Source organism: Chelonia mydas, chromosome 14 (assembly GCF_015237465.2).
Source record: "Chelonia mydas isolate rCheMyd1 chromosome 14, rCheMyd1.pri.v2, whole genome shotgun sequence".
Lineage (NCBI taxonomy): Eukaryota > Metazoa > Chordata > Testudines > Cheloniidae > Chelonia > Chelonia mydas.
The window spans coordinates 30,653,948-30,714,642 of record NC_051254.2 but is presented as its reverse complement, the minus strand read 5'-3'; the positions used below and the strand labels follow the sequence as shown (position 1 = coordinate 30,714,642).

At 47.6% G+C, this 60,695-nt stretch overlaps 2 protein-coding genes and 1 long non-coding RNA gene across 9 annotated transcripts in view; 2 read left to right on the top strand and 1 right to left on the bottom strand.

Annotated features, from left to right (window-relative positions):
- Positions 1-2,373: 2,373 nt before the first annotated feature.
- On the top strand, positions 2,374-8,974 carry LOC119567509. The gene is made up of 3 exons (XR_005227551.2): positions 2,374-3,982; positions 6,964-7,018; positions 7,886-8,974. It is a non-coding gene; the product is annotated as an uncharacterized LOC119567509 (long non-coding RNA).
- A 32,014-nt stretch (positions 8,975-40,988) lies between these two features.
- LOC114021532 (zinc finger BED domain-containing protein 6) lies at positions 40,989-49,430 on the top strand. Of its 5 annotated transcripts, none has more exons than XM_043528684.1 (2): positions 40,989-41,047; positions 42,388-49,430. In XM_043528684.1, the coding sequence occupies exon 2, from the start codon at positions 43,969-43,971 to the stop codon at positions 46,684-46,686; it is 2,718 nt and encodes a 905-aa protein (XP_043384619.1). In that variant the 5' UTR covers positions 40,989-41,047; positions 42,388-43,968; the 3' UTR covers positions 46,687-49,430. The 5 variants fall into 5 exon arrangements, with proteins under 5 accessions (XP_043384619.1, XP_043384618.1, XP_027686740.2 ...); XM_043528683.1 differs by lacking the exon at positions 40,989-41,047 and adding an exon at positions 41,054-41,320; XM_027830939.3 differs by lacking the exon at positions 40,989-41,047 and adding an exon at positions 41,146-41,671.
- An 8,879-nt stretch (positions 49,431-58,309) lies between these two features.
- The window catches only part of LOC119567496 (zinc finger protein 629), a 4,596-nt gene continuing 2,210 nt past the window's right edge, over positions 58,310-60,695 (bottom strand). For 2 of the 3 annotated variants that reach the window (XM_037913629.2, XM_037913630.2), the window contains exon 2: positions 58,310-60,695. This exon is cut by the window's right edge. The gene's annotated coding sequence lies outside the window, so the exon portion shown is untranslated. The other variant, XR_006285885.1, reaches the window with a different exon arrangement.

Below are 60,695 nucleotides of genomic sequence, written 5' to 3'. Positions count from 1 at the left end.
AGAACGAGGGTCGTGATCGTTCCCCTCTATTCGGCACTGGTGAGGCAACATCTGGAGTATTGTGTCCAGTTTTGGGCTCCCCACTACAAAAAGGATGTGGACAAATTGGTGAGTCCAGCTGAAGGTAACTAAAATGATTAGGGGGCTGGGGCACATGACTTATGAAGAGAGGCTGAGGGAACTGGGCTTATTTAGTCTGAGGGGCGATTTGGTAGCAGCATTCAACTACCTAAAGGGGGGGTTCCAAAGAGGATGGAACTGGGCTGGTCTCAGTGGTGGCAAATGACAGAACAAGGAGCAATGGTCTCAAGTTGCAGCAGGAGAGGTCTAGGTTGGATAGTAAGAAAAACATTTCACTAGGAGGGTAGTGAAGCACTGGAATGCGTTACCTAGGGAGGTGGTGGAATCGCCATCCTTAGAGGTTTTTACGATCTGGCTTCACAAAGCCCTGGCTGGGATGATTTAGTTGGGCTTGGTCCTGCTTCGATCAGGGGTTGGACTAGATAACCTCCTGAAGTCTCTTCCAACCTTAATCTTCTATGATTCTGTGATTCCTCTATGCAGCACTGAGAGGTTGTTTGCTACCATCTCCAGTTGGCTAGGAGGCTCTGTCCCATCTTAGCAGATGACTATCTGGTCTCAGTTATTTGTGCCTTTCTCACCTATATATAGCGGTCAGTACGTTTGGGATTTCAACAATTTCCACCCCACCATCAACCTCAGCCTGGACCAGTCCACACAAGAGGTCCACTTCCTAGACACTAAAGTGCTAATAAGTGATGGTCATATACTGGAAACGTACCTATACTGGAAACATACTGACCGCTATACTTACCTACATGCAATGATGAGCTGGAGCCCGTTCGCACCGGTTCGCGAGTACCGGTTGTAAAATTTAGAAGCTGGTTTAGAACAGGTTGTTAAAGGCTTGGGCAAACTCCTGCCCGCGCGCCACATCTGGTCTGCAGGACCGTCCTGTCCGACCTGCCTGAGTTGCCTCCTGGGGAGGCTCTCATTCAGAATCCCTTTTTACACACCCGGCGGCACTCCGGGTCTTCGGCGGCACTTCGGCAGCAGGTCCTTCACTCGCTCCCTCAGTGCCACCGAAGACCCGGAGCGAGTGAAGGACGTGCCGCTGAAGTGCCACCGAAGACCTGGGGCAACTGAAGGAACCGGTTCTTCAGATTTTGGCAGCTCATCACTGGCTACATGCCTCCAGCTTTCATACAAACCACATCACACGATGCATTGTCTGCAGCCAAGCTCTAAGATACAACCGCATTTGCTCCGATCCCTCAGACAGAGACAAACACCTACAGGAGCTCTAACAAGCATTCTTAAAACTACAATCCCCATCTGTTGAAGTGAAGAAACAGATTGGCAGAGCCAGAAGGCTACCCAGAAGCCACCTACTACAGGATAGGCCCAACAAAGAAAATAACAGAACCCCACTAGCCATCACCTTCAGCCCCCAACTAAAACCTCTTCAGCGCATCATCAAGGATCTATAACAGGGGTGGTCATACTATGGCCTGTGGGCCAGATCCAGCCCCTCAGGGCTTTGGATCCGGCCCACAGGATTGCCCCCTGGTGCCACAGGCCCCGCACTGCTCTCAGAAGGAGCCAGCACCATGTCCCTGAATAAAGACTGGGCGTGGTTGGATCATTACAAAACCTAAACCTAATTTTCCCCTCCTGTTACTCATAGTCATCCGATGAAGTGAGCTGTAGCTCACGAAACCTTATACTCTGATAAATTTGTTAGTCTCTAAGGTGCCACAAATACTCCTTTTCTTCATACGTTCTTGTCAACTGTTTGAAATGGAACACTCTCATTACAACTACAAAAGTTATTTTTCCTCCCTTGGTATCCTACTGTTAATTGAATTGTCTCGTTCGACTGACCTCACACTTGGTAATGCAAGAGATTGGGAGTTTAAAAACAAGAATGTTTGTTTAGCTTCAGGGTCCATACCTCAGATCTTAGAGCACTGGTCTTGTAAACCAGGGGTTGAGAGTTCAAATCTCACTGGAGCCTGACATTGTCATTCGGGAGGGAGGAGGGGGGGGGGGCGGGGGGAGGAATAGCTCAGTGGCTTCAGCACTGGCCTGCTAAACCCAGGCTTGTGAATTCAATCCCTGAGGGGGCCATTTAGGGTTATGGGGCAAAAATTGGGGATTGGTCCTGCTTTGAACAGGGGTTTGGACTAGATGACCTCCTGAGGTCCCTTCCAACCCTGATATTCTATGAACTCCCATATTTTCATGTATTTATACCTGATCCTGTATTTTCCACTCCATGCATCTGATGAAGTGGGTTCTAGCCCACGAAAGCTTATGTCCAAATAAATTTGTTAATCTCTAAAGTGACACAAGGACTCCTCGTTGTTTTATCAAAAGTTAAAGTGAAATTTGTCTGTGTGGGAGACAGAACCTTCCTTAGGGATGGCCTCACACTGTGGAATGAACTCCCCCAAGAACTATATAAACGTCACCACTTTCCACTCAAAGTGGAATATTTAACAAGAAGAAGAAAAAGAAAAACCAACAAAAACAAACACACAAACCCTACCAAAACAAGCTACTCCATGTGCCTCTTTCTCTGGGCAGAGGATGAGAGAACAAATAACATGAAACAGAGGTGGAGTAGTGCTTAATGCACTACTAGAAGGCAATCTGATACTACCGTGATGAACACAGTATAAAAATCTGAGTAGAGTAGAATACAATAGACCAGTGGAATTAATTGTATCTGTGAGGCATTTATGTGAGTAGGACCTCCTAGCCCAGTCCCCAGAAGGAGTATTGGCTACATCTAAGGTCGGCAGATGGCAAGGATGAAAAATCAGGATGGAGGAGATAACAGGGTCGTATAAAAGACAAAGCCCCTCATATCAGGACAGTCCTTATAAAATTGGGACATCTGGTCATCCTATATACATCACAAAAGCCCAACCAGAACTAGCTCTTATTGCTCTGCTTGTATGCTGTCTCAGCAGACTGAGGACAGAATGGGCCTCCAGAACAGGATTCAGGCTTACTAGAAGAAGACTGTGCGGTGGTTAGCAATAATTGCTACTAATGTGATACCTTTCACTATAGCACCAACGCCACATACATAGTTCAATCTTGCTATTAAGGTTAAATTTAAAAATGGCCACTCCTCAGTGGTGATTTTTATGGAGAAGGGGTTGTCTCTAATGTATCTTATCCTTACATTACGCTATGAACTTTCAATCCGTTGGGTATATAAAATACACTCAGTTGCTAACATGCCCTTATTTTTTTCTTGGCTGTAAAACCAGGCCATGGCTTTGGTAGAAAAGGTTCCTATGAAATGCTGAGTGAATGAACTAATACTAAGCCTTGTAAAAGAGCCAGAGACTCCAGCTAGCAGAGGCAGCTGCCGAAGCAGCTAAAAAGCAAGGACTTCTCCACTGTAGTCAGGGGTAAAATAAGATCCAGATTGGGCCACTCCAGCCAAAACCAAGACATTCACCAGTCCCACCCTGGCTCCAAAGCTGTTCTGGGGTCCCCACTTCTCTATTGTTTATCTGTATGGTTTATGTCTGGTTCCTTGATTGTTTCTGTCTGTTGCATAGGTAATTTTGCAAGATTTAAATAAAGTAAGGTGGTGGGGTATAACTGAGTAAAGAATTATTTCGCAATATGTCAGGATTGGTCAAAAAAATATTTTGTAGTATTTTACTAACATGATTGGTTAAGGTATGGCTAAGCAGGACTCAAGTTTCACTATATAAGCTGAGTTCCAAGAAGGAGACCAGTTGGGAAAAGAAAGGAAAAGGAAAAAAAGAATATGAAGGAAAGACCTGGAAGAAGAAGAAGAATTCACCTCCAAGACACAGCCCAAGAGCAGAGTTGCTAGAATCGTATGTAGGACCATGACGTGCAGCAACCAGAATCCAGACCAGACCGACCTTGCCTGGTCAACAGGGAAAGTCCACCTGTGTGATGAGGATTGGTGAGTATAGCATTGGATGCTTAGTATATGTATTCCACTTGGTGATTTTTAATAAATAGAGTTTAAGGATATTACTATGTAAGGCTCTTTCACTGGTAAAAGGTCCCGCAAAAGTGCAGAAGAGTACATCCTGAGTCTTGGGAACTAGGAAAGGGTGGGTACTTACTTAAATAAACTGGGTTACACCTTGAGCCCTGGGAACTGGGTAAAGGTAGGTGTTCTCAGTGTGTGGGTAACAAATTTGATGTAGAGACTGCGGGCAGCCTAAGGTCGTTTGGACTGAACCGATAAAGCTTCACATAGTGAATAATAGTAACAAGGTAATAGCAGCAGAATACCTGTGCCATTTTGTCAAAAGGGGTCGCTACCTGCTTTACAGAATGACCACTCTGAAGCTTCAGGAGGGAGCAAAGCAAAGGGACCAGGCGGGATTGTGGTTAGCTGGGTGGTGGTCCATGCCCATGGGGACGAGAGTCTTTCCCTAGGAGGGATGCCCTTTAGTCTGCTTGTAAAGGGTTTGAAGCATTCTGTAAGTGCATGAAGTCCAAGCCAAAATAAAAGACTATCACAGCAGCAGCTGGGTGGGAATTATGGAAAGCTGTCACTAATCTTTCCAGCCTGGTAGTACTCCAGGAAAGACAACTGGAGGATTACAAATTGGAGTTGTGTATAATTAAGGATAATTTGTGTCAGTATAAGGCATCTCAGTGTGCCAGTGAAGCTTCAGCATTACAGAATACAACAGCCCTAAAGACAAAAACAGGAGAGTGTGAATAACTGAAAATAGAAAACCTGAATGGGGAGGTAACTACATTGTAAATGAAGCTTGGGGATGCTCAGGCAGCTGTCAGAACAGTGTTACAAGAAAATAAGGATCAGGCCCAGACAAACAGCGAGCATACAGTCTGCAGGCAGCAAATAGAGAAACTGGAAAACATGTTGGGAGCTGAGAAGGACATAGTAGCAGCAGTAACGGGAGGGGTAAGTATGGGCACTGAGGATACCGACAGCTGGGACAATATTTGGAATGGGGATAGTTGGATTGATCCCTAACGGAGAGCTCTTGGATGGTCATACCCCTCCTCTAATGCTTTTCCTGAAGGACTTTATGCTTCTGTACAAAGGGAATTGCAGGATTTGAAATTAAAGGTGCAACAATTCAATCCTGTGGCTCCAGTTACCACTAGGGTGGTAACAAAAACAGAACCTGACCCAAATAATGCATAACAACAAAGGAAAACAAGGCAAAGTATTACAGAGGTTTCTGATTTTACCCCAGAGCAGATATGGGCTGCTGCTCAGTTATTGGGATCTCTAGATAGGGATACGTATCTGAACTGGATGGTGAAGGAATTGGCACGATCCAGGTGGAGGCCTGCAGACTGTAAGGTTTTAGCCCAGGCATGTACTGGTAGTGGACAGCAATATGGAGTACTGAGGAGCAGTTAGGTGTGAACGGTTTTCCTGCTACCGGATGGAACCGGGTGAAGATGGTGATGTCGGCCCGACAACTGGGGAGCTTGTTTTATGTAACAGAACAGGGCGCCTGTGAGTCCCCGGAATTGTATCTTATTAAAAAGGAGATTTTGGCCATAGTTGCTGGGATTGTACCAATGGTACATGGACACTCCCTCTGTCCCTCACCCCCAGACTTCAATTAATTAGCTTTTGAGACTGGATTGTTAGACAGTCTGAATTTAAAACTTTTTACGATTTTAGGATCCATAGATCCAGCTAGGGGGTACCGAGAGTTAAAACAGGATATTTTTTGAGTGGCTGTAATTCTTCAAGACACTCAGGGACAAGCAGGGAAAGGAAATAAGAATAGGAGAATGGAACCCATCCAGGCGGTAACTTTTGCCAGCAATGGGCCCCCAGATCTCCGAGGGGAGCAGAGCCAGAGGAAACGGGGCCCCAAGGCACTATGGAATGTGAGAGGAAAAGGACAGGGAGGTGCAATGTGCATTAGAGGAGCAAGAGGAAAAAATGGATATGGATATGGATATCAGATGCAGAATAGAGGATATATGGCTGAAAATGGAAAAGATACATTGAGAATGGAGGCATGGAGGAAAATCATGATGGCAGAAGAACCAAAAGAGAAATGGGATGGGAAGCCCATAAATGAGAGGGTTGTCCAGTTAGAGAGACAAGAGGAATTGATTGACAGGGCTCCTGTAACTCCCATAATTGACTCCAAACCATTGGCGCTACCCCGATAGGTGTGCCTGCCTCCCTGGATTTCCCCTGAAGTAGTAGCCCAACTACAATATGAAAATGGGGGCATCCCATTGCGGGGGCAGTAATGGGGAGATAATGGCAACAAACATGCCCCACTATGTTTATTGACACTGGTGCAACAGTATGTGTGCTTTGAGAACACTGTCTTCCAAGGAGGCTGTGGGAACAAATAATTCAACACAACTAGTATCGTATACAGGGGAGACAGTGGAAACATTTATCTCAAGACTTTAAGCATGAAAGAAACATGTTTTTAAAAAAACAAGACATTCATTGATATCAGTAACATTAAGGATTGCTGTGTATGGTGATTTACTGTTTAATACTGCAAGAAAGCCCTATAGAGCTGTTTTTTCATTGAAGCAGAAACATGTATTTTAACTTAAAAAAAAAAAGCAGCCAATTGTGCAGACAACTTAATTCCCCACACCCCTCAGATCACAAAAAAGAACTTTGGGGAGGGTGACTAATTTCCTTAAGTATCTATTAATTCAGAGTTGTGTCATCGAATCAATCTGCTAACGAAAGACTTTGAAGTTTGTTTGAAACAAAGAGTTAGGATGGTATAAAAACCTCAGAATTTTTGGAGACTGTCCTCTGTCAGCAGAAACTATCTTAAACAGATACTTGCTGCTGCATTGCAAGACTAGGTATGCTGGTTGTTTTTAACTCTGAAAATATATAACGTCACTCTTTGTCCATGCTGTCCTTACTAATAATGATGCATGTCTTTATTGCAGTGTGATCTGTTTAGCATGGAAACATCAACTTCAAGCTATATTTCACCACGGCAAGGTAAGTGTGTGCGTCTATGTTTTAAAATATATTTTTTGAAAGAGTTGGTTTTAATGTTTAAATTGTGAGTGAGGGGCCTATGCAAGAAATAAGCGTGGGATTTTACAGTTTTTTTTCAAAACAGTTTGGTTTTTAATCTGCAAAATGTGATGTAAAAAGAAAAGGAGTACTTGTGGCATCTTAGAGACTAACCAATTTATTTGAGCATAAGCTTTCGTGAGCCACAGCTCACTTCATCGGCTGTTACTCTGAAAATGTGATGTGTTTTTAAAACGGGTTGTTTTAAAATTAGTTAGTGTTTAAATTGTTGTTGGTGATTTAGGCAACCTATGCAAGACATAGTTATGGTGGGCGATTTTAAAAGTATTTTATTGCACACTGGGTGCATGGTGGAAACGTGCTTGTATTAAAAAAAAATTCTAGGTTTTAGAGAAACACTAGTGGTGGAAATAAACCAAAACCTGTATTTGTTGTACAGCCTGAAATGGATTATTTTGTTTTAAAGCTATGACTTTTTAAATAGAAAAACACCTTAATAAGTATTTTATTTTTTAAGTTTACAAGACAGTTTCATGTGTTTTATGATAATAATGTTCTCTGCTCTAAAACATGAGAGAGTCTTAGACAAGAGGGTAAACAAGCTCAAAAGAGAAAGAAAAGAGACATCTGAAAAGGAAAATTCACCAGCATCAGTGGCTGATGGATGGCTGAAGCCCAGTATATATGTTTTGTTTATTGGTTTGGTTATTCTATGAGTTTTTCTATTTTAAGCAAATACATAGCTGTGGGTGAGAAAGATGGTAAAGTTGAGTTTTATAAAATGTTTATTTGATGCTAAGTTGGAACATCTATGTTTTTCTTAATCAGGCATGGGCAGTTCTCCTGACAATGCTGTAGTCAGAGCTATAGGGAAACCTCCACCAGAACCACCAAAGAACCAGGAATCTGCTCTGAGACCTTTAACAACAACGCCAACGCACAACAGCAGAAGAGTGCAGTCGAAGCGTCAGGACAGTCCAAAGCTCATATACGTCAAGCCAAAGGACAAAACGAAAGACTCTGGTAAAAAGCAACCACAGAAACACAACTCTGGTTTCTCAGCTGTCAGCACCACACCAAACCCTGAGAAAACTGTGAGCGAAAACACACATATTCATAAACCTGGAGCAAACTTTTTAGTGGTTGTAAATAACAAAACCAAGGACTGAAAGGTCCAGCGATGCAGGGGTAGCTCCTTATGAAGCTATATGGCTTCATATGGCAATATGGCAACACACATATTCATAAACCTGGAGCAAACTTTTTAGTGGTTGTAAATAAAAAAACCAAGGACTGAAAGGTCCAGCGATCCAGGGGTAGCTCCTTATGAAGTATCCAACAATTGTTGGAGGTCGGCACAGCTCTTCAGTATTCTAGAAAATTTGGGAAAATTATGACAATTGTTCATAAGGTCGGCACAGCTCTTCAGTATTCTAGAAAATCTGGGAAAAATATGGCGCTTCGTTCAGAAAGCTGATGGACGCTGTATCCTCAGAGGTTCTCAAAGAAAGGAGGACTTGAAACTACATCAAAAATGCAAAAGCTCTTGCCGCTGACTTTGAAAAATACTTCAGTTTTTCTGAGGGTTGCTCTGAGCAGGCATGATTAGTCAGGAAAGGGGCTTTGGTAAAAGGGGCATCCTCAAGGGTACACATCAGCTAAGGCATAAACAAAAGGGGGGACAGTGTTGCTGGATAAACGTACGTCTTCCGAAAAGTTACAGGCCAGGGTCGCTGAAATTTAAAAAAAAAAGGCTAAAGAGGTGATGAGGAGCAAAAAACAAAAAGAGATGCCCTCTATTGGAGGCTCTCAAATTGGTGTGTCTGACATTGGGGAGGCAGAATCCGACCTGGAGGCAGTGGTGACTCTCACAGAGTCTGATTTAGAAAATTCCCCAGAAGGCTTTCTTGAAGGGTCCCCGTATACTCCTGATCATCCTCATGCTAGCCCTTGGAGTCTGACTCTGAAATAGCATCTGATGTAGAAAACGCAGCTGACGGTTCCGTAGCGCAACCGCCAAGTAACCCTGAAAATGCAGATGCAGACCCCCCCCCAAACAGACGTGTATATAGAAAGAGTGAGACATTGGCAACGGGAATTAGCTAGATTTGGGGGTTCGGTGTATTGTAAAGAATTTTGTTTTGTCAATCTTGAGAGAATTAATTCACTTCAGCAGGTCGTTGAAACCATACACGGGGGATACGGTGGCCATAGAGTTTTAAATTCTTTCCTCTGTAGTCAAATCCTCCATAAAAAGAGACCATGTTTAGTAGACCTGATTTACACTGGTACCAATCTGTGTTTTGCGGGTGGGTTCTTGGCTGTCATGTCTGACTGTAAAGCAACAGATGTGGAATTGTTAGACTCGGTGAGAAAGTTGCATGAGAAACTGGGGTAGTCAGATCAAAAAAAGATTATGCTCAGCAACATAGCGGCGTTTGAACAGCATTTAGGAGTCAACATACAGGTGGTGCTTTATGCGGCAAAAGGTGGGTAGGGGGTTTTTTTAAATGGGAGTTCCAGTGTACGCCAAGACTTTTTTCATCGTGTTGCACGATGAGCATTATTATGGGGTTCTGGATGCGAAAAAGTTGTTGGGTGTGAAAAATTATTGTGAGTTTTGCCACACAGTGTACAGTGACGGCCATTCTTGCAGGTATGGTTGGTGCCTCTGCTTGAGTGCAACGTGCTCAGAGAGTGTAGGTCTGCAGCTGAGGTGTCCTAGCTGTAGACTGTATTGTCGCTCCAAAGAATGTTTAGACAGACACGTAGACTGCGCATCGAAAAAACAATTCAAATGCTTGTCTAAAACTTTATGTGATCAGTGTCAGTCTTACGTGGACAAGGGACACAGGTGTAAAAGAAGGCGTTGTGAGCAGTGTCGGGGTTTGATAACCAGTGATGTAAATAGCCACCTTTGTTTTAAGTATAGCATTAGGAATTATATTTTTTACAGTTTTGAATGCAGGCAGGAGATGGGACTGCATGTGCCCAATTAGATTTTTGCTATGTCCCTAAAGCTAGAAAAATCCTGGGAATTTAAGGGTGGTGAGTATCTTTCTACATTTGTTAAGACCTTTATTGGCAAAAAGTTCCGGGATTACAAGACAGAACAAGGAGTAATGGTCTCAAGTTGCACTGGGGGACACTTAGGTTGGATATTAGGAAAAACTTTTTCACTAGGAGGGTGGTGAAACACTGGAATGCGTTACCTAGGGAGGTGATGGAATCGCCTTTCTTAGAAGTTTTTAAGGTCAGGCTTGACAAAGCCCTGGCTGGGATGATTTAATTGGGGATCAGTCCTGCTTTGAGCAGGGGGTTGGACTAGATGACCTCCTGAAGTCCCTTCCAACCCTGATATTCTATGATTCTAAGTTCCTAGCGCACAATTCTAAAGATTATGATGCATACTTCATTGTTAGACAGTTATTGAAGGAAAAGATGTGCATAGAACTGATAACTCATGGTAGTAAACTAATGTGAGTGGAAGTTAAGGCCCTGGGCATTTGTTTTATGGGCTCATTAAACTTCTTGCCCATGAAGCTTAGCAAGCTCCCACAGGTGATGGGGTTTGAAGACTGCAAAGGGCATTTTCCACATTTTTTTTTAACAAGTTAGAAAACCAAAATTATGTCAGGCCTATGCCCAAGGTGGAGTACTATGGCGTAGACAGCATGATGCATATGGAGAAAGCAGGATTTCTTGACTGCTATCGGGACAACAGATATGAGATGTTTGACTTGCAGAAAGAGCTCGCTTATTATTGTCAGAAGGGTGTCAACATTTTGAGAAGGGCCTGTATCCTGTACAAAGAAGAGATCATGAAAATGTCAGAGACGGGAGATATTGTAGGGAGAGGCCCTCGTAAATTCACAGAGGTAAAATTGTGTATAGATCCTTCTGGATAACATTGGCATCTGTCTGCATGGCTATGTACAGATTTATGTTTTTGCAGCCTAACACTGTAGCTCTTCTCCCTCCAGACAACTATCACAAGCAGAAAAAGAGATATTCAACCCCCTCTATTCAGTGGCTTTTGTATACTGCTCACAAAGAAAATATACACACACGGCATGCTTTACAGGGTAGGGAATTACAAGTAGGCCCCCTACTTTCTAGACGGTTATGCCGTCGTTGATCGGGTAAGCACAGCCTTTGAGTTTAATGGGTGTTTTTTCCAGGGCTGTGATGGGGACGACTTTTGAGTTTCTTTATTACAAGACCTATTATCTAAAAAGACTTGGTTAAGTAGTGAGGAGCCTCTGGGAGCACAAGTGGGAGGTGACGATAGACAGATAAACAGCTTGCAGATTTCTTAAACAAAGCCCAGCTGCCTTAGCCTCTCTTGGCTAGGGATGCTCTTTTTGGGGGGGAGGACTAACACTATCCACCTATATTACAAACCTAACCTCGGTGAAGAAATCCACTATTATGATTTTACCAGCCTGTATCTTTTCTTAAACAAAACCAAAGATTACCCTATCAAACACCCCAATATAGTTCATGACAAATTTGGACCCCTAGTAAATTATTTTGGAATTGTGAAAGTTAAAGTATACTCCCCACAAGGCGTCTTTTTCCCGTTGTTACCTGTCAGAGTAGGGGGCAAACTTATGTTCCCACCATGCCGAACCTGAGTGGAAACTGAGCAGCGGGAGACGTGCATTCATACTGATGAGGAGAGGACCATCCTGGGGACTTGGTGCATAGTGGAAGTGAACGCAGCCAAAGCAAAGGGGTACGTGGTGGCTAAAAGCTATGAAATCTGGCATTTTTCAGAGTACATACACCTCTACCAAAAACAAGAGGCTTCAGGGTTTCCCAGCTGGTACACAGATGAAGGAAAACAAAATATATATGCTAATGATTTCCAACCCTAACTCTAACCCTAGCCCTAACCTAACCCTAACCTTCACTCCTGGCACTAAACATTACTGGTAGCTTTCAGCCTCAAATTGCTCCCTCAATCCTTGCAGCTCCGTGCTGGGCCCCTATAGTAGCCCTGCTCTCTGGCTGTTCAAATTCAGCCTTGAAGTGTTGAACCTCCGATGTCCATGCCTGAGTGAATCGTTCACCCTTCCCTTCACAAATGTTATGGAGAGTATAGCATGAGGATATAACCATGGAGATGTTGTCATTGGCCACCTTCCCATACAGACAGCGGCAGCGGCCCTTTAAATGGCCAAAAGCACACTCCACAGTATTTCTGCGCCGACTCAGCCTGTTGTTGAAACGTTCCCTGCTGCTGCCAAAGCGCCCTGTGTAGGGTTTCATGAGCCATGGAATTAATGGGTAAGTGGGGTCTCCAAGGATCACAATGGGCATTTCGACTTCCCCTACAGTGATCTTCTGGTCTGGGAAGAAAGTCTCGGCTTGCAGCTTCCTGAACAGGCCTGTGTTCAGAAAGACGCGTGCATCATGCACCTTTCCGGACCAGCCTGCGTTAATGTCAATGAAATGGCCACAGTGATTCACAAGTGCCTGGAGAATCTTAGAGAAATACCCCTTCCGATTTATATACTCAGAGGTTGGTGGGCTGGTGCTAGAATTGGAATATGCATCCGATCTATTACCCCTCCACAGTTAGGGAAACCCATTTGTGCAAAGCCAGCCACAGTGTCATGCACGTTACCCAGAGTCACAATTCTTCTGAGCAGGATGCAATTAATGGCCCTTCAAACTTGCATCAACATGATTCCAGCGGTCGACTTTCCCACTCCAAACTGGTTAGCGACCAATCAGTAGCTGTCTGGAGTTGCCAGCTTACAGATTGCAATAGCCACCCGCTTTCTCCACCGGCAGGGCAGCTCTCAATCTCGTGTCCTTGCACCACAGGGTGGGAGCAAGCTCACCATACACTGCCATGAAAGTGACTTTTCTCATCCAAAAGTTCTGCAACCACTGCTCGTCATCCCAGACTTGCATGACGATGTGATCCCACCAGTCAGTGCTTATTTCCTGAGCCCAAAAGCGGCGTTCCACTGTGGTGAGCATGTCTGTGAATGCTACAAGCATTCTCCTGTTGTATGCATTATGCAAGTCAACATCATTGTCAGACTCCTCACTGTCAGTTTGTAGCTTAAGGAGTAACTTGACTGTAATTCATGACATGCTGGCGAGACCCATCAGCATATTCCTGAGTAGTTCGGGATCCATTCCTGCAGACCAAAAGAGAAGACGGAGCGCGCAGTACAAAAAACGTTGAAAGATGGTGCCAAATGTGGACAGAAGCACAGGGATTGCTGGGATGCGATTTGATGAGTCACGGGGCATTGGGACAGACCCCAGAATGCCCTGCACCCCCACACCCCCTTCCACAAGCCACAGCACTAGAATGGGAAGAGGTGCTCTGTGGGATAGCTGCCCATAATGCCCATAATGCACCGCTCCCAATGCCGCTGCAAGTGCCACAAATGTGGCCACGCCAGTGCGCTTGCAGCTGACAGTGTTAACACACTGCAGCACTTTCCCTGCTGTAGTCTCTGAGGGCTGGTTTAACTCACACGTTCTACATCTGTAAATGTAGCCATGCCCTAATTTTCACATCCATTCTGTTCAACAAAAGTTTTTCTTGAAAAAACATGTCACTGTGTAGATAACCCAACAGCTCTATCGTCCTGCTCTGGGCCATCAGCTTTGCCCGCCTCACAAACACTAGATTCCCACCATCCAACTCCATTTCTTCGTGTTGTCCAGTAGTGTCTTTGTAAAACAGGCCGGCGGCAAATTGCGTGGCAAGGGTGTCGTCTCTGTAATTGAGCACTCATTCTATAGAGGCCCTATAAGGGTAACAGTTGTTGCTTTAGCTTAAGAGGCAGTCTCCCAGCATGACATCCAGCTGACTAAAAATAGAGGCCACGGGGTAATTCACCAGGCCCACCTCGGCATCCGCGACGAGTTCAGTTCCATCTCCTTTTACAATCTTGCAACACAGGTACAACAGTGTGTTGTTTAAATCCATATAATCTATGACATTCCCTGCTATAAAAAAGTAGATGGGGGCAGCCTCCGTAACAGCCGATAGAGTCAGCACCTCCATGTAGATGCTTTTCTCTATATTGGTCTGCATAGGGGCTATTTGGAAAAAGTCTAGTTGGGATTTGGTGCACTCTTCAGACCCGCAGTGAACAAAAGTCATGTTTATTAAAATATATCTCTTTTACTAGGCAGAGGGCATTTCCTCTTTCACCCAGGCTTCCTCTTGGACTTTCGCTTATGGCCAGCCCTGCACATCAAAGCCCTTCTTTTAAAGGTGTCATAACTATACAGCTAAGGGTAGCCTAGAATTCCTCCTTATCTGTAAGGGGTTAAGAAGCTCAGATAACCTGGATGGCACCTGACCAAAAGGACCAATGGGGAAAGAAGATACTTTCCAATCTTGGCGGGGGGGGGGGGGGGGGGGGGCTTAGTAGGTGTGTTCTCTGGGGCAAGCAGAGCAGCACCAGGTCAAAAAAAACTCCTATAAACCATCATGTATAACTGTCTGATATTACAAAAAGAGTAAATAAATAAGACAAGGCGCGTTAGATTACATTTTGTTTTCAACTTGTGAATTTTCCCTTTGCTAGAAGGAGGTTTATCCCTGTTTTGTTGTAACTTGGAAAGTAAGGCTAGAGGGGGTTCCTCTGTGCTCTTTGAATTTTCTGCTACTCTGTAAGGTTAACTACCAGCCTAAGTTTAAAGAGGTGATTCTTTTACATTTTTCTCTTTAAATAAAATCCTTCTTTTTAAGAATCTGACTGATTTTTCCATTGTTCTAAGACCGAGTGCTTTGGGTCTGTAGTCCCTTTGTAACCAATTTTTGAGGATATAAGCTCAAGCCTTTCCCAGGAAAGGGGGTGTAGGCTTGGGGGAATATTTTGGGGGGAATAAAACTCCAAGGGGTCCTTTTCCTGATTGTTTGTTAAATCACTTGGTGGTGGAAGTGATCCCAAGGCAAGAAAGGAATCTGTGCCTTGGGGAAGTTTTAACTTAAGCTGGTAAGAATAAGCTTAGGGGGACTTTCATGGGGTTTCCCACATCTGTACCCCAGAGTTCAGAGTAGGGAAGGAACCCTGACAAAAGGGTTTCGGGGGATCTGTGCATGGGGGTATGATGCATTTCTCTTTCTCTTCCTCCTTTTAATGTACATCAACCCTGATCCCTCCTGTGAAGCTGGATTCCCCACCTTCTCCAGAACAGCGCAGGAGACATGGCCTACCACGTCTTTAGCTATGTTTTGAGCAGCGTTTTTTTACATAGGGTTTAATAATCTCTTGCCCCCCCCTCCTCAAAAGCGGTATGGCTTTTTGAAAGAGGCTAAGGAATATTCCGCCCACGCCAGCCCCGTACATCATGGGGACCCCATGATATCCAGGAAGGTTGTATCTAGCCTGGGCTTTGTAATAGTTTCGGTAGATGGTGGGGTTGCCTTAATTTTTAGGGTCACTATAGCGCTTTGCTTTTTAGAAACGTTGCTCTCTTCAGGGACGCAGGTACAGCTTGATGATCACCTTGCTAAAACAAAATGAGATGTGCCTGTTCTGATCTGTCTTTATTTCAATGGTGATGGTGTCGATGTGGTGTTTACTGACAGGGACATAATGAGGTTTATCATAAGTGACAGTGACAAACTCATTGTTCCTTCCTCGGATGCGGATGCAGGGTAACAGGGGAATGGAAAAGTCCCCCACAAACTGGTGTTCTATGATATCTATGTATAAATACAAGGACTTCAAACCCATTCTAATGTCTGCCAAGAAGGGGATTTTTTTTGGACGCTGTGCTTGGGGCCCAAACCCAGAATGTTAGCTAGCTCCCTGCCAGTAGAAAACATAAGTAAAATCAGCAGATTTAAGTCTAACTTTCCTATCCACGGGGTCGTAGTTCATGACCACTTCACGTGGTCCAGAGTGACGAGCCAAGATACTGTTCATATGATCCAGTAATTCGGGTATGGACGAGTAATAACCTCATCGTAGAATGAAACTCCATGCCATAGCTCCAAAGGCGATTTCGAAAGGAGTGTCTTCGTTGATAGTGTTCCAGCTGTGCGGGTATTGTATTTTCACTAACCCCACCTCCCTGGCAACCAGGAGATCCTAGGCTTAATTATCCATATTTTTGTAACCCTTTTGCCAATCAGAGTTGCAGCAACAAGGGCCGGGTTCAGTATCTAGGGGTTCTGTTCCAATGACACAATGCAAAACCGGCTCAAATCCCCACCCAGTGACCTGGGACAAATATATACCACCTCCCCGGGTGCCTAAAAGAGGCAATATTTCCCCTCTCACAAGCACAGAGTCTGAGTGTAGCATAAGCCTTTTAATAACAGAGAGAAACAATGTGGCATTATGTTGGGGAAACACCACCAACAGAATTCATAACACAAACCATGAGCAAAAACCCACCCCAAGCAAATTGGGCCATGTCCTTTTCCTTTGGTTCTTGAGTCCAGCAACCCAAAAGTCACCCAAATTCCCAAAAGTCCAACACCCCAAAGTCCAGCAACCCAAAAGTCTCTGTCTCTGTCCTTGGTGAGTCCAGAGTTCAAAAGTTCATCTGCAGAGTTTTAACCCCCCCCACCCCCAGCCTGTGTGGAAAGGAGTGGGGAGAGAAGTAAAGGGGCACCTTACGTGCTCCGACAGCTGACTGCCCTGCCTCTTCGTGGGTTTCTGCTGCAGCCTTCACTGCCAGCCGCTCCTCTCCAGTAGCCCTCCTGCGAGCTGCTCCAGCAGCTGCTCCTCCCCGGTAGCCGTCCTGCAAGCCGCTCACCAATATATCTTCAGGCTCCCTACTACTTAACACAGTACTCAGTGATTTCAGCTCATTGTAGGGGAGCCCCAGTGCTGGTGCACTGTTGGCCCAAAGTGAATTCATCTCTGCAATCTGTAACCAGAATTGTAATGGAATCAAATTTAGCTCTGCTATTACACAATGGAGAGAGAAAAAGATTCAATTGGTATTTAGGGCCCTCAGAAGTAGCCCATACCATAAGGAACAAATGCCTGTTCCCAGTCTCTCTCCCTTCACTGAGTTTTGAAACCAATGTCCCTTGCCTAGCGAGTGCTACTTAGTTGAAGGCAAGTCCCTCCATCATAACAAAAAGCCAAGTACATTTCCACTGTCCTTGATTCACATAATCAGAAAAATAACTCTTTATTCTTCCTGCCCCAATAACAGAGAAACTGGGGATCCCACAGCAGCCAAAGTGACCATCTAGGTGGGGTGGGTGTGCCTTAGCAAATGAGATCAGCCCCTGAAGTTCTTTGCTACTACCCCTCCACAACTCACCGCCAGATGTCAGGGTAGAGCTCATCCTGACTCTGCTTGCATCGCAAAGTTCGAGCTGGTGTTTTGGGGAAAAACTGCAGAGCTGGCATTGCTGCTCAAGTAATGTAAAACCGGCCGTCGCTCATTTTTTTCTCTCTCTCTCTCTCAATCTGTCTTTGCAGGCGGAATTGTTTTCGTTCATGTCTACATGTCTCAGAGTTGAGAAGCTTCCACCCAGGTGTTAAACTTATCGGGCCACCCCAACCATTTCACCAGTAGCTGCTTTTTTCTCCCTTTTCCTTTCTCAGCTAGAACTTTTTCAATCCTGTAAATCCTGTATCATTTGGGGTTTACTTTTTGTAATTCTTCAGGGTAAAAAGATCCAGTAACTGTCTCACCCTTGTAATCTTTTAATTGGTATACAGGTCTCTGGCCCCGGGGTTAAAGCTTTGTCCATCATGAATATCTCATTGGTAAACGTCTCTTCATAACCTTTTTCAAAAGCTCCCTTGGTTTTAGATAGTATCATGTGGTCACCTTTTCTAAAACGGGCAACAACCGGTTTTATTTTAAAATCAACTGTTTTCTATACCTTCAGAGAATTTGAAGGGTTAACATCAGTAGGTCTGGTACGTATAGTTCTGTGAAAGCACTGGTTGTAACTCTTTATAAGTCAGGTAACACGCCAATGTAGCAAAAGGTGTTACGGGCTGTAAAATATCTCAACATCCTAGGTTTTAAAGTACTGTTAAATCGCTCCACAACCCTTGCTTTGACTTCATTATTAGTAACAAAATGGTGAATGCCATGCCAGTTTAACAAGCTGCTTAAAGGTTTGTTTAAAAATTCTTTCCCCCAATGGGTTTGTAATTTTTGAGGCACACAACCTTTGCTGAAAATAGCTTTACAAGTCTTGGATACCTTACCACTCATCTTGTCTTTTAGGCCTAAGGCCCAGGAATATTTGGATAGAATGTCTATCACTGTTAAGATGTACTTAAAACCACTGTTGTGTTTGGAGAACACATAGCCACCAAATCTGCCTGCCATTGCGCATCTACATCTGAAACAATGGTCATTTCTTTTAAAACGTATTCGAGCTGCTTTATATAAAGTGTAAGCATCCTGATCTGAAAGCCAAGCTGTTACCTGTCTTCTATTTAAAGTTTTAATATGCTTTTTGGCCACTTGAAGAAGAGGGTTCACCCCGCCGAAGCTCCCAACTTCCCTGGGGGTATAATATATTTTCTTTAACAGAGCCATCTGTGTAAATGTGACTGTTACTTGTATCGTCTTTTACTAACACGAGTATGGAGGGGACACACTGACAATATTGACAAATTTAAACAAGTTTTATTAATAGCCTGGTTTAACACAATCTTTTACAGCTGCCTGTGAAAATGGACGCCATGACCCCAACCATTACGGACTTTGAGCTGGTTCATTCTTCCATTTTGTCCTTTTCCAGATTTTCCTCTCAAGATCTGTTTCTCAGACATGAGCAAAAACAGCTGTTGCATGGTATATTTACTCCCACAGGGAGTTCTCAAAGGCCTCTAGAAAGGCATCGTCGAACTGTAGAGAGATTTTTTCAGAAAGGAAACAATGTAAGCCCCCACTTCTTGTTTTTAGATTTACACAAGTCCGGGTCAGTTCCTAACCCCATTACACCCTTTCCTCGATGGTCACTTCTTAATCATTCATTTACCTGAGTGACATCTTTTCTCTTCACCTTATCCACCGATGATTCCCACAAGCCACCGTCACCTTCCTACATAGAGGTCCAATACGGCTTCACATCCTGTTTTAGCTCTCCCAGCACTATAAGAGTTAGACCCATCTATGAACTAGATTTCTACATTTTTCTCCTGAGCTTTCTGTAGGATAAGTCCTGATTTCACTGGCCATTTTCCCTTTTTATACTCTGGAATGGGACACTCATGCTCCTGCCCTTGCATTATAAGGCCATATGATACAGGGACTAGAACCTTTCCTTTTCTACAGTTATCCCTAGATTTAAAAGGGTCAGAGTCCAATCTAGGATTAGATACCTGCCCCTCCTGAGCTTTTCCTGAATTATGTATTTCAATGGGGAATACTTTGGAGCTTCCAATTATATATTCCCAATGCTGCAAGGCCCATGCTAAGGTCATTATACCCTTTGTCATAGGGTGTAAAATTTTGCTCCGTGTAATTCAGTGTTTTGGACCCATAGGCCACGAGTTGTAATTTCCCCGTGCTTTGTTTCTGTAATAGTGCTGCTCCCAGTGCTACTAGGCAGTTGCAGGACAAATGGTTCTCCCACCTTTGGATATGCTAGGGCTGGGGCTTGGGCCAAATCTTGTGTCATAAATATAAAGGGGAGGGTAAACACCTTTAAAATCCCTCCTGGCCAGAGGAAAAACCTGTAAAGGGTTAAGAAGCTAGGATAACCTCAATGGCACCTGACCAAAATGACAAATGAGGAGACAAGATACTTTCAAAAGCTGGGGGGAGGGAGAAACAAAGCCTCTCTCTCTCTGTCTGTGTGATGCTTTTGCCTGGGACAGAACAGGAATGGAGTCTTAGAACTTAGGATTTTTATCAAGCCTTCCCCAGGAAAGGGGGTGTAGGGTTTGGGAGGATTTTGAGGGGAAAGATGTTTCCAAGCGGGCTCTTTCCCTATTATATATATTTGTTAGACGCTTGGTGGTGGCAGCAAAAAAGTCCAAAGGCAAAAGGTAAAATAGTTTGTACCTTGGGGAAGTTTTAACCTAAGCTGGTAAAAATAAGCTTAGGGGGTTTTCATGCAGGTCCGCACATCTGTACCCTAGAGTTCAGAGTGGGGAAGGAACCTTGACGTCCAGTTTCACGGTCTGTAATGCCTTTGCTTGATCAGGACCCCAATCCCATTGTCTCCCTTTCTTTAGGAGAAAATACAGTGGGAGACTCTTGTCAGCATACATTTAAATAAAATCTCTGGAAATTCATGGTTCCTAGAAGGGCTGTTAAAGATACCACATCAGTCGGGGTGGGAAGTTTTCCATCAGTTCCACCTGTTGTATATCTGCGATTCATTTTTCTTTTCTGAATACGTCCCCTAAATATTTTACCTCTTGCTTTTCCAGTTGGGCCTTCGCTTTCTTAGCTTTGAATCCGGTATATTCGATTATTTGTAACACATTCTCAGTGATCCTACCAACTTCCTCTCTATTGTTTCCTGTAAAGGTTCGGACTCACCCCTGCGGCACCTCCTGCTGGTAGTCGTCAGGAATTAGCTCGTCCAGCCACCGGAACACCCTCTGCAAGCCGGTGATCCGCCTTACCGCTGGACCCGTGTCCCTCCCAGGACCCTCCCAGGACCCAGTGCCCCTTTCTCTGGGGTGCTGCCCCCCCTGGCAGTACCTCTACACTTTCAGGTTATGGGTCTCCCCACCCAGGGGAACACTCACCCTCTAACCCCACCTCGCCTCACTCTGGGCTACTGCCAGTCCCCACTTAGCCCCTTGTATTGGGCGGCCAGACTGCAGTGTATACACCTCTCATCACAGGCAAGGGGGTTTTAGACGTACTGCCTCCGCCTGCCCATGGGCTGCCCCTCTGCAACCCTGCACCTATTCGGCCTGTAGTCAGGCCTGCAGCCTGAAGCTTTCCAGGCCAGAGCTCCCAGCTCCTCTAGCCCTTCCCCAGCCCTGCTCCAATCTAGGTGTCCTGCTCAGCACCTTGCATGGTTCACTGCCTTTTGTAGGGGCCAGCTGGGCCTGACTGAGCTGGCCACAGCTGCAGCTGCTCCCTTAATCAGCCTGGGCTTTTCCCCACAGGCCAAGCTGTCAGGGCCGGAGCGGGTAACCACCCCGCTACATTCCCATAAACCAATATATCATCAACAGAGGAAATTACCCCCTTTGGTCTTCAGGTGTCATTTTTTCTGATATCTTAACCACATGGGAGTGACAAATTGCGGGTGCATTGTGAAAGCCCTGGGGGACCATTGTAAAACACGACTGTTGTCCCTGTAAGTGAAACCAAATTTGTACCAAGACTCAGTGAGTAAGGGAATGGTAAACCAGGCATTTTCTAAGCCTATAACTGAGAACCACTGTGTTCCTCCTGCCACCGCAGCAACTACGTGTTGGTACTTATCCACTACTAGAGCAGTGATGGATGTTACTGCATTTAATGCTCTAAAATCCACTATCATTCTCCAGGTCTTCCCATTCCTTTTCAGTACAGGACAAATCGGAGCATTATTAGCACTGTCATTTGCACAACAACACCCTGTTCTAACAAACTTTCAATGGTAGATTTTATTCCTTCCTCTGCCTCCTGAGGATACTTGTATTGATCCTGGGGGGGTGTCAAGCCCTCCGATTAAAACTTTAGCATCAATTTTCCTACGCTACAATTTATTTTCAATCCATACCCCAGAAAACATTTGCAGCTTTGGGTCCCCTTCTTCTGCTTGCCTTCCTTCTGGGGCCTTTACAGCCGCACACTTATGTATAGCAGTAGTATAAGTAGTACCATCAATCAAACATAGGACCCTGGAACAGCCTAAAAGATGGTTAGTGCCTAAGAAAGTCAGGACTGAATTGATCCAATATGTGCACGAGCAAGGGCATTTTGGGGTGGACAAAACTCTGGAAAGGGTCAAAGATAGAGGATGGAGGCCCAACCTAAAGGAAGATGTAAAGTGGTGGTGTCAGGGTTCCCTCCCCACTCTGAACTCTGGGGTAAAGATGTATGGACCCATATGGAACACCCCTTAAGCTTATATTCTACCAGCTTAGGTTAAAAACTTCCCCAAGGCACAAATTCCCTTCCTTGTCCTTGAACGGTATTGCTGCCACCAACAAGTGATTTACACAAAAATACAGGAAAGAGTCACTTGGAGTCTCTATTCCCCCAAAATATCACCCAAGCCCCTTCACCCCCTTTCCTAAGGAGGCTTGAGAATAATATACCCACCAATTGCCTTTAATGTAAGTACAAACCAGACCCTTTATCTTTAGGACACTAAAATCAATCAGGTTCTTAAAAGAAGAGCTTTATTATAAAGAAAAAAGTAAAAGAATCACACATGCAAAATCAGGACGGAAGCTAACTTTACAGGGTAATAAAAATATTTAAAACACAGAGGATTCTCCTCTGGACTCAGCTTCATAGTTACAAAAAAGAGGAATAACACTACCTCTTAGCATAGGGAAAATTCACAAGCTAAAACAAAAGATAACCTAAAGGATTTCCTTGCCTCACAATTTCTGTAATTCTTAGATGGAGTATTAGTTATATTTTCAGGAGATGTTGTCCCAGGTTGGCTTCTCTCTCTCCGTCCAGAGAGGGAACAAACAAAGAGAGCACAAACAACGCCCACCCCGGCCCGCCGCCCCAGATTTGAAAGTATCTTCTTTCCTTTTGGTCAGGTGCCAACCAGGTAACCCCTACAGGTAAAGATTCAGTACAACTGCCCAGGAGGGATTTTATGCTACCCTTATCTGTATATTTATGACCGCTGGTGTAATAATTGTTTGTAGTGTGCTATGGTCAATGCAGACCCACAGATACAAAATTGGCCCATTGCTCACCAAAAGATTGAGGGTCCATGAGTCCGGTTACAGATTGACTATATTGGACCGCTCCCGGTTACCCCAAGGAGCAAAAGTATTGTTTAGTAGATCCCTTTACAAAATGGATAGAAGCCATCCAACAAAGACTAACCCAGCTTTGACTACAGCCGGGCAATTGTTTAATGTAAAATTACAGATACAGGCATAAATATACTGGCATATGTAGAGAAGAGAGTTACCTTACAAGTACACTTACACTTCAATCTCCCTGGAATTCAATAAACAGATTTAAAAGTAGCCATCGTTCAACAAAAAAATTTCAAAAACAGACTTCAAAGAGAAACTGCAGAGCTACAATTCATTTGCAAACTTAACAGCATTAATTTGGGCTTGAATAGGGACTGGGAATGGCTGTCTCACTACAAAAGCAACTTTCCCTCTCTTGGTATTGACACCTCCCCATCAGTTACTAGGAGTGGACCACATCCACCCTGACTTAATCGGCCTTGTCAACACTGGTTCTTCCACTTGTAAGGTAACTCCCTTCTCTTCATGTGCCAGTATATTTATGCCTGTATCTGTAATTTTCACTCCATGCATCTGAAGAAGTGGGGTTTTTTACCCACGAAAGCTCATACCCAAATAAATCTGTTAGTCTTTAAGATGCCACCAGACTCCTCATTATCCCAATCTAGGTCATTCTTAATAAATGAATAATCAACAGTATGATGGGAAATTATTTAGGACCTAAAGCCCCAATATATGATATTTTTCAGAGTAGCATCTTGTACCAGCAATGCCCCTCTGCCATGTACATTTGCCAAACTGGACAATCTCCATGCAAAAGAATAAATGGACACAAATCTGACATCAGGAATCATACATTCAAAAACCAGCAGGAGAATACTTCAACCTCTTTGGCCACTCACTAAAAGATTTAAGGGTGGCAATTTTGCAACAGAAAAGTTTCAAAAACAGACTCCAATGAGAAATTGCTGAGCTTGAATTAATATGTAAACTAGATACCATTAACTTGGGTTTGACTAGAGACTGGGAGTGGCTGGGTCATTACACATATTTAATCTATTTCCTTAAGTTAAGTATCCTCACACTTTCTTTTCAACTGTCTAAATGGGCCATCTTGATTATCACTACAAAAGTTTTTTTCTCCTGCTGATAATAGCTCATCTTAACTAATTAGCCTCTCACAGTTTGTATGGTAACTTCCAACTTATCTGTATATGTGTGTGTGTGTGTGTGTGTATATATACATATATTGTGACGGGGCAAGGCCAGATGGCTATAGAAAAGCAGTGGGAGATAGGTATATTAGCTCCAGGCTTAACAAATCCCTGGTACCAGGATAAGTTAAAGGGCAGCTGCTCCAGGTCAGTTAAGACACTTGGGGGCCAATTAAGAACTTTCCAGAAGGCAGGGAGAAGGCTAGGTTGATTGGGACATCCGAAGCCAATCAGGGGCTGGCTGAAACTAGTTAAAAGCCTCTCAGTTAGTCAGGTGGGTGTGCATGTCAGGAGCTGTGGGAGGAAGTTGCGCTGTTGGAGAGATTGAGTAGTACCCACCATATCAGGCACAAGGAAGGAGGCCCTGAGGTAAGGATGAAGTGGAGCTTGAGGAAGTGAGGACTGCTGTGGGGTAAGTAGCCCAGGGAATTGTACATGTCATGTTTCTAAAAGGTCAGCTACAATAGCTGATAATATTAGGGTCCCTGGGCTGGAGCCCGGAGTAGAGGGTGGGCCTGGGCTCCCCCCCTACCTTTGCCCCCTGATTAATCACTGAGACTGGGAGACAACATAGACTGTGCAAGGAAGGATAACTTCTCTTCACCTCCCTCGCTGGCTTATGATGAAAATGGCTCAGTAGACTGTGACCCTTGTCTCTAGAGAAAGAAGGGTTACGTAAAGGGTCACAGTGAGCCTCTGAGGCTAGCAAAATCCACCAGGAAACGTGGGACCCAGGGAGGCAAGGACAGAGCTTTGTAACAACTGGTGTCAGGAGTGGGACTTCATTCACAGTGTGGCAGAAGAAAGAGGTTTGAAAAAAAAGTGCACTGGGGTTTTGGATTTCTTTTTTTTTTTGGTTTTGGTTTGTTTGCTTTGTATCACAATGGAGGAGGTGGTAAGAGCTCTGGTACAAGCCACAGCAGCCCAGCGGGAGGCCACCCAGGTTCAGGCAATGGCACAACAGGAGTCTATGTGGCTACAGCAGGAAACCAATCAATTATTGATGAGCCAGGCGACCCAAGATCGTGCCCTCTTGAGAGAGGTGGTGGACCAGCTGAAGATCCTCACCACCCAGTCCCGGGGGGGTCCGATGGGACGCAAACCCTGAGGGCCATTGGTTGTCTGGCAAAGATGACATCAGGAGATGACGTAGACGCATATCTCCTCTCATTCGAAAGGACTGCTCAGTGTGAGGCGTGGCCCCAGGAGCAGTGGGCCAGCATTCTTGCCCCTTTTTTGTGTGAGAGGCCCAGAAGGCCTACTTTGACTTGGGACTTCAGATCCCTGTCTTGTTGAGCCAGACATGGCAGCTGGCTGCAACACAGACCCAGGGTCTGAACCATGCTCCCAAAGCTGCAGACTTAACCAAAAACTGCTCAGCAGCTCACCTTTCTCCAGTGCCCAGGCACCCAGTTCCCAATGGGCTCCATCAAAACCCCAAATAAATCTGTTTTACCCTGTATAAAGCTTATACAGGGTAGATTCATAAATTGTCTGCCTTCTATAACATTGGTAGAGAGATATGCACAGCTGTTTGCTCCCCCAGGTATTAATCACTCACTCTGGGTTTACCAATAAACAAAAGTGATTTTATTAAGTATAATAAGTAGAATTTAAGTGGTTTCAAGTAATAGCAGACAGAACAAAGTAAGTTACTAAGCAAAATAAAACAAAAACACACTAGTCTAAGTCTAATACATTAAGAAACTAATTACAGATGAAATCTCGCCCCCAGAAATGTTCCAATAAGCTTCTTTCACAGACTGGACTCCTTCCTAGTCTGGGTCCAGCAATTACTCACACCCCGTAGTTACTGTCCTTTGTTCCAGTTTCTTTCAGGCATTTCTTTGGGGTGGAGAAGCCATCTCTTAAGCCAGCTGAAGACAAAATGGAGAGGCTTCTAGGGCCTTTTATATTGTGTCTCTTGTAGGCAGAAACTCCTTTGATGAAGTTTGTAGCCACCTGGGCAAGTCACATGTCTACAAATGATTCAGCTTTTTGACCATTGTTTACATGTTAGTTTGAACATTCCCAGGAAAGCTCAGATGTAGATTGGCATCTCCCAAAGTCCATTGTCAGTTAAGTGTTTCTTGATTGGGCACTTACTGAGAATAGTCCTTTCTCAAGAAGCTGACCAAATCCTTCACTGGGGCTATTTAGAATCAAACACATTGAGGTACAAGTACATAGCCAATATGCACAACTTCAAATACAAAAATGATACACACATACATACAGCATAATCATAACCAGCAAACTACAAGCTTTCCATAGACACTCCACTTGACCTCATCTGTACAAGACCTGGTGCAACCACAGGACCCTGGTTGCAACAATGATCTATATGGTCACAGTTCATGTCAATAATGTCACAGGTTCTTTTTTTTTATTTTTATTTTAAACATGTTTCTTTCATGCTTAATGTTGTTGGTTTGTTTTGAAATAACCACAGTAAACATCCTACAAATATCCATATCTTTTAAATGTTTGATTGTTCTTACAACAAATGCTTATTAGTATGGTGGAGGTTTGTGAACCCTTGAAACATTTCAATTTTGGGTTAGACCCTTGTTTATTTTTGTAAAGATATTATTTTAAACTTTTAATGACTTTGAATTGCTAGATAGGCTGACCCATAGCGTTCAACCAATTCCTGTGGTTTTATTTAAACTGTCCAATAGCATTGTATGAAATCCTGAGCTCTGAGCAATATTTCTGAGATCTGAGCAATATTTCATTTGATATTAATCAGAGCTCACCATCTTCACCCACCCGCCTCCCATAGTGTGTGTGTACACCCATCAAACGTCATTACTGATGATCACTAATGTCTATATATATGTTCTATTCTATGCATCCGATGAAGTGGGCTGTAGCCCACAAAAGCTTATGCTCTAAAAACTTTGTTAGTCTCTAAGGTGCCACAAGTACTCCTGTTCATTTTGCGAATATATGATATTGAATGCCTTAATCCCCCCCCCCCCCCCGCAGGATTCTGCCACACACTTCAACTTTTTGCTGTAAATAGGTCTCTTTACACAAAGACTCACAGACTATTTTTGATTTAAAAGACATACAACCCCTCCGGGTCCTCTAGAAAATATACTAGAAAGGTGTTGTTGAGCTGTCGAGAGGTTTTCAGAAAAGAAACAGATGTAAGTTACATCTTGCTAGTTTTTTAGATTTACGCCACCCCAGCTCAATTCCTACCCCATTATGCCCATCCTCGACCATCCCTTCTTAATCGTTCATTTAGAAGTGAGCTGTAGCTCACGAAAGCTTATGCTCAAATAAATTGGTTAGTCTCTAAGGTGCCACAAGTACTCCTTTTCTTTTTGCGAATGTCTTTTCTGTTCACCTTGTACATCAAGACTCCTATGAGTCGCGGTCTCCTTCCTCCAAGGGGGCAGATGATGAGAGGCCATCACGCTCGTCAGTCTTCCTCACAAGTGCTTGGGTTTCGGGGTCAGGTTCTGGCGTATCCATCAATGGCTGGCCAAAGGGCTCCCCTCGGCCGCTCCCTCCTTCTTGGAACTGTCATAGAATCATAGAATATCAGGGTTGGAAGGGACCTCAGGAAGTCATCTAGTCCAACCCCCTGCTCAAAGCAGGACCAATCCCCAATTTTCGTCCCAGATCCCTAAATGGCCCCCTCAAGGATTGAACTCACAAGCCTGGGTTTAGCAGGCCAATGCTCAAACCACTGAGCTATCCCTCCCCCTGTGAACTGATGTAGTACTTTCTCTGCAGGCGGTTGAAGGCCCTCAGAGCTAAAACAAAATCCAAAGTTCTCATGGGGGTGATGAAGGAATCCATGTCTCCTCTCAGCGTTTCCACGATTTATGTAACACATGTTCTTGAAATGAGATGGCCTCTTCTTTGTGGATCAGTATTGTTCCTGTGACTTTCCAGGCACCAGGACACTGAATGGTTCAATGTCCCTTTGTGGCACCCACTCTGTGACTTGCTATGGTCACCCAGGTAGTCTGTGGCAAAGCAGGGAATGAAACCCAAGCATGGACAGAGTGTGACTCCTCCATCTGGGGAGGCTGTGCATGCCTGGACTGTGGCCCCGGCCCAAGGCCTTCTCCTGCTCAGTCTCCTCCCCTGGAAGCCCCGCCCACACTCCATCCCTGGCCCTGCTTGGCCCCCTCCCCTAGGTCCTTCTGCTCACCACTAACACCTCTTCGCCCCCTCCCCCTCTCCCCACCTGCCCACCAGCCGGCCAGGCACTCACTGCTCACATGCACTTCTTCACCCCTTCCTGCAAGGCTCCAATGTGGGCAGATCGGGGACAGGAGGAGGCAGAGCCTCAGGGGAAGAGGACCAGCGGGACCAGGGCCTCGGGGTGGAGCAGGGGCAGGGCCGCAACCGGGGCACCCACCCTTTCAGCAACAGTGTGCTCTAAAGGTGGAGGGAAGGCTATTTGGGGAGGCTTAGCCTCCCCTGGCCTCTTATACCAGCTGCCTTTGAACCAAGGTCTTTTGTGTCCTTGCTGAGTGCCTCTAATCACTGGCCCATCCTCCCTCTCTGGGTCTGTATGCAGAAGAGCTGACAAGCTACATCAACCCTGGCTGGAACAAAATGGAGAATGAAGAAATACAGTGCACAAAGATTTGTCTGAATTTGTTGTTTGGGTGAATGTTTGAGGATGTGAACAGCGAACAGCAGAGCAGCTAACAGGAGTTTGCCTGGGATCTGCCTGAGAGGAGGTACGCTAAGGGCTGCATTAAGGAGGCTGTGTTGGTGAGTTTCTGAGTGTTTGTTTGTTGTGAGTATCTGAGTGTTTGTTGTGAGGGAGATTTAGGTTGGATATTAGGAAAAACTTTCCCACTAGGAGGGTGGTGAAACACTGGAATGCGTTACCTAGGGAGGTGGTGGAATCTCCCTCCTTAGAAGTTTTTAAGGTCAGGCTTGACAAAGCCCTGGCTGGGATGATTTAATTGAGGATCGGCCCTGCTTTGAGCAGGGGGTTGGACTAGATGACTTCCTGAGGTCCCTTCCAACCCTGATATTCTATGAGTCTATGATTAGCACACATCTCCACACAAAGAACACTTTAAGCTTAAATTTCCACTGAAGGCAAATTTAAAATGATGCATTCAAGTGCAAATTTCACTATGTCCACTGCGTTGGTTAGTTGCTTACATCATCCATAGAGGGAAAAGAAACAGTTTCTCTCTAAACCCTAGTTTTAATAAGTCTTGGTACATTGGGTAATTCCAGAGGACTGGGAGAAAGCTAATACTCTGCCAATATTTTAAAAAGGATAAACACAATGAATTGTAGGTCTGTCAGCCTAACATCAACCCTGGCCAAGATAATGGAATAGCTGATATGGGATGTCACAGTTCAGGACATCTGCATTTACATTCTGTGAACCAGCAAGGGCACCCACTTTTAGACTTCGGGCTCCCAGCTGTTGCTTCTCTTGGGCAGAGACCCACATCCCTCTCCCTCCTGATTGGGGTTTTTCCCAGCTGCACAGTTCCCTGGCTAGAATGTGCTATCCCCAGCAAGCCAGACTGCCTAAACAGACCAGCATCCATGCTCTGCTCTCTCTCCAGAGGCTACAAACAGCATAAATGCTCATAATTGTAAGTTCCCACACAGCTCTTCCTAAGCAAGCACATTTATTCTCAGGGTGAAAGCTCCCCCATCCCTTGGACAGAAGGTCTGAAGAGCTGAAAGAAGGCCCTGAGTCCATTTAAACTCTGGGTATTTTTCCAAAAGTCCTTTCTTTCTCTGTTGATCTCTGGAGAATCCAGTTTGAAACAGTATAGATGAGACTCTACATGTAGTGGAGAGGCACCTCTCTGGAGGTGTTACAACCTGATTGAATTTGCCTAATCTCTTCCACCACTGTTCTTAGTTCCTGGAGGGCTGTGGTCTCCCTCTCCCATGGAGTTACATACAATCCCTGACCCACAATGATACATTAACTTAATACCATAAGATCTCACAAAGATATTGAAAGAAATTGTCATATCTGTCACACAGGACTTGATTTAAGTGGTTTCAAGTAATAACAGACTGAACAAAGTAAGTTACAAAGCAAAATAAAACAAAATAAAACAAAACACGCAAGTCTAAGCCTAATACATTAAGAAACTGAATACAGGTAAAACTCACCCTCAGAGATGTTCCAATAAGCTTCTTTCACAGACTAGACTCCTTCCTAGTCTGGGCCCAATCCTTTCTGCTAGTACAATCCTTGTTAGTTCCAGCTCAGGTGGTAACTAGGGGATTTCTCCATGACTGGCAGCCTCCTTTGTTCTCTTCCACACCCTTTTATAGCTTTGGCATAAGGTGGGAATCCTTCGTCTCTCTGGGTCCCCACCCCTTCTTCTAAGTGGAAAAGCATCAGTTTTAAGATGAATTCCAGTATCATGTCCTGTGAGACCCCTAGTCTCCATTCTTCCAAGGCTGGCCGGCACGTATGCAGTGGAGGCTTGCAGGTAAATAGAGCCATCTACAGTTAATTGTCCTAGACAATGGGAGCCATCAAGATTCTTAACCACCATTAATGGCCCACACTTTGCATAACTACAATAGGACCTCAGAGTTATATTTCATATTCCTAGGTTTAGATACAAGAATGATACATACAAAGAAATAGGATGAACACACTCAGTAGATTATAAGCTTTGTAATGATGCCTTACAAGAGACCTTTTGCATAAAGCATATTCCAGTTACATCATATTCACACTTATAAACATATTTTTATAAAGCATTATGGAGTGCAATGTCACACCTGTATTCATCCCAAAATGTGGGATGCTGAAGGTCATGGGTCTTGCTTGGCAGCAAGGAGGGAACATTGACATTAGTATCCTGAATGGGTTTAATGATCCTCACGTGCTTCAAATCTGGGAACCAAGGCCCAACACACTGACTATTCCCTCAGGGCAGCAATTGCAAGTGTCAGGAAACTGCACCAACACACCTTGTCAGGTGGATATCTGGGATATAGGGGAAATGGGCCCCCAGAATGGATTAAAGAAACTCAGAGCAGTAAATATACTAAAAAACAACCTAAAGTTCAATTACAATACCAGTATCTAACTAATGTTCATAATATCCCTGCCCCACTTGGTGAATATATATTGAAAAACATCTGGATAAAATTAAATTTTGAAAGAATTACCACTGAACCTGATATGCAAAAATCAAGAAGACATCCATTAAATGGACCACATGTGGTAAAATTGGATCATAGGGAACAAGTTATTATATCACCAATATGATGTCTAAAGCAAATGAGCTGGACCTGACTGGGTTAAATGTGTCCAAGGTTGTACCTCAATGTGCTCCATATGTACAAACTCTCCCTAAGGGGTGGGCAGAATACTTAAAATTATGGTATATTGAAAAATCCATAAGGAAAGGGACCCCAAGGGGTGTATTGGAAACTGTTTTGGGTGGAACAGGATTAGGAGTTGGAATACTGGATGCTACAAATATAGAGGTATGGGCAACAAACCAAGTTATGTTACAGGTGAGATACAAGAATTGGGGAAGCCCATCAGTGCAGCCTTGTCAAAATTAGGAATCCAGCAACAATTATTTTCTAAAATACTGTCAGTACGGCAACAGCAACATGAAAAGGATTTGTTATTTTTAGCAGAGTGTATGGGATCAATACAAGAAAATGTGTCTTTAGCAAATAAGTCAGCAACTGGTCACTCAAATAATCTGGGAAGGCATGCAAGGAAATTTGCCTTTAGAAATAAAAAAGTTGTGTGGGAAAATGTTACAGTAGGGGAGACACAATTAATGGCATGGTGGAAATTGGTAAACTTTGCACTAAATAAAGATCAAATGGTTCTACGAGCATCTGTAGTAACTGTACACCCCAGTCTCACTACTGATATATATCCAATGGTACCCGTGGGAATCCAGTTAACAAAAAAATTGGTTATGTATTCCGCTGATCATCACTCCTGGGCACATAAAGAACACCAACAATACAAAACTATTGACATGTTTAGTGTGTGGCCCATGAAAATGTGTGAGAATCAAAATTTACAAGAAAGAGATGAATGTTTCCATGTTAAAGACAAAGGAACTCAAAGAGGTATGTTTGATATATTCACTGAACAAAAGTCAGCTCTTGTGTATGCAGGAAGGGAATGTGTTTGTGTTAGGAGTCACTGTCCAATGGTAATAGTAGATGATAATGAATTGAATTGTATTTTATGACTTATTTAGTTAATGGATGTTTTTGCAATATTACAAAGATTAAAGGTTGTGATTTTGAGAACTATGTACCTGTATGGCATGTAAACTAATTGAAGTTACATCTAGTTGGCAGCCGGTATCAAGTGGAATGCCCCAGGGGTCGGTCCTGGGGCCGGTTTTGTTCAATATCTTCATAAATGATCTGGAGGATGGTGTGGATTGCACCCTCAGCAAGTTTGCAGATGACACTAAACAGGGAGGAGTGGTAGATATGCTGGAGGGTAGGGATAGGATACAGAGGGATCTAGACAAATTGGAGGATTGGGCCAAAAGAAATCTGATGAGGTTCAACAAGGACAAGTGCAGAGACCTGCACTTAGGACGGAAGAATCCCATGCACCGCTACAGACTAGGGACTGAATGGCTAGGCAGCAGTTCTGAAGAAAAGGACCTAGGGGTTACAGTGGACAACAAGTTGGATATGAGTCAACAGTGTGCCCTTGTTGCCAAGAAGGCCAATGGCATTTTGGGGTGTATAAGTAGGGGCATTGCCAGCAGATTGAGGGACGTGATCATTCCCCTCTATTCGACATTGGTGAGGCCTCATCTGGAGTACTGTGTCCAGTTTTGGGCCCCACACTACAAGAAGGATGTGGAAAAATTGGAAAGAGTCCAGCGGAGGGCAACAAAAATGATTAGGGGACTGGAACACATGACTTATGAGGAGAGGCTGAGGGAACTGGGGATGTTTAGTCTTCAGAAGAGAAGAATGAGGGGGAATTTGATAGCTGCTTTCAACTACCTGAAAGGGGGTTCCAAAGAGGATGGCTCTAGACTGTTCTCAGTGGTAGCAGATGACAGAACAAGGAGTAATGGTCTCAAGTTGCAGTGGGGGAGATTTAGGTTGGATATTAGGAAAAACTTTTTCACTATGAGGGTGGTGAAACACTGGAATGCGTTACCTAGGGCGGTGGTGGAATCTCCTTCCCTAGAAGTTTTTAAGGTCAGGCTTGACAAAGCCCTGGCTGGGATGATTTAGTAGGGGATCGGTCCTGCTTTGAGCAGGGGGTTGGACTAGATGACCTCCTGAGGTCCCTTCCAATCCTGATATTCTATGATTCTATTCTATGATTCTAAGTTTAAACTGCAGTTGTATCACAATGTAACGCCTGTAACCTTAGGTATGAATATGACCATGAGAAGAAAATTGTTGGTCCATCCTGTGTTACATTCATATTCACAATATGTTGCACGGACAGGAGAACAAATACGTATTGAAGTAGGACATGATAATACAGAAATCACTCAAGTACTGAAAACTATTGCAGATGCAGACCATCGCTCTTGGTGGAAACACTATTAGGGTGGTCACCTTCTGCAACAGGTATTCTAAATATAATGGTTCCTCCCACTGTGGTGATCACCAGAATCCAATTGGCTTTGTTAGTGAGCATAATAGCTTTGTCTTGCTGGATGAAGAGAAATGTTTGGATAATACAGGAAGCTGGCATAGAAAGTCAAATAAGGTCCTTGTTAATTACACCCAGCAGGCAAGCCCAAGCTCAGCAGGTCTGAGTATTGGACTCCTGTAATAGCAATGATGGCTTTGATAAAAGTTTTCATTAAGGAAGGGACTGTAAGGTCTGAGGCCTTTTTCTGCAGCCATATTAGAAGAGCAGCAGCCATGAGCCAAGAAGAAGAAAGTCACATCCTCACATTCCACCTAAAGTACTTTAAAACAATGTAATATCGGGCTGTTAAGAAGGTGCCCCTTCTAATAGTACCTACCAGCACCAGATAAAGAAACAAATCTTAAGATGTTTAAAGAAAACTTTGTTTGATAGCAAGGAATGACTTATTAACAGTTGTGATTGTGAAATCTCTACTTCTTTATTGTTGTTTTTATGGTCGCCACTTCTCTATTGTTTATCTGTTTGGTTTCTGTCTGGTTCTTTGATTGTTTCTGTCTGTTACATAACTAATTTTGCAAGATTTAAATCAACTAAGGTGGTGGGATATGATTGGGTAAAGAATTATTTTGCAATATGTTAGGACTTGTCAAAGAATTATTTTGTAATACTTCAGTAAAATGATTGATTAAGGTATAGCTTACCCAGACTTAAGTTTCACTATATAAACTGAGGTCCAAGAAGGAGACTAGCCAGGAAAAGAAAGGAAAAGGAAAAGAAAAATAAGAAGAAAAGACCTGAAAGAAGAAGAACTACAACAACTCATCTCCAAAACACAGCCCAAGAGCAGAGCTGCTAGAATCCTATGCATGACCGTGACATGCAGTAACCAGAATCCAGATGAAACTGACCTTGCCTGGCCAACAGGGAAAGTCACATATTTAAAAACACAAGACTGTTCAGAAAGCTATAAGCAAGAATTTTATTTCCTGACTGGTGAATTACCATTGGCGATGTTGAAATGCCAATAGCAATCCTGGAGGACTGTCGGGGGGTTTGGGTCTGAGTCTGGCAGTATGGCCTAGTGGTGAGAGTCTGTGCCCGTATTGCCCAGTTGTGAGAGTCTGTGGGGTCAGTGATTGGGAACACGGGCACAAGCCTGCTTCTTGGATCACTTCCTCCTGCCACGGCCATCTCTACCCCTCCAAATTCACAACAGGTGTCAGTTTATGGATCCACAGGGTGAGGCAGGTTCTCACTGACAGTGATCTGGAGGCTCTTCTCTTTCAAACATAGCCCGCCATTCCCATCCCCCACGGGGGCCTTAGGCAGCGTGGCAGCAGGGTCTGGTCCCAGTGGTGTGAAGATCCTGTGGCGTCTCTGCAAGAGTGAAGAGTGAAGGACTGCTCCTCTGCGCTGACTGAGCTGGGAGGCCCTCTTATGAGTTCTGCTTCCATTGTGAGCATGCCCAGCAGGCATGACTAGGCAAGGTTTTCTGGGACCAGAGCTGCTCATTAACTCTTGGTTCCCCAGTGTGAGGCTTATATATCCCATCACACACCCACCCCATTAGGCTAGGATCCAGAGGTGGGTCCTTTTCCTGCCACTGTCCTCCATCCCGAGAAAAGAAATCTACATTCTTGTGTGCCTTTCCTGGGCAATGGAGTATCTGGAAGTCATAGGGCTGTACGAAAAGATAGCATCCCATGATCCAGACATTGGTGTCTTTTCATGGAGTTTAGCCAATGGAGAGGGGCATGATCTGTGACAAGCAGGAAAGAGTTCCCTAGGAGATAATGCAAAGTGCCTCTTTGGCCCATTTCACAGCCAGGGCCTCTTTCTCTATCGCTGAGTACTTCACCTCCTGAGGGAACAGCTTTCTACTCATGTATAGGATTGGATGTTGTGATGAAGTGGGGAGTTTTCTTGTTGTTTTCAACAGTTTGCATGCAGAGGGTGTGGGACTCAGTTTCCCTGTGTGTTACTGGTTTAACAAGGTGGTGGGAGAGGGAGTTTGTTGTTACAAAAGGCCAGCGAACGGCCCAGAGAATGGACACTCCAGAGACAGGTGACCAGGAGGTCCAGCTCGGGAGTCACAGACGGTTCTGGCCAGCGGGAGGTCAATGGGCTGTGGAAAGAGGACCCTGATGACTCAACCAGCCAATTCCAGGCAGTGGGGAAACAAAGGATGGATGAGAGGAGAGGCTGAGAGGCGAGGAGGCCCAGGCGACCTATTTACCTGGGACAGAAGACAAAGGACGGAGGCGGGACCAGGGAGTGGGGGGGGCAAAGGGGGCAATTGCCCAGGGGCCCAGGTGATTTAAAAGAGGGGAGATGGAGAAGTGAGGGGTGGGAAGAGGGAGGGATGGAGGTGGGCCTGGGCGACTCATGGCCCAGATGCTGGGAGTGGAAGGGGCGGGACCAGCCACTTCCAGCTGCTGAGATGCTGTTCTGCAGCTCTGGGCAGTGGCTGCCTGAGAGAGCCTGGCTGGGGAGGTGACTTCCACTCCCTGCCCGGGCTCAAGTGCCAGGGTCCCCAGCAGCTGAGCCGGGCAGGGAGCAGAAGCTGACTCCTCCCCAGCCAGGGTCTCTCAGGCAGCCACCATGCAGGGCTGAAGAGTGACACCATGCAGTGTCTCAGCAGCTGGAAGGGGCCAGAGCAGTGACCGGGAGGGGCCAGCATTAAAAGTGACTCCCTCCTGCTCCCCACTGGGGCTCCTGCCCACCAGGGAGAGTGGCAGAACGTGCTGGGGAGGGGGGGGCAGGTGCAGTGGGAGGACAAAACGCCTCCCCCCCGCAGGTAACATGGGGCAGGGAGAGTGCGGTGGCCCTGGGCTGGACATGGGGGGGGACACGTGACCTTCCCTTTAGATCGTGTCCCTCCCCTCCCACTATGGGGAGGCACCAATTGTATATGGGTTTCCCTCAGGGGAGGGGGCGGAACAGGGATCAGAAGAGGTGGGGTAGGATATTGGGGGAAGCGGCCTAGGACGGAGCGGAGGGTCGAGCATCCCCCAGGAAATCTGGAAGTCGGTGCCTATGCTCCTAGAAGCATGCAGGATGGTACCGGCAGTGGCGAAGGCAGCTGGGTGGGCATGTGGAAGCCCTGCCCGTGCCGGACGAGTGTGCCCAGCAGTGCAGCTGGCAGCTCGCTGGGTACCAGCTGGGACCCATTGAGTGTTCTTCCCCGGGGTCCGGAATTGCTGTTGGTGGGCCTGGGCGGGACTTGGGGGATGGTGATATCGGATGCCCAGCTGGAAAGAGGGGGTTTCTGGGCTGGGAGGAGGGAGTAGCCAGAGCCCACCTGGAGAGACCTAGATGTACTGTGCTGAGGGATGCTAGGCCTGAGGCCCTGAGAGTTTCCTATGCTGTGTTCAGACGTTCAATAAACCCTTCTGTTCTATGCTGGCTGAGAGTCATTCCGGTCTAGAGAATAGGGTTGCATTATTCCCTCTGGGTGTGGAAGCCCCGGGTGTCCAGGGCAAGCGGACTCCCTGAGGAGGCTCACGGCAAGAGACAGGCGTGCTGAAGGTTCGGAGAGGTGCAGTTCCAGGAGGTGGAGGGGCCTATGGCTTAGCCCCCGAGATAGAGTGGACCCCCAAGAAGGACTGTTGCACTGAAGGGGGTTCCTCCTAGGGACCGTACGGAGCCAAGAGAGAGCACGAGTCTTGCGAGTCTGTGACAGATGTTCTTAGGCCTTGACCTCTTTGGACGGCACAACCCTGAGGTCCACTTCCGACGTGTCTGTTTGCAGAATGAATTGCTTTGTGAAGCTGTGGTAGAAGAGAACCGACCCCTGGATTAGCTGGTCCTTTAAGGTCCTGAAGGCCTTGTCACCAGTCTCTGATCATTGCACCTCCTTGGGGTTGGTGCCTTCCACCAGGTCAGTAAAGGGGGCGACTATTGTGGCGAAGTCCCATACAAACAGCCTGTAATAGCTGGCCAAGCCTGGGACATACATGCTTTTTGGTTGACAGTATTGGACAATCTGTCAGCACCTGAACTTTTTCCACCAGGGGGTGCAGCCAGCACCACTGCAAGATGTACCAGAAATACATTACCTCTCTCTGTCCTAGGTGGCATTTGGCCGGGTTCGTTGAACACCACAGTACCACACAATTCCTAACAGGTCCCCAAACAGCAAGGCCAGATAGTGTAACCCACACACCTCCTGGTTGTGGTGTTCTGTCCCATCTAGTGTCACCCAGACCACTTAGGAGAGAGCAATTCATGAGTCTGCTCTACAGCCTTAGCTAACAGCCCACTGGCTTTTAGCTCATGGAATAGAGGCTCATGCACTAAGCTCCAGAGGTCTCTGGTTCAATCCCACCTGCCTGCCGGGTCTGTCAGCGTTACAATAGCCCACCATACACCAAAACGCACTATTGTGGCTCACTGCTAAAGTGCTCTTTCCATGCCTCCCTCAGGTGAAATGAGAAATACTGCAGCAATAGCCATGCAAAACAGTTGGAAAAAAAGCAAGTGAAAAATGTCCTGAGCAAGGAAACAAATCTGGACTAGTGAAAGTGGTTTCTAATAAAAGTTTAATATTATATTATAATTTAATAATAATGCAGGTTGGAAACAGTACATATCTTCCTCGAAAAATAACTGAAAGAAATGGATTTTTTTTCCAAAAAGTTTTCTGGAATTTTTTTAATTCAATTTGATTCACAATTTAAAAAATTGTTTTGATTCAATTCAGATTGAAACAGAATTTTTTTGCTTTTCAGTTTTCTGTTTTTCTCCCTCTTTCTTTTCCTTACCCCCTTTTCTTTTCCATTTGGAAACCCCCACCCCTACCCCAGGATCCGGACCTGCTGCTGGCTGCTTCTGGGGCACAGCGTGGTATTGGAACATCTAGGGACTAGCCTGCCTTAGCTGGGCAGCACTGCTGATGGGACTTTTACTGTCCCAGTCAGCGGGGCTGACCAGAGTCGCCACGACCCAGTACCTTATATTCCACGACCCAGTACTGGGTCACGACCCACAGTTTGAAAACCACTGCTCTAGCTGCCTGGAAGTTCTCTGTGGGTGTCAGTAAGAAATTGCCCTGTGGCCAGAGTAGCAGTCGTGTTAGTCTGTATCCACAAAAAGAACAGGAATACTTGTGGCACCTTAGAGACTAACATCCGATGAAGTGGGCTGTAGCCCACGAAAGCTTATGCTCTAATAAATTTGTTAGTCTCTAAGGTGCCACAAGTACTCCTGTTCTTTTTTTGCTTGTAAGTTGCCAGCCATGAAGCACCCTGCACTAGCATTGGCCTCCCTGCTCAGGAGTGGCGGGTGGGGAAGGACAGGAGAGATTCCAGGAGCTGGTGGGGATGCAGCATCCTGCAGGGATTTGGGACTGCTGCAAGGAGCGAAGCATCAAATAAAAGGGCTCTGGGGCTGATGGGCCCTTGAGAGGCTGCCCGGAGCCCTGGATAGCAGTCAGGGGGCCAGGTTTCTCTGCGGCTCTGTCCATAGGCATGTGCAGCACATTTCATTAGGGTGTGCACCCAGGGAGCCCTGTTCTAGCCCCACCCCCATACACTCCCTCCCACTTCCCGCCCCCTGACTGCCCCACTCAGAACCCCCAACCCCCGCTGGTCCTTGTCCCCTGACTGCCCTCTCCTGGGAACCTGCCCCTAACCACCCCCCAGGACCCCACCCCCTATCTAAGCCTTCCTGCTCCTTGTCCCCTGACTGCCCCCTCCTGAGACCCCCCCACTGTAACTGCCTCCCTAGGACCCTACCCCCTACCTGTCCCCTGACTGCCCCAACCTTTATCCGCACCCCCGCCCCCAGACAGACCCCCGGGACTCCCACACCTATCCAACCACTCCCCGTGCCCTGACAGGACCCCCAGAAATCCCGACCCAGGTTATTGTGGGGCCCGCTGGAAGCTCTCGATCACCCTGCCTGTGAGGATCCACCCCAGCCCTCACTATGACAATTACCATCTTTGCCACATTAAACACCTGGGGCTGTAGGGTGGGTCGCCGCAGGAGCTGGGTGCTCTCCTTCCTTGGGAGGGGAGGTACTCTGTGATCTTCCTGCAGGAGACCCACACAGCTCCAGCCACCGAGGCTAGCTGGCGGCTGGAGTCGGGGGACGGGGTTTATTTTAGCCACCTCAGCACCATTCGGCTGGGGTGGCTACCCTGCTCCCTGCCTGCCCCGACACCTCTCCACAAATTTTGGTGGTGCCCAGAACCCACCCCCGCCCAAACTCCGCCCCCCACCTGCCCAAGGCTCTGGGAGGGAGTTTGGGTGGGGGGAGGTCTGGAGTGCAGGCCCTAGGCTGGGGCAGGGGATTGGGGTGCAGGCTCTAGAAGGGAGTTTGGGGATGGGATGGGGTGCAGGTTCTGGGAGGGAGTTTGGGGATGGGACGGGGTGCAGAGGTGAGGGGTGTGGGTGAGGGCTGTGGCTGCAGATGAGGAGTTTGGGATGTGGGAGGGGCTCAGGGCAAGAATAGGAGTGTGGGGGGGCTGAGGGCTCTGTTTGGGGCTGGGGGGTTTTGGGTGTTAGAGAGGCTCAGGGCTGGGGCAGAGGGTTGGAGTGCAGGGGGATGAGGGTTCTGGCTGGGGCTGGAGACGAGGGGTTTGTGGTGTTGGAGGGGCTCAGGGCTGGAGCAGAGGGTTGGAGTGCAGGGGGATGAGGGTTCTGGCTGGGGCTGGAGACGAGGGGTTTGTGGTGTTGGAGGGGCTCAGGGCTGGAGCAGAGGGTTGGGGTGTGGGGGGATGAGGGCTCTGGCTGGGGCTGGAGATGAGGGGTTTGTGGTGTTGGAGGGGCTCAGGGCTAGGGTAGAGGGTTGAGGGTGTGGTGGGGGTGCTGAAAGCTCTGGCTGGGGATGTGGGCTCTGGGGTGGGGCAGGGCTGGGGATGAGTTTGGGGTGCAGGCAGGCTGCTCCGGGACAGGGGCCAGAGAGGAGGACTCCCCCAGCCCTTTCCCTGCTGGCAGCAGCAAGCTCTGGGGGAGGAGCCCCCCTTTTAGGTCCCTCCCCTGCAGCACACTCACCCCCACCACGGTCATTACATGTGCTCCTAGGGCCCCTCTCAGATTCAGGAATCTCCCTCACCTCCCCCATGGTGGGTGCCAGGGGGGGCTGCGTGCGCCCCCTCCCCTGCTGTTGCCCCTGACTGTAGCCTCACTGGGGGTGAGGGATGGAGCTGCCTCCTTGTCTAGCATGGGGGTCCCCCTTTGCTGGTGAAGGGTCCCGCAGGAAAAGTGAAGGGTCTGAGGTGGAAGGGCAGGCCCTGGCAGTCAGTCTGCCCTGGCAGTGGAGATGAGGGGAGGCACTAGGACCCTGCGGCAGCTGTTGCTGCAGGGAGGCTGCACGGCAGAGGCAAGGACGCTCTGCTCCAGGGCCCGGGGAGGTGTGTGGGGGCAGCAAGAGGGGGCTGGGGGGACACCTGGCCCCAAATATTGGTGGAGCTGGTCCCCTGGGCCGACTCCACTCACCCCGCGCCGCTGGGGCCAACAGCGATGTAAACACTGCTGCGCTGCCATCACTGCCTGCAACTGCAGCAGCCTCCTCCTCTCTCCCCCGGCTCCAGCGGCGGGGGAGGAGCCGCCGGAGCGCAGGGCGCTTGGGCGCCCGCCGGCGGCTCTGTCTCCGGTGCAGTCTCTGGAGGTTCGGCGCCGCTCAGGTGGGAGGGAAGGACCATGGCTGGGTTTTCTGTCCCGGGGCAGCGCAGGGAGGGGTCTCCTTAGCTGTGACCACCAGAGGGCTCTGGCTGTTGCTAGGCTGGGGAGGCTGCGCTCTCTTTCTCCCTCTGTTTTATCTGCCGGGGCTGAGCTTCCCGGGTCACACGCTTCTGCCGCATCCGTAAGTGACCTGAGAGCCCGGGCTGAGCCGCCGCCGCTGCCGCCGCCCAGCGGGGTGTGTGCGGGGAGAGCCCTTCCCCAGCGCCCCTCGGGACCAGCCGGGGGGACTTTCTCCGGGGGCCGGAAGCAGCTCCGGGCTCTGCCGACACCAGCCCCTGAGCCGGAGCCTGCAGGTGAGGGGAGAGACCCGGGGAAAGGGCTGGGGCCGGGCAGGAAAGTGACTCGGCACCAACGGCTCCTCCTCGCCCCAGCTCTGCTCCCGGGGGGGCGGGGGTCTGCGAGTCCCGGAGCTGCTGCTGCCGACCCCCCCCCCCCCCGGCTCTGCCCCACTGAGCGCCTGCAGGAGCCGAGCCAGCGCCGGGAGAACGACCAGCCTGGGCCGGGATAGGGACCGAGTCTAGGGGGGGAAGGAGAGAGACTGGAAGGGGCAGCAGGAGAAATTATAGACTTTCTGAAAAGATTTCTTTAGAAAATATTTTTATTCCCAGACAAAATGTAAGCATTTTAACTTAATATTTGAACTACTGAGTAATGTAACAGTGTTTAAAAGTTAATACCAAAAGTAATTTAGTTAAAATCCCAGCTGATTCAAAGAACAAAAAGAATCAGTGAAGGTGATAAACCTGGTAGTTTCCTTATGTTTGACTTTTTTTGCCTCAAAAATTTATCATTTACTTATAACAATTAGACATATCAAGCTGGATTTTCAAACACAGGTGCCTAACGTACCATTCATAATATCATAGGTAGTGGTGTACCCTGTCACATGAGCCAAAATAGATTATCAATACTTGTTTTTATTGTGATACTGTTTGTTGTTTTTATTGCCAAGGATTTCAAACTAGGCAGAGTGGTTGACGCTTGGACTCTCTTTATTTTTTATTTCCAGCAGACGGTGGGATCGTGAGGGAGAAGGAGGAGGATAATCTTGATCTAAATGTCCAGAGGAAGGGGGAACCTCATGAGATGTCACTAAGCAGATCCAAAGGGAATGTTTCCCAGAGTTCACCCCAGTGGAAATTTCACAGGAATAAGCACAGGCAGGGAAGACAGCAGGGGAACCACTCCAGTGGGGAGAGAGGGTAAACACACTCACCATCAAAGAGACATCAGGCAGCTCAGAGATGACATTTTTCTACCAGCAAACCCCATAAAGAAGAAAGATATAGCACGTGTGCTGACTAAGGGGCGAGGCTTTTCTCAGAGCTCAGGCCTTACCTGCTCTCCAAGGAGCCACATGGAAGAGAGAATCCGTGACTGTCCTGAGCGTGCAAAAAGTGTCGATGCCAAATCAGCTCTTACCCAGCCTCAGAGAACCTACATGGGAGAAGAGCCCTGTGTAGCTACTCACTGAGGGAAATTGTTCAGTCAGAGCTAACTCCATGTAGAGATCAGAGACTCCGCCCTGTTTAAACGGAAACATTGATCATTTGTGGGTAGGAATGGTGGTGGGAGATGGGGCAGAGAGGATGGGACTGTGTTTGTGGGTTCAGTGCTGATAACCAGTCAGCACAGGAGCTGAATGACTTGTTTGTCAGATAGATCATAGGCAGAGGGAGCAGGTTCCTAAAGGGAACTCGCTGATTGTGTGAGGATTTGTGGGAGTGAACAGCATATGGCAGGAAGTGAGCTGGGGGTGGGGTCTGCTTTTTATTTCAGTGGCCCTTGTGATGTGAGCTGGATAGTCTCAGTGCAGTTCCTAGCAGGATAGGTATCCACACAGGAAAACCATTTACAGGATCTGTTGTCTCAGCAAAGAGGCCAAGGAGTGAATGGGTCCCAGATAATGAGTTCTTTGCTGCTCACCTGGTGTACAATTTGTGAGGACCTGCATGGAGAATAACTCTTTGCAGATTATTTACTCAGCAAATTATTCAAGCTCTCTTCCTGTTGGAGACAGCAAACTGGAAATTCCTCTGATCTACTACCTGTGTGAATTCACTTGACATGTTTTTTGGGGTTTTTTGTTAACTCTTTGGCTGGATGGTAAATAGTTTGTAACAATATTTGATAGCCACAGTCAGCTGCTTTGGTTAGTGGTGATTAGACACATGGTATTTTCCAAGTTCCCTGGCACCATAGGAATAACTTGTGACAAGGAGAGGGGCTTGAAGAAGCTGTTGTGAATGTCTCATGGAGAGGGACAATTTAGCAGGGTAGGAAAGAAGAAGATTAGGAAAGTAGATCGTTTTAAACCTCTCCCGTAAGGCACCACTGGCCTCACTTCTGGGGTGCCATCTCTGGATAACTGAGGCTGCTGTCAGATTTATTGGCTGAGTGCAGGATTTCAATGTAACTTTCTCTTGCCACCTCTGCACCCCGTAATTTCATGTGTGTCCAGGGTCCGGTCAGAGTGTCTCAGTGTCAGGGCTTTAGTGGGGATTTAGGAGTCCTGTCCTTGTTCCTCATTGGTGTTAAGCAGGGTTTTAGGTTGTTTTATATATCAGCCTTTACCACTGGCTAGCACACAATGAAGAGAAATAATCATAGCAGCAGAGGATGGAGAAAGTCCTCTGCCAAACAGCCAAGCTTAAGCCCCAGGCAGCATGCGGCCAGCCTCAGCATTGGCGCTGGTCTAGGATTGTCGTCACAGCCATACATGTCTGCCAGCCGCCGATCACCACGATCCACCACACAGAAATACTGCTTGGCTGAGCCTGCTGTATCCGGTGTCATAGGGGAGTCAGGCACTGGGGGACCCCTCTTCATCCCAGATGAGGTATTGCAGGTTGTCATGTCTGAGGCCGACGAGGACGGAGCCAGCATGGCTGGGGAGGCAGGCTCATCAGGGGGTGACACACTTTCAGGCTACTCCTCTGGGGTGGACGGGGAAGCTCCCACGGAGCCAGCTACCCCAGAGGACATGGAGGAGGAGGGCAGCACGCAAGAAGGGGTAGCCCAGCATCAGATGCTGATAGCCTCATATTTCACCAGTGTCCAAAAGCAGGATGAGTTGCCCATCTGGAGTGGGGGAGACCTCAGTGCTGGAGCTGGGGAAACCACAGGGAACAGCAGGGCAGAGTGCAATTCCCACAGCATCAGCACCATGCCTGTGGTGGCGACGCAGGGCCCCGGGCCTGGGAGATACCACCGGCAGAAATCATGGGTCTGGGAGTATTTCTCCATTGACCCTGGGAACCCGACCCGTGTCACCTGTATGATCTGCCAGCAGATGGTCAAGCGTGGGACTGACCCCAAGCGCCTGGGCACGTCGTCGCTTGGCAACCACATTAAGCACAACCACAGCATTGTCTACATGCGCCAGAAGAACATGGAGGGCAGGCAGCCCGGAGTGGCAGAGCCCCCCCTTACACCACACGGGGTTGCACTGAGCAGGCAGCAGAGTGGCACTGGCCGGGCCCCCAGCATTGCCAGGAGACCTGGGGACACTTACACCCACCTGTCCATCGATGAGAGCCTGAAGAGGGGCACCAAGTACCATCGGGCCCACTCCCGGGCACTGGCGCTGAACTCTGCCTGTGCCAAGATGCTGGCCCTGGACCTCCTACCTTTCTCCCACGTAGAGGGCGAGGGCTTCAGGGAGATGATGGCGGCGGCCGCCCCCCGGTGGCAGGTGCCCAGTCGCTCCTTCTTCTCCAAGAAGGCAGTGCCGGAGCTGTGCCGTGCAGTAAAGACTGCGGTGCTGCAGGCTCTGGGGGGCTGTGAGGGTGGCCGCGTGCACCTAATAGTGGATATGTGGACCAGCGGGCAAACCACTGACTACATGTCCATCAGTGCCCACTGGGTGAGCATGAGCAACAGCAGCATCCTGCGCCAGCATGCCACCCTGTACATGTGTGGCCTGGAGAAGCAGCACGGCACCGGGCACGTGCTGGAGAGGCTGCGGGGGGTCATTAGAGAGTGGCTCATGCCCCTCTCCCTCTCATCGGGCTTTGTGGTCTCAGATGATGGACAGCGGTTGCGGCGAGTGCTGCGGGAAGGCGGCTTCCCCCGCGTCACCTGCCTGGCACACTGCCTCGGCCTGGTGGTGCGGGAGTTCCTGCACAGCAATGAGGAGGTGGACCGGGTGCTGGCAGCTGCCAGGAAGGTCTGTGCCCACTTCAGGCACTCCTACACTGCCCGCCACCTGCTCTGGGAACTGCAGGTGGAGAATCAGCTGCCACGGCACCAGCTGAAGAAGGAGGTGGCGGTGCGGTGGAGCTCCACCCTGCGCATGCTGGAGCGGCTGTATGAGCTGCGAGCTGCTGTCCAGGCCTTCTGCCAGCGCCATTCTGCACAGGTCCAGCGGGCTGGCGGGCTGCACATGGCCCAGACCGACTGGCCCCTCATCCACATCTTGTGCCAGATCCTGCGGCCCTTTGACGATGCCACCAAGCTGGTGAGCGGGACTGATGCCAGCATCAGTCAGGCCATCCCGCTCATCTGCCTGCTGGAGAAGAAGCTGCTCTCACTGGTGCAGCAGTATGAGAGCAAGGGCGAGGAGACTGGCCAGGCGCTGGCCCACAGCCTGCTGCAAACCCTGCGGGGCAACCGACAGATTGCTGAGATCCGCGCTCAGGAGCACTATGTCCTGGCCACCTATGTAGACCCCCGCTTCAAGAACAACATGGCCTCCTTCGTGCCCGAAGGGGAGGGTGGTCTGCACCGCTGGACGCAGAGACTCATTGACGAGGTGGCTGAGAACATCCGGGATGTCCAGGACCGAGGCACCAGCCAGAGACAAACACAGCAACAGCGCAAGGGCAGTGCCTCAGACCGGGGCAGGTCCCTGTGGGACAGCCTGGAGGACTTCGGCCTCATCAGCGTGGCCCCGGTACTACTGGACTCAGCCAAGACCCAGGCGGCCCAGATTGTGGAAGGCTACCTGCAGGACACTGTGGTCCTGTCGGCCAGTGCTGAGCCCTTGCTGTATTGGCAGCTGAAGCGGGACATGTGGCTGCCCCTCTTCCAGGTGGCTGTGCAGCACCTGAGCTGCCCCCCCTCCAGCCTCTATTCTGAGCAGCTTTTCACCACAGCGGGGACCATCGTGCGGAACAGGCGTACTTGCCTCTCTACTGGCAGTGTGGAGAGCCTGGCCTTCATCAAAATGAACAAGCACCTGCTCCCCCGGGAGTACCAGGTGCCAGAACCAGGACCAGTACCAGGTGCCAGGGACAAAGCGACATGGAACATGGAGGAGGAAGAATGGGAGGAGGAGGAGGAGGAAGATAACATGGAGGGACTCTGACCACTGATGCCACCTACTTAATGTCCTTGATGGTCGAAACCATCCCTGGCCCGCCTCTTTGACACCGGGAGCCTACGTTGCTTTTCTTCATGGAGACCAATTGTACAATATGCTTTCATGTGCATTGGTGTGAGATGGGTGCAGAGCACAGCAGTGGGCACTGGTGCCAGTCACCATCTCAGAACTTATTCCTCCCTGGCTTTTGTCTTGGTTGTGGTTCATGGACATTTGTATAGAGCTTGGCAAAAGGTTTCAGTCAAATAGTTCACCATGAAATGCAGTTTGGGGCAACTAATGACAAATTCAGGTCACATTCAGCAAATAGTTTCAGTTGAATAAAAACAAATCAGTCAAAATGTTTTATTTTGAAATTTTCAAAACACAATGTGTTGACCTTTAATTTCAAAGTGATGTTTCATTAGAAACGTAGCTGGATTTAATTTTTAAAAGGGTAAAAACACTTGAAAATGAAATGAAAAACTGGAAAAAAATTGCGTCGGTTTAAACAAAATGTTTTGCTTGGCCAGAAATGGCACTTTTTCCCCTGATTTTTTGATTCATTTGCTAAACTGGAAAATCAACTATTCTCTCAGCTCTACATTTGTATTCTGCTGCAATGGACAGGTGTGGGAAGAGTGGCCCCATGGTTTTCACTGTAATTACCATCATCTGTCTAGTGGTATATCTGTGTATATACCACTAGGCGGAAATATATATATATTGCAGTGTTTTGATCTGTCATGGGAAATTGTTGAGTATTCCCTGGAAAAGGGCAGTGTTATTGTCCAGTTTAAAACACCCCATTGGGACCAGTAAATAGACAGCTGTGAACCCCTTGGCACATGTCAATGCTGCTGCTGATGGAGTGCTTCAGTTTATGGGCATTAACTTGTATAAAGATTTGGTCATCTACATTCCTGCCACTGGCTTGGCCTCAATGGTCTCTAGTCAACAGGCCATCAGCAAGGAAGCTCTAGTGGAGGAATGTGGGGTGGGAAAACAGCAAAGCCATTTTGGGGTACAAGGTCAATTATCTCTTTGGAAGCTCTGCATTACGGGGCCTCCTGGCCTTCGATTTACATGACCTGTTAGCAAACTGGCTGCAGAAAAACATGCCCTAGCAGTGATTAGATTCTGGAATCTTTTTATATACAATCCCATGTATGGCTGGTCTCTGAAATGTTTTAAGAAAATGACCTGAAAATTAAGGCCAGTATTTTCAAAAATGAGATGATTAAAATTAGGAGCCTAACGGTGAAATTTTCTAAAGGGTCTAAGCACGAGTCTGACTGATTTTTCTGTGGAATTTGTGCTCCTAACCCCTGGAGGTGCTTTTATACAAGAAAATGAATTCAAACTGGGACAGGGCTATGAGGATGATCAGGGGAATTTAGAGCTTGTCTTACGAGAGGAGATCAAAGAGCTTGGCTTGGTTAGCTTAGCTGAGAAGAAGGGATGTGATTGCTCTCTAACTATAGCAGAGAAGTGAACAGCAGGGAGGGAGAAAAGCTATTGAAGCTAATAGACAATATTGGCACAAGAACAAATGGGGATAAACTGGCAGTTAATAACTTCAGGCTGGAAATTAGAAGAGAATTTCTAACCAGCAGAGAAGTGAGGTTCTGGAACAGACTCCCAATAGGAGGAGTGGAGGCAACCTAACTAGTTTGAAGATGGAGCTTGATAAGTTTCTGGATATGATTATCTGATTGGGCTGCCTGCGATAGCAGGGGACTGGACTCGGTGATACACGAGGTCATAGACCCATAGGGTTAGAAGGGACCTCAGGGGTCATCTGGTCTAACCCCCTGCCAAGACAGAGGGCTACCCTGCCTCCTTCTGAACCTCCAGTGAAGGAGCTTCCAAGACCTCCCCAGGCATCTGTTCCATTGTCCTCCTGTTCTTACAGTGAGGAAGTTTGTCAGGAGATTTAATCTAAATCTGCTATGCTGCAGTTTGAACCCATTCCCTCTTGTCCTGCCCTCTGTGGCAAAAGAGACCAATTTTTCTCCATCTTTTTTATGGCAGCCTTTCAAGTATTTGAAGACTGCTGTCATTTCCCCCCTTAATCTTTTCTTTTCCAAACGAAACATACCCCATTCTTTCAGCCCTTGCTCATATGGCTTGCATTCCATCCCTTTGAACATCTTTGTTGCTCACCTCTGGATCCTTTCCAGTTTATCTACATCCTTTCTATGCATTGGTGACCTAAATTGGACACAGTACTCCAGCTGAGGCCTAACCAGTGCGAAATAGAGCTGTACTATCCCCTCCCGTGACTTGCATGCTATTCTTCTGTTAATGAACCAAAATTGCATTTGACTTTTTTTGCAACAGCATCGCATTGCTGATTCATGTTGAGATTGTGACCCGCCACAACTCCCCGATCCTTCTCAGCCATGCTGCTTCCAAGCCAGTTATCCCCCATTCTGTATTTGTGCATTTGCAAACTTGATCAGTATGTTCCCTTTCTATGAAAATCTCACTGTACCGCCGTACGTTTATGTAGGTGCCTAAATCTGGATTTAGGTGCTTAAATTTGGACAACAGTCTTTGAAAATAATGACAGACATGCAGCCACCAGAGATGTTTTTGGTGCTGTATGCATATTGATTTGCACTCACTGTTCAATGCTAAATGAGTTTCTCCAAAATAATTTGAATAAAGATTATATATTTAAAAGGAGATGTATTCCTCACCCCCAAAATACCTTAGGAACATAAATAAAAGGTTATTTGCATTAATTTTGCATAATTCCCTGTGCTTATTAATGTGCTGTGAGGACACTAACTCTGAGACATTCTTTTTGAATAATAGTTACAAATTTTGCTCTACAATCATCATTTATTTTCCACAAACAATATTATCATTTCAATTGCCAGAAATGGTCTTTTATGTACTTTGCTGTCCAGAATAGCCCTTGGACTCTGGGGTGTTGACAGTGCTACGTCAGTAACTGAATGACTGACATGCTTCTAGTAGCTGCCCCTGGTTCCCTTGTCTCTGATCTGTCCCCACTGTCTGCAAGTCCAGAGTTTTGGAGGCAGTGTTTCCTAGTGGATAGAGCGCTGTACTTTACTGGGGCTCAGGAGCCTCACCAACCTGCTGGGTAACTCTGGGAAGATGCTGCCCCTTCTGTATCTCAGTTTCCCCAGCTGTAAAAAGGAATTAATGACACCAACTTTCTTTATAAGTGCTTTGAGATCTGCTGATGAGATATGCTGTATAAGAGCTAGTTGTTGTGTATGGTTGGTAGCTAAGTGTGGTGTACTGGATGTGGTCTACTGGGCTGAGACTTAGGACAGCTGTGGGTTATTCCTGCTGCCACTAACCAGCTGTGTGACCATTCCCCCTCCTGCCATTGGTCTGCCTTGTCTTTTGGGTTTGTAAGCTGTCAGGCAGGAACCATTGCTCATGCTGTATCTGTGCAGCAGCTGGCACAATGGGACCCAGATCTTGGTTAATAATGGTAATGCCAAATCCCATTCCCACACTGCTGGCCAGAAGCCATGAGCTGCAGGTTGCAGATGTGCTAACTCTCTATCTGTGTATGACCCTCACCACCACAGGATCTGAGCAGCTCATATCGCACCCAGAGCCAGGTCAACATTATTATCTCCATTCTTCAGACAGGGATCTCAGAGATGACTGGCCCAGGGACACACCCAGGCATAGGCGCCGACTCCATGGGTGCTCTGGGGCTGGAGCACCCATGGGGAAAAATTAGCGGGTGCTCTGCACCCTCCGGCAGCCAAGCTCGCCTCACCACCTCCTCCTCTGTTGAGCGTGCTGCGTCCCCGCTCCTCCACCTACCTCACAGTACTTGCCGCCGCCAAACCGCTGTAGCAAGCTCCGGGAGGGAGGGGGTGTGACGAAGTGGGAATGTTCTTATTGTTTTCTCTGAATACTGTGTGGGTGCCTCGGTGTCCCCTGTGCATTTCTTAAGTATCTAGGTGGTGGGATAAGGGTGTGTGATTGTTGCAGAGCCTTAGCAGGCCATTGTGATGCTGTTTGCACAGAGAATGGCAGACACCCTGTCTCCTGGCAACTGATGGCCTGGGTCCCTCCCCTGCAAGGTGCCAACTGAAGGTGTTGGAGAACAAAGAGATCAGGTGACCTCCTGGCCCTGGAAAGAGACAAAGGCCAGAGAAGGGGCTGGAGGGGGCTTGAGTTTGGAGCTGGCTGGGGAAATGGAGGGAGGCCCAGACCCAGGGTCTGGCCTCCCTGGCCCCAAGATGGACCTGACTGAGGGGTCCTGTTTCCTATAACTACAAGCTCTGTTTTGGACTGTGTTCCTGTCATCTACTAAACCTTCTGTTTTACTGGCTGGCTGTGAGTCACATCTGACTGCGGAGTTGGGGTGCAGGACACTCTGGCTTCCCCAGGAGCCCCGCCCAGGCAGACTCGCTGCGGGAAGTGCATAGTGAGGACAGGGGTGCTGAATGCTCCGAGCTCAGACTCAGGAAGGTTGAAGCTGTGTAAGCTTCTTGCCCTTGAGACAGTTTGCTCAGAGAGAGGAGGCTCCCCCAGAGTCCTGACTGGCTTCTTATGGAGTAGTTCCCGCGCCTCCCCCGTCACAGAGTCACCAGGCTATCCTCTGGAACGCTCAGGGGAGGGGGTGGGGATTTGGGGAAGGAGTTGGAATAGGAGCACGGAGGGGGCAGAGTTGGGGTGGGGACTTTGGGGAAGGGGTTGGAATGGGGGTGGGGCAGGGGGCAGACGGGGGTCGAGCACCCACCAGCGCCAGTAGAAGTCAGCGGCTATGCACCCAGGGTATGTCTACACTGCAGTTAAACGCAAGTGGCTGGTCTGGGTAAGCTGACTTGGGCTGCAAAACTGTGGTGTAAACGTTCGGGCTCGGGCTGGGGCCCAGACTCTGCCAGCCCTCCCCACTTGTGCGGTCCCAGAGCTAAGGCTCCAGCTTGAGAACAACTGTCTACACTGCAGTTTTACAGCCCCATAGCCCAAGCCCAAGCCTGCCACTGTTGGTCAGCCACGGGGTTTAATTGCAGTGCAGGTGCACCCTAGGGTCAGGGGCAGAACAAGGAACTAAATCTACAGCTCACGAATCCCACATGAGGGCCGTAGTCACAAGCCCATCCTTCCTCTCCTGCCTTGTCCTTGGTGCTGTACTCCTTTCTGTATCTCTCAACCCATCTCTTCCTTGTGCACCCATAGAGCACATGTCCAGAGGTGCCCTCAGCATCATGCCAAGGCAGTTTCAAAAGCCAAGGATTCAAGCCTGCAAGATGGTGGTTGGCTCACTGCCAGCATCTGTATAAGCACATACAGGTCGTGAGCCCAGCCAGAGCCCTATAGTATTACCCGGATAGTGTTGGGCTGTCATTCAGATCAGGTGTGTGATGGGGAAGTTTGTACAATACCTCCCCTTCCCTGGGGGGGTCCACCTGCAGGGCTGAATCTCGACAGCTGCATCTAAAAAGCACATGCTACTATTGCTACATGAATTGCTGGATCAGTGTCATTGGTCTACACCTAGTAGGGACTCTCAAACCTCTAGCTATGTCTTAGCTACTGAAGAAGGACAGGGCAGCTCTGGTCCAACGTGTTACACTCCAGCCATGGACAGAGAGGGATTCAGTTCTAGGCACTACTTGTGTATTTGAAGCATGAATGCAGGGGTTCCCCTGGGTCAATTAGCTTAGAAAAGGGGGGTCCATCATTCCCATTTTTGCCCCAGTTATTAACATCTCTCTCACTCCATGCTGCAACCCCATCTCTGTGAGGCAAAAGGTCTGGGATGAGGATCAAAGTGCATGTGGAGAGGGAACTGCAGCTGACAAAATGTTTGAGCCAGAAAAAACCCAAGCCCCATTGATGATGTCCTTGTTCTGTCTCTCCATTCCTGTTCCCCTTCAGTGGGCACAGGGGCCTCACTAGCATAGATTAGGAGACATGGGGAGATGTGAGCCCACTCAGAGCAGGAGACAGAGACACTTCCAGAGGAGCAATGGTTTATCTCCATCTCCCTAGCATTTGCCTCCTCTCTCTGGATTGTGTTCAGCCCCTAAGGCCAACACCCACCGTAGAGTGCATGAGGCAGTGTCTTTCACCTCAGGTTCTTGAGTTCAACAACCAAAAGCTCCTTTAATGTGCCCTTCCCTGCTCCCTCCACCACATCCCTCTCACTGTGGTTGTTGTTGGTCAGTGAAGACCCAGAATTCAGAGGTGCATCTGAGTGAGTTCACCTCCCACCCGAAGGTGGGTGACGGAAGAGAGAGAGAAAGCACCTTTCTCACTCTACTGTCCAACACTTGCTCTGGCATCACTGCTCTGCCGGTCACCCCGCCAGCTGCTCACTGCTTCACCAGCTGTTGCTGTTGCACACCATCACCTGCTGCTACCTGCTTCTCTACTGTGATCTCTGCAGGACAGTCTCTTGAGGTTCTACCCAGTTGTGTGTGTGGGAACTTCATTGCTGAAGCAGGCTGGCCAGAAATGTCCTACAAGAAGTGATTTCAGCTCTAGCAATCACTTAACAAAACAAAAGACTCCTAATGGAGCCCTAATTAGCTCTGTTTTTGAACAGTGGAAAGGGGCAGGTTAAACCATGTCCAGGACTCTTAGGAAGAGCCTACTCCTCCCAGCAGGAACACCTATCCCCCGCCCTCCTCCACTTTCACAGGAATCTGGCATCAGAGCCCCCGGCTTAGTGAGTTCAGTCCAGTTGAGGGTGACCCCCTCAAACAGGACAGGCTAAGCACAGTTCTGCTGCCCTTTACTCACACAATAAAGATAAGAACGTTGCATTACCCCCTGCATTCAGTACTAGAGTGATTTGTAACCCAACACCTGCCAAAGTTGATGACTTGGGCAACACAGCTCTGTCTGCTAGATACCTAGGCAGAGTTGGTGTGGTCATATAGTCTGGTCCCTATGCCTTTTCCCCTCCCCAGCTAGCTGGCAGGGGAGAGCTCAGTGTTGCCTTCTCAGAGCCTTTCTGATGGAAGCTGGGGCCCTGCTAATCTGAACTGGTATTTCAAGGGTTGGTGTATGCTGAGCTGGGGTGGGTTGGGCCAGGATGTGTGAGGTCTTTGATGAAAGCTCAGGCTATGACAAAAGAAGCTTGTGCTGCATTCCCCTGCATTGCCACCCCTGAGCTTGTGTAGCAGTGCTCTCACACTGCAGCAGCCAAAGGGGCAAAGCACATTGGTGATTTCATGTTGTATTTGTATTACATCAGCAGTGACTGGCCCAGTCAGGACCCAGCACCCCTTGTGCTGGGCCCTGCATGGACACATACGGATGGACAGGCCCTGCCCTGAAGAGTTTATGGGCTAAGTACACCAGGCAGCCACAGGAAGGATCATTTCCCCTTTCAGAGCCGGGGAATTGAGACCAGAGAGATGAAGGGCCTTGCGCAGGGCTCACGAAGACCTGATGTCGGAGCCAGGAACTGAACACAGCTCTCCTGGAGCCCAGTTCAGAGCCCTACCAAGACCAGCCTGCTGAAACAGAAACCATCTCCCAACCACTAGCTGTTAGACTCAGAGTCATTTGGCATCAGACCTAAATTCCCCTCTCCTCATATGCACTGAGCTCCCCCTGTGACTTTTCTGGTTTATTCCTTCCTTCTCATCCCTAACCCTAACCCAGCAGACAGGCGACCATTAGTGCGTATGAGAACTGGGACAAAGCTGGTATTTGTCATGCCATCACCCTACAGAGCCAAGAAACGTTCCCACCTGACAGCTCCATCGCTGCGAGTAGCAGGCAGCCCCATGGCAACATGGCGGCAGCACAGATACCCTGGGCTCATGGGAGTGATGCCCTGCTGAGAACAGACCCACTCCACAGAAACTCTGCCATGCCCCAGGGCCTGTGCCAAGCTTGAGTCCACGCAGGAAGGCTGGCCTGGGAGTGTCTGGCTGGGGGCAGGGAGCAATGCTGGCAGGGGGAGGATCCAGCAAAGCAGCAGTGAGTGACGGTGCATTTAGTGGGCGGGTGAAATCATTGGGAATTGTTCTATTCAGCATTTGCAGCCCTGGGAGGTGGTGGCCAGACTGCACCAGCTAAGCCAGGCAGGGGCTGAAGGGGATTGAGACCCCTACCATGTGGCTGCTGTGGAGCCTTTCACCTGCAAACCAAGGGCTATATGAATTGACTCAGCTAGTATGTGCACGGTGCTCAGAGAATGGAAGGTGCCCAAGCAGGGCCCACTTACTCGGTGTCTGGGAGTGATCTGGCTAGATCACTAGGCTAGAGCTGCAGCAACTAGTTTACGTGTTGGGGCGTGTGGACACAGGGAGGCAGAACAGGAAAAGGCTAGAGCTTGTATATTGGTTTATAGTTTTGAGTGTACTTAAGTGCAGGAAACCAGAGCCTCCCTCAGCTGGTGTACACTGGCAGAAGAGCAACACGCTCCAGTAAGGCAAAAGGATCTAGTGGCTGGGGCATGGGACTAGGGCGCTGGGTTCTCTTCCTGGCTCTTGTTACTAATTATACCCGATAGGTCATGCACAGTTCGAGTCTAGGCTGAGGCACATGGACAAAGTCCACAACTGCAGAGTTCCCAAAGATACTAAGTTTATTACGCTCGAGCGTGGTGCCCCCCTGCTAGTCAGGAGGGGACCCCGAATGCAGGTTATACAGCGATTATATACCTTTTAGCAAAGCATGTTGCCCTCGTGCATCGGAAACCTTAGCCAATAGACAAACCCTTCCCTTATCTACCACCTATCCCTGCTGGGTACATTCCCTGTGCTAAACCATTACTTCAACTACACAACATGGTCCTAAAGCAATGCACCAGTAGCCTTTCTTATCAGGATGGGAGGCTCACATCAAGGCCAGGAGGCAGGGAGTTAGGAACAGACAAAGAACAGAAACCAGGAGTCAAGACAGGCTGGAAACAAGGGGGAGGGTTTTCACAGGAATGCAGTATCTAAGGAACACTCCTCCTGGTGCATGATGTGCTTGCTTTTAGACAATGGTGGGCCCCAAACCAAAATGGAGTCACATATGCTAACTTTTCCTTAACACTCTACCATTGGCCTGGTGTGTGACCTCAGGCAAGTCACAGCACGGCTCTGTGCCTCAGTTTCCCCTCCTTCAAGTAAAGCATTAAAAATCATGAGTCAGATGTCCCAAGATCAGGATAATGGTTTAAAATAATATTACTTTAAAAAAAAGCAGCAGCAGTATTTTGGACTATTTTTCTTGGCCCTCTGGTTTTGAACCTTTCTAGCACACTTAGTCATGTTTCCAAACTTTTCGCTGCACACACAGGGCCAGACATTTTTTAAAAGAAAGCTGAGAGTCTCACACATTAACATGATTCCAGAAGCTGGGGATTTAAGAAATAACCAAATATGACAAGACTCACAATAAAATTGTGAGAGTTATGCAACATGGCATCTGTCACTATGTCCACACACTGTGGGGCTCTGATATTGTTTCAGGTCGCTGTGTGCTACCATGATCTAAATTAAAAACAACATACTGACTTTGTGAGGTGAGGATCTGCACTATGTTTTTAGTGGTTTATTTCTTTATTAAATGGATCCCAAGCCTCTGAAGGGCCAATCGAGTGCTCTACCCACTGGACAATCCTACTCCGAGGACCCAACTCCATTTTCCGAGCCAGATTTTCTCCAGCTCCAACTCAACACTGGAGAGCCAGAGGACAGTGACAGGCTCTCAGAGAGCTTGTTATGGCTCCTTGCTTCATAAACTGCATCTGCTCCCCATCGGCATATGCTAGAGCAGCCTAGGGATTGTTCTAATACACATCACCTGTGGTCCTTAAGGGATAACGTGCCAGTTGTGAATTGACAGAGTGCAGCTGTTCTCTGCCCTGCCCCAGCTGTGAAGGAGCAGGCTAGGTGTCAGTTAAGCACTAGGCCCCAGCCCCAGCCAAACTGTCAGCTGACTGACTAAGGAGAGAACCAAGGAGGAGGAGAGAAGCAGCAATCTCTCAGAGGCTGAGAGGTGCAGTTCAGCGGCCCTTGTCCTGGCAGCTCATCCTCCTGTTTACTTAGGGGACTTTCATTCTTTTGAAGAGGAATCTCTCATTTCCTGGTTTATTTTAAATCCTGTACCTGCTCTGGGTTCCAATCCCACTTGTAGGGCGGGTCCTAGGGATCTGATTTAGTCTGTGTATGTTTCTGTGCCCCACTTATCACTATGGTAGCACAGCTGCTTTTCTGGAGCAGCCAAGTATCTGCTGCCTGCATGTTGATTTTTGCACTGACTAGAACTAGTGCTCTAAAGCCTCAATGTTTCTGTCTCCTGTCCTCCTAAGTCAACCAAAGCAACTGGCCTGAAATTGAGGCCCTGGATGGTAAAGACCCCCCTACCCCATTCCCTGACCAGTACCCCCCAGACCATAAAAAGTAGTCAATGGGGAATGACCATCAAATGGGGTTTTTTCTAGGGGTTCAGCGGGGAGGGGGGGGGAATCTAGGGCCCAAACTATTCAACATTTTCATCAATAAATCTGGTAGCAAATATAAAATCACTGCTGATACAAGATGCAGCTGCCATAGAGACCGGCAGAGTGGTAAATAATGAGGACAGGGCAGTCATGCAGAGTAATCTGGATCACTTAATAAACAGGACCCATTGAAACACAATGTGTTTTAATGCAGCCCAGTGCAGTTATAAAGCTAAGAACAAAGGATGTAACCCAGATCTACAGAACAGGGGACTATCTGGGAAAGCAGTGACTCTGGAAAGTGTTTGGGGTTATAGCGGACAAGTAACTAACATGAGCTCCCAGTGCAATGTGATCCTTGGGTGTATAAACAGGGGAATAGCGAGTCGGACACATGAGTTAGTTTACCTCTCAGACCGACACTGGAATACTGCGCATCTACTTCTGATGTTCACATTTTAAAAGGAATGCTGAAAAATTGGAGAGGGTGCAGAAAAGAGATACAAAAATCACTGGACAGCTGGAGAAAATGCCTTATATGACAGATTTAAAGAGCTCAATCTGTTTAGCTCAAGAAGATTGAGAGGTGACTTGATTACAGTATTTAAACACCTTCATGGGGAGAAAATACTGGATCCTAAAGGGCTCTTTAATCTAGCAAAGAAAGGCAGGACAAGAACCACTGGCTGCAAGCTGAAGCCAGACACATTCAGATGAGAAATAAGACACATTTTTAACAGAGAGGGTGATTACCTCTGGAACAAACTCCTAATGAAAGTGGTCCATTCTCCATCTCTTGATGTCTTCACATCCAGACTGGTGCCTTTCTGGAAGGGATGCTTCAGCCAAACACAAGCTCCTGGGCTCTATACGGGGTAATGGGTGATATTTAATGGCCTGTTTAGACAGGACAGAGTAAACGAACTAATGGTCCCTTCTGGCCGCAAGTTCTATGAATCAATGAACCTTCTTTTGGACAAGCTGAACCCCATGTCAGCTGTCCCCCTCTCAACCTGCAGCCTCAACACAAGGAAAAGCCAACAGAAAATTCCCATGTGAAGGTGAAGTGTGACTGAAGCTTCAGCTGGCTGGACCACTAGACATGGAAAGGCCCAACTGCTCCCTCTGTATTTTCTAAGGAAATTAACATTCCAGGGCCTGGGGTTTGGCTTTAGAAACCAACTGTGGGGGGTGGAGGTGTCGGGGGGCAGGAAACAGCTGATAAAAGACAGTCAGTTTCCCATTTAATGATGATACTTTAAAAAGGCAAAATGTTAGCACCTGCAACAGATACAAGCCGATCATCAGCAGAGCAGGAAAAATCAGAGCATCAGCAGTCACTAGAATAGCATCAGTGGCATCTATGCAAAATAAAAAATGCCCAGATGAAGGGAGCGTTCGGGCTGAGCAGGTAAGCAAACAAGTCAGGGTTCTGAACATGTAACGCTACCCCTGTGCCCTGGTTGCTCTCTGCTACCATCCAGCTCTCCCTACAAGCTAGTGCTGAAATAATACAACAGGGGATATTTTACATAGCACCTTGTCCTTGGGCAATTACTGTTCATTGTTCTCACAATGGTCCAAAATCTCAAGCTGGGATTTTCCAAGGCGCCCGAGGCTTTTTAAATAGAATTGTTCTCTATAAAGCATAATGCATTTAACATGTTTTGCAACTACACATGCAACAGAGAGGGGCTCTGCCACAACTGGGAGTGTCCATGCACCCAGCCTCCCTGGGAGCAGCCACTCCAGCTCTGAGTAACCTCTCACACGCACCCTGGGCTCCGGGACTCAGCTGGTGCAGCTGTGAGTCCCCTCAACTGACCCAAATTCCACGGGATGGGGACGAATAAACTCTGGAGACTGAGGCCCAGGGTGTTGGAGCCAGGGGAGCAGAACCACGGCAGTGCCCAGCTCCCTGTTCTGGGGCAGAGATTTCAATTAATGGGCTGGGTGTGATATGGAGAGCAGGGTAACGAAAGCTGGTGGGTGGGGTGGACTGAGGGGAATATAACCTGCCTCAAGGCAGTTTGCTCCCAGCTGGAAAACGGGGGAATCCCCAGGCCCCTGGCTCCAACATCTTATCAGCTCAGCTCCGACAGCATGACAAACTGGAGTTTGGAGTGATGTGTCACAGACTGGTTGAAGGTGCCAGCGCAGAGAACCAGCAAAGTTAACTGAAGGGGGAGAGGCTATTTACACAGAAAAGGAGAGAGAAACCCCCTTTTCTGAATGCATCAGCACAGGGGGATCTGCTGGATCCGTGTCCAATCTGACCAACTGCACAAGAGATGGGGATCAGTGTTGGGGAGAGGAGCCAGGCTCAACGGCCCCTTCATATCCTCACCACAGGTAACGGAAGTGCAGGCTAAACCCAGACTGAGCCCTGATTTCATAGCTCCAGCTGAAGTCTACAGGGCTTCCCTGGGGCTCAGGGAAGTTCAGATCCTCTGGGCTTCCGGAGTGCTTACCTTCCCAGCTGACACTGTGCAAAAAGACCAGCGAGTGCCAGTTCCGGGGTATCCAATCACATTGTACACACCAGCCCAGCTGGGAACAGGGCTCCACTGTCCACCTCAACTCATCCATACAGGCCAATGATCATGTAAAACCAAATAAATTCTTCTAAGAAGTAGCTCCCTGCTGAAAGAGGTGCCCCAAAGAACAGGCTCTTTATCCCACCCCCGCCCTGCACACTGGCTATACTATGTAATGACAATAACCAAATCTCATGCTTCAGATGCTCCCCTACAGGGGACAGGATGGAATTTTTTTTCCAATGCACCATTGGCCAGATGTATCTGGGTTCCTTTTTCACCTTTCCCTGAAGCATCAGAGATTGGCAACAAGACCCAGGTGAGGTAAACCAATGCTCTGAAGTGGTTCAGAGAATCCTTTTTCTATATGCCTGGCTGGTAGGTTTTGCTCACTTGCTCAGGGTCAGACTGATCACCAGATTTGGGGTTGGGTAAGAATTTTCCCCCGGTGCAGAGATGCTGGGATCATACTGGCATCTCTCACCTAATCAATTCCCAGCCATGGCAGGGGCCCGTTGGTCTCTCCTGTTCTCTTCTCTGACTCACAACAGTTTAGTCTCTTAAGCGCTGAAAGGTTTTAGTTTAATTAAAGTAATTAGGCTCAATATAGCGGTATTTGAGTGAGATTCGTCGCCTGTGATATACAGGAGGTCAGGCTAGACGATCTAATTGTCCTCTCTGGCCCTAAACTCTATGAAATTCTGGATGTTCACGGGGTCTAAGTGAGTTAGGCACCCAGATCCTGTTGATTCTGTGGGGCAGGGACCATCTCTCTGTTCTGTGTTTGTACTGCGCCTAGCACTGTGGTTCCTTGTCCATGACTGGGGCTGCTAGGTGCTACGACGATACAAATAATACTAATGGAATTGGGGTAGCTTACTCCTTAATTCTCTAATGAAAACCCCTCAGAGATCTCCCTTTGCTCTGGGTGGGATTTGAGGCCCAAATTCTTACAGTTGTCAAGACGTAACTCTATGCAACATTGCAACACCTAACTGATTTAGGTACCTAGGTCTCAAGCCCAGAAGTGACACAAGCACAGGGGACCCTATGTCTTACTGGAACCTGATGGGGGA

What these genes read in the sequence shown, in the direction of transcription:
- LOC114021532 (XM_043528684.1), top strand. Translation starts at nt 43,969, where the DNA reads ATGAAGAGAAATAATCATAGCAGCAGAGGATGGAGAAAGTCCTCTGCC.